General features: G+C 38.2%; 1 protein-coding gene and 1 long non-coding RNA gene across 3 annotated transcripts; one reads left to right on the forward strand and one right to left on the reverse strand.

Annotated features, from left to right (window-relative positions):
• Positions 1 to 32,432: 32,432 nt before the first annotated feature.
• Pdc (phosducin) lies at positions 32,433 to 46,922 on the forward strand. 2 transcript variants are annotated; one of them, NM_001159730.1, is made up of 4 exons: positions 32,433 to 32,516; positions 41,332 to 41,416; positions 43,742 to 43,887; positions 45,991 to 46,922. In NM_001159730.1, exons 2-4 carry the CDS (start codon positions 41,356 to 41,358, stop codon positions 46,516 to 46,518), a joined length of 735 nt encoding a protein of 244 aa, NP_001153202.1. In that variant the 5' UTR covers positions 32,433 to 32,516; positions 41,332 to 41,355; the 3' UTR covers positions 46,519 to 46,922. The 2 variants fall into 2 exon arrangements, with proteins under 2 accessions (NP_001153202.1, NP_077778.1); NM_024458.2 differs by having other exon boundaries at positions 32,433 to 32,504.
• 2310030A07Rik (RIKEN cDNA 2310030A07 gene) lies at positions 33,697 to 59,787 on the reverse strand. The gene is made up of 4 exons (NR_040603.1): positions 59,678 to 59,787; positions 57,913 to 57,984; positions 35,659 to 35,846; positions 33,697 to 33,936 (listed from the first exon to the last, which is right to left on the reverse strand). It is a non-coding gene; the product is annotated as an RIKEN cDNA 2310030A07 gene (long non-coding RNA).
• Between the last annotated feature and the right edge of the window lie 5,781 nt (positions 59,788 to 65,568).

A 65,568-nucleotide genomic window follows, 5' to 3' on the forward strand; every position in this document is an offset into this window, starting at 1 on the left:
ACATGTGAGAGTGTGGGCTACTGAAACAATGGCTTATGTGACAGGCCAAAGCAACACAGCTTCTGGGAAAGATCCTGTTTTGAGCCTTCATCTTCAGCCAGGAGGAGGTCCAAATGCCAAATAACTGTGCACCTTCCCTGAAAGAGGAGAGCTTACCTGCAGAGACTGCTCTGACCACTGAAACTCAGAGGAGAGAGCTAGTCTCCCACGTCTACTGATAGAGGGTAACAAAATCACAAGAGGAACAATCTCTAAACAGAGACAACTATAACAACTAACGCCAGAGATTACCAGATGGCGAAAGGTAAACATAAGAATCTTACTAACAGAAACCAGGACCACCATCATCAGAACCCAGCACTCCCACTTCGCCCAGTCCAGGGCACCCCAACACACCCGAAAAGCTAGACCTGGATTTAAAAGCATATCTCATGATGATGGTAGAGGACATCAAGAAGGACTTAAATAACTCACTTAAAGAAATACAGGAAAACACTGCTAAACAGGTAGAAGACATTAAAGAGGAAGCACAAAAGTCCCTTAAAGAATTGCACGAAAACACAACCAAACAGGTGATGGAATTGAATAAAACCATCCAAGACCAAAAAGGGGAAGTAGACACAATAAAGAAAACCCAAAGTGAGGCAACGCTGGAAATAGAAACCCTAGGAAAGAAATCTGGAACCATAGATGCAAGCATCAGCAACAGAATACAAGAGATGGAAGAGAGAATCTCAGGTGCAGAAGATTCCATAGAGAACATCGGCACAACAATCAAAGAAAATGGAAAATAAAAAAGTTCCTAACTCAAAACATCCAGGAAATCGAGGACACAATGAGAAGACCAAACCTACAGATAATAGGAGTGGATGAGAATGAAGATTTTCAACTCAAAGGACCAGCAAATATCTTCAAAAAAATTATTGAAGAAAAATTCCCAAATCAAAAGAAAGAGATGCCCATGAACATACAAGAAGCCTACAGAACTCCAAATAGACTGGACCAGAAAAGAAATTCCTCCTGACACATAATAATCAGAACAACAAATGCACTAAATAAAGATAGAATATTAAAAGCAGTAAGGGAGAAAGGTCAAGTAACATATAAAGGCAGGCCTATCAGAATTATACCAGATTTTTCACGAGAGACTATGAAAGCCAAAAGATTCTGGACAGATGTTATACAGACACTAAGAGAACACAAATTCCAGGCCAGGCTACTATACCCAGCCAAACTCTCAATTACCATACATGGAGAAACCAAAGTATTCCACGACAAAACCAAATACACGCATTATCTCTCCATGAATCCAGTCCTTCAAAGGATAATAACAGTAAAAAGACAATACAAGGACAGGAACGACACCCTAGAAAAAATGAGAAGGTAATCCCTCAACAAACCTAAAAGAAGACAGCCACAAGAACAGAATGCCAACTTAAACAACAAAAATAACAGGAAGAAACAATTACATTTCCTTAATATCTCTTAATATCAATGGACTCAACTCCCCAATAAAAAGATATAGACTAACAAACTGGCTACACAAACAAGACCCAACATTTTGCTGCTTACAGGAAACTCATCTCAGAGAAAAAGATAGACACTACCTCAGAATGAAAGGCTGGAAAACAATTTTCCAAGCAAATTGTCTGAAGAAACAAGCTGGAGTAGCCATTCTAATATCTAACAAAATTGAATTCCAAGCCAAAGTAATCAAAAAAGACAAGGAAGGAAACTTCATACACATCAAAGTTAAAATCCTCCAAGAGGAACTCTCAATTCTGAATATCTATGCTCCAAATAAATGCAAGGCCAGCCACATTCATTAAAGACACTTTAGTAAAGCTCAAAGCACACATTGCACCTCACACAATAATAGTGGGAGACTTCAACACAAAACTTTCACCAATGGACAGATCATGGAAAGAGAAACTAAAAAGGGACACAGTGAAACTAACAGAAGTTATGAAACAAATGGACTTGACAGATATCTACAGAACATTTTATCCTAAAACAAAAGGATATTCCTCCTTCTCAGCACCTCATGGGAATTTCTCCAAAATTGACCATATAATTGGTCACAAAACAAGCCTCAACATATACAAAAATATTGAAATTGTCCCATGCATCCTATCAGACCACCATGGACTAAAGCTGATCTTCAATAACAAAATAAATAATAGAAAGCCAACATTCATGTGGAAACTGAACAACACTCTTCTCAATGATACCTTGGTCAAGGAAGGAATAAAGAAAAAAATTAAGGACTTTTTGGAGTTTAATGAAAATGAAGCCACAACATACCCAAAGCTATGGGACACAATGAAAGCATTTCTAAGGGGAAAACTCATACCTCTGAGTGCCTCCAAAAAGAAACTGGAGAGAGCACACATTAGGAGACTGACAACACACCTAAAAGCTCTAGAAAAAAAGGAAGCAAATTCACCCAAGAGGAGTAGAAGGCAGGAAATAATCAAACTCAGGGGTGAAATCAACCAAGTGGAAACAAGAAGAACTATTCAAAGAATCAACCAAACAAGGAGCTGGTTCTTTGAGAAAATTAACAAGATAGATAAACCCTTAGCCAGACTCACTATAGGGCAAAGGGAAAGCATCCTAATTAACAAAATCAGAAATGAAAAGGGAGACATAACAACAGATCCTGAAGAAATCCAAAACACCATCAGATCCTTGTACAAAAGGCTATACTCAACAAAACTGGAAAACCTGGATGAAATGGACAAGTTTCTAGACAGAAACCAGGTACCAAAGTTAAATCAGGGTCAAGTTAACAATCTAAACAGTCCTATATTTCCTAAAGAAATAGAAGCAGTCATTAATAGTCTCCCACCCCAAAAAAGCCCAGGACCAGATGGGTTTAGTGCAGAGTTCTATCAGACCTTCAAAGAAGATCTAATTCCAGTTCTTCAGAAACTATTCCACAAAATATAAGCAGAAGGTACTCTACCCAACTCATTCTATGAAGCCACAATTACTCTGATACCTAAGCCACAAAAAGACCCAACAAAGATAGAGAAATTCAGATCAATTTCCCTTATGAATATCGATGCAAAAATCCTCAATAAAGTTCTTGCTAACCGAATCCAAGAACACATCAAAACAATCATCCATCCTGACCAAGTAGGTTTCATCCCAGGGATGCAGGCATGGTTCAATATACGGAAATCCATCAACATAATCCAGTATATAAACGAACTCAAAGACAAAAACAACATGATCATCTCGTTACATCCTGAGAAAGCATTTGACAAAATCCAACACCCATTCATGATAAAAGTCTTGGAAAGATCAGGAATTCAAGGCCCATAGCTAAACATGATAAAAGCAATCTATAGCAAACCAATAGCCAACATCAAAGTAAATGGTGAGAAGCTGAAAGCAATCCCACTTATATCAGGGACTAGACAAGGCTGTCCACTCTCTCCCTACCTATTCAACATTGTACTTGAAGTCCTAGCCAGAGCAATTAGAAAACAAAAGAACATCAAGGGGATACAAATTGGAAAGGAAGAAGTCAAAATATCACTTTTTGCAGATGATATGATAGTATATATAAGTGACCCTATAAATTCCACCAGAGAACTTCTAAACCTGATAAACAGCTTCAGTGAAGTAGCTGGATATAAAATTAACTCAAACACATCAATGGCCTTTCTGTACACAAAGGATAAACAGGCTGAGAAAGAAATTAGGGAAACAACACCCTTCTCAATAGTCACAAATAATATAAAATACCTTGGCGTGACTCTAACTAAGGAAGTGAAAGATCTATAGGATAAGAATGACAAGTCTCTGAAGAAAGAAATTAAAGAAGATCTCAGAAGATGGAAAGATCTCCCATGCTCATGGATTGGCAGGATCAACATTGTAAAAATGGCTATCTTGCCAAAAGCAATTCACAGATTCAATGTAATCCCCATCAAAATTCCAACTCAATTCTTCAACAAATTACAATGGGCAATCGGCAGATTCATCTGGAATAACAAAAAACCTAGGATAGCAAAAACTCTTCTCAAGGATGAAAGAACCTCTGGTGGAAACACCATGCCTGACCTAAAGATGTACTACAGAGCAATTGTAATAAAAACTGCATGGTACTGGTATAGTGACAGACAAGTAGACCAATGGAACAGAATTGAAGACCCAGAGATGAACCCACACACCTATGGTCATTTGATCTTTGACAAGGGAGCTAAAACCATCCAGTGGAAAAAAGACAGCATTTTCAACAAATGGTGCTGGCACAACTGGTGGTTATCATGTAGAAGAATGCAAATTGATCCATTCCTATCTCCTTGTACTAAGGTCAAATCTAAGTGGATTAAGGAACTCCACAGAAAACCAGAGACACTGAAACTTATAGAGGAGAAAGTAGGGAAAAGCCTCAAAGATATGGGTACAGAGGAAAAATTCCTGAATAGAACAGCAATGGCTTGTGCTGTAAGATGGAAAATCGATAAATGGAACCTCATAAAATTGCAAAGCTTCTGCAAGGCAAAAGACACTGTCAATAAGACAAAAAGACCACCAACAGATTGGGAAAGGATCTTTACCTATCCTAAATCAGATAGTGGACTAATAAATATCCAACATATATAAAGAACTCAAGAAGGTGGACTCCAGAAAATCAAATATCCCCATTAAAAATGGGGCTCAGAACTGAACAAAGAATTCTCACCTGAGGAATACCGAATGGCAGAAAAGCACCTGAAAAAATGTTCAACATCCTTAATCATCATGGAAATGCAAATCAAAACAACCCTGAGATTCCACCTCATACCAGTCAGAATGGCTAAGATCAAAAATTCAGGTGACAGCAGATGCTGGCGAGGATGTGGAGAAAGAGGAACACTCCTCCATTGTTGGTGGGATTGCAAGCTTGTACAACCACTCTGGAAATCAGTCTGGCAGTTCCTCAGAAAATTGGACATAGTACTACCAGAGGATCCAGTAATACCTCTCCTGGGCATATATCCAGAAGCTGTCCCAACCGGTAAGAAGGACACATGCTCCACTATGTTCATAGCAGCCTTATTTATAATAGCCAGACGCTGGAAAGAACCCAGATGCCCCTCAACAGAGGAATGGATACAAAAAAATGTGGTACCTTTACACAATGGAGTACTAGTCAGCTATTAAAAAGAATGAATTTATGAAATTCCTAGGCAAATGGTTGGACCTGGAGGGCATCATCCTGAGTGAGGTAACCCAATCACAAAGGAACTCACATGATATGTACTCACTGATAAGTGGATATTAGCCTAGAAACTTAGGATACCCAAGTTATAAGATGCAATTTGCTAAACGCATGAAACTCAAGAAGAATGAAGACCAAAGTGTGGACACTTTGCCCCTTCTTAGAAACGGGAACAAAACACCCATGGAAAGAGTAACAGAGACAAAAATTGGAGCTGTGACAAAATGATGGACCATCTAAAGACTGCCATATCCAGGGATATATCCCATAATCAGCTTCCACACGCTGACACCATTGCATACACTAGTAAGATTTTGCTGAAAGGACCCAGATATAGTTGCCTCTTGTGAGACTATGCTGGGGTCTAGCAAACACAGAAGTGGATGATCACAGTCAGCTATTGAATGGGTCACACGGCCCCCAATGGAGGAGCTAGAGAAAGTACCCAAGGAGCTAAAGGGAACTGCAACCTTATATGTGGAACAAAAATATGAACTAACCAGTACCCCGGAGCTCTTGTCTCTAGCTGCTATATATAAAAGGATGGCCTAGTTGGCCATCACTGGAAAGAGAGGCCCATTGGACTTGCAAACTTTATATGCCCCAGTACAGGGGAACGCCAGGGCCAAAAAGGGGGAGTGGGTGGGTAGGGAATTGTGGGGTTGGGTATGGGGGACTTTTGGGAATGCATTGGGAATTTAAACGAGGAAAATACCTTAAAAAAAACATAGACTAAGAGACTGGCTACACAAACAGGACCCAACATTTTGAAACCCAACTCACGGGCATAGACAGACACTACCTCAGAGTAAAAGGCTGGAAAACAAGTTTCCAAGCAAATTGTTCAAAGAAACAAGCTGGAGTACCCATTCTATTATCTAATAAAATCTACTTCCAACCCAAAGTTATCATAAAGGACAATGAGGGGCACTTCATACTCATCAAAGGTAAAATCTACCAAGATGATCTCTCAATTCTAAATATTTATGCTCCAAATGAAAGGACAGCCACATTCATTAAAGAAACTTTAGAAAAGCTCAAAGCACACATTGTACCTCACACAATAATATTGGGAGACTTCAACACCCAACTCTCACCAATGGACAGATCCAGGAAAAGAAACTAAACAGAGACACATGAACACTAACAGAAGTTATGAAACAAATGGATTTGACAGATTTCTACAGAACATTTTATCCTAAAACAAAAGGATATACCTTCTTCTCAGCACCTCATGGTACCACCTCCAAAATTGATCATATAATTGGTCACAAAACAGACCTCCACAGATACAAAAATATTGAAATTATCCAATGTATCCTATCAGATTACCACGGACTAAGGCTGATCTTCAATAACAACATAAAAAATAGAAAGCCAACATTCACATGGAAATTGAACAATACTCTACTCAATGATACTTTGGTCAAGGAAGAAAGAAAGGAAGAAGAAAGAAAGAAAGAAAGAAAGAAAGAGAGAGAGAGAGAGAGAGAGAGAGAGAGAGAGAGAGAGAGAGAGAGAGAGAAAGAAAGAAAGAAAGAAAGAAAGAAAGAAAGAAAGAAAGAAGGAAAGAAAGAAAAGAAAGAAATTCAAGAGTTTTTAGAGTTTAATGAAAATGAAGTTGCAACATATCCAAACTTATGGGACACAATGGAAGCAGTCCTAAGAAGAAAACTCATACCCCTGAGTGTGTCCAAAAGGAAACTAGAGAGAGCATACACTAGCAGCCTGACAGCACACCTAGAAGCTCTAGAAAGAAAGGAAGCAAATTCACCCAAGAGGAGTAGACTTTTGTGAGCAGGCCAGTGGTTCTCATGTACGGGTTCGAGCCTGGGAGGCCACCTGGAGCTGAAAGAAAAGAGGAAACTTAGGCAGATTGAGAAATAATGGAACCAAGACAACTAGTCTGCTCAAGGTTCACATGTTTAATGGCGGACATACTTTATAAAGGAGGAGGGAGGTCCATTCCCACCAATTCTTTCTTGGAGCCTGCAACCAGCTGCAGGTGATGACATGCAGGATAGGGCAAAGTCTCCGGAATAGCTCCGGGACCTCTCAGCAGGTAGCAGTATCTTGAAGAGGAATAGAGACTGTGGCTGAACAATAGAGTAATCTAGGGAGGAAGGCTCCACCCTAGGTAATCTTCTTAGTGGCAGCAAAGTCAAGGTCTGGCTCAGCCTGCTTCAGGCTTGTTGGAGGTTACAGTAGACAGCAGGAAATAATGAAACTTAGGGTGGATATCAACTAAGTGGCAGAGAATCAACCAAACAAGGAGCTGGATCCTTGAGAAAAACAACAATATAGATAAACCCTTAGCCAGACTCACTGGAGGGCACAGGGACAACATCCTAATTAACATAATCAGAAATGAAAAAGGAGACATAACAAAAGGTCTTGAGGAAGTCCAAAACATCATCAGATCCTACTATAAAAAGGCTATACTCAACAAAACTGGAAAACCTGGATGAAATGGACAACTTCCTAGACAGATACCAGGTACTAAAGTTAAATCAGGATCAGATTAACGATGATAACGGTTCCATTTTCCCAAAAGAAATATAAGCAGTCATTAATAGTCTCCCAAACATTAAAAAAAAAAAAAAAAAAAAAAGCCTAGTACCAGATGGGTTTAGTGCAGAGTTCTATCAGACCTTCAAAGAAAACCTAATCCCAACTCTCCTCAAACTATTCCACAAAATAGAAACAGAAGGTACTCTACCAAATTCATTCTATGAAGCCACAATTATTCTGGTACCAAAACCACACAAAGTACCAACAAAGAAAGAGAACTTCAGACCAATTTCCCTTATGAATATCAATGCAAAAATACTCAATAAAATCCTCACAAACCGAATCCAAGAACACATCAGAATGATCATCCACAAGACCAAGTGGGCTTCATCTGGAAATCCATCAACGTAATCCACTATATAAAAAAACTCAAAGACAAAAATCACCTGATCATCTCTTTAGATGCTGAGAAAGCATTTGACAAAATCCAACACCCCTTCATGATAAAAGTCTTAGAAACATCAGAAATTCGACAAGTCCCTTCCAGTCGGCACCAGCACCAGGTCACCTTGGGCGTGGAGTTGGTAGACACCACCACCCCCAGGGTCCCTATAGGACTCTCCACACAATCTTAGGACCGTGAGTGGAAGACAACTTCTGTTCCATTCCAATCGCACACGGGACCTGAGAGAGCATTAGGGAAGCACCTTGGGCACCGAGTCAGCGGACACCCCTCCCAAGGTCCCTAGAGGACTCTCCACGAAATCATTGGACCACCGGCCCTGTTTCAGGCCTTCTTCTTCTGCCAGGAGGCAGGTCCAAACACCAGATATCTGTACACCTTCCCTGCAAGAGGAGAGCTTGCCTGCAGAGAGTGCTCAAACCACTGAAACTCAGAAGAGAACTAGTCTCCCAGGTCTGCTATAGAGGCTAACAGAATCACGGGAGAAACAAGCTCTAATCAGAGACACTATAACAACTAACTCCAGAGATTACCACATGGCAAAAGGCAAAAGTAAGAATCTTACTAACAGAAACCAAGACCACTCAACATCATCAGAATGCAGAACTCCCACCTCACCCAGTCCTGGGCACCCCAAAACATCAGAAAAACTAGACCCAGATTTAAAAGCATATCTCATGATGATGGTAGAGGACATCAAGAAGGGCTTTAATAGCTCACTTAAAGAAATACGGGAGAACACTGCTAAAGAGTTACAAGTCCTTAACGAAAAACAGGAAAACACAACCAAACAGGTAGAAGTTCTTAAAGAAAAAAAGGAAAGCACATTCAAACAGGTGATGGAAATGAACAGAACCATATTACACCTAAAAAGGGAAGTAGACACAATAAAGAAAACCCTAAGTGAGGCAACGCTGGAGATAGAAACCCTAGGAAAGAAATCTGGAACCATAGATGCGAGCATCAGCAACAGAATACAAGAGATGGAAGAGAGAATCTCAGGTGCAGAAGATTCCATAGAGAACATCTGCCCAATAATCAAAGAAAATGGAAAATGCAAAAAAAAAAAAAAAAAAAAAAAAAGATCTTAACTCAAAACATCCAGGAAATCCAAAACACAATGAGAAGACCAAACCTACAGATAATAGGAATAGATGAGAATGAAGATTTTCAACTTACAGGGCCAGAAAATATCTTCAAAAAAATTATAGAAGAAAACTTCCCAAACCTAAAGAAAGAGATGCCCATGAACATACAAGAAGCCTACAGAACTCCAAATAGACTGGACCAGAAAAGAAATTTCTCCTGACACATAATAATCAGAACAACAAATACAGTAAATAAAGATAGAATATTAAAAGCAGTAAGGGAAAAACGGTCAAGTAACATATAAAGGCAGGCCTATCAGAATTACTCCAGACTTCTCACCAGAGACTATGAGAGCCAGAAGATCCTGGACAGATGTTATACAGACACTAAGAGAACACAAATGCCAGCCCAGGCTACAATACCCAGCCAAACTCTCAATTACCATAGATGGAAAAACCAAAGTATGCCTTGACAAAACCAAATTAACACAATATCTTTCCACGAATCCAGCCCTTCAAAGGATAATAAAGGGAAAACACCAACACAAAGATGGAAACTACACTCTAGAAAAAGCAAGAAAGTAATCCTTCAACAAACCTAAAAGAAGACAGCCACAAGAACAGAATGCCAACTTTAACAAAAAAAAGTAAATAAATAACAGGAAGAAACAATTACTTTTCCTTAATATCTCTTAATATCATTGGACTCAACTCCCCAATAAAAAGACATAGACTAACAAACTGGCTACACAAACAAGACCCAACATTTTGCTGCTTATAGGAAACTCATCTCAGAGAAAAAAAATGGACGCTACCTCAGAATGAAAGACTGGAAAACAATTTTCCAAGCAAATGGTCTGAAGAAACAAGCTGGAGTTGCCATTCTAATATCTAATAAGATTGATTGCCAAACCAAAGTCATCAAAAAAGACAAGGATTGGCACTTCATATTCATCACAGGTAAAATCCTCCAAGAGGTATCAGAGTAATAGTGGCTTCATAAAATGAGTTGGGTAGAGTACTTTCTACTTCTATCTTGTGAAAAAGTTTGTGCAGAACTGGAATTAGATCTTCTTTGAAGGTCTGATAGAACTCTGCACTAAACCCGTCTGGTCCTGGGCTTTTTTTGGCTGGGAGACTATTTATAACTGCTTCTATTTCTTTAGGGGATATGGGACTGTTTAGAAGGTCAACTTGATCCTGATTCAACTTTGGTACCTGGTATCTGTCCAGAAATTTGTCCATTTCGTCCAGGTTTTCCAGTTTTGTTGAGTATAGCCTTTTGTAGAAGGATCTGATGGTGTTTTGGATTTCTTCAGGATCTGTTGTTATGTCTCCCTTTTCAGTTCTGATTTTGTTAATTAGGATTTTGTCTCTGTGCCCTCTAGTGAGTCTAGCTAAGGGTTTATCTATCTTGTTGATTTTCTCAAAGAACCAACTCCTCGTTTGGTTAATTCTTTGAATAGTTCTTCTTGTTTCCACTTGGTTGATTTCACCCCTGAGTTTGAGTATTTCCTGCCGTCTACTCCTCTTGGGTGAATTTGCTTCCTTTTTTTCTAGAGCTTTTAGATGTATTGTCAAGCTGCTAGTATGTGCTCTCTCCCGTTTCTTCTTGGAGGCACTCAGAGCTATGAGTTTCCCTCTTAGAAATGCTTTCATTGTGTCCCAAAGGTTTGGGTACGTTGTGGGAGACATAACAACAGATCCTGAAGAAATCCAAAACCGTCAGATCCTTCTACAAAAGGCTATGCTCAACAAAACTGAAAAACCTGGATGGAATGGACAAATTTCTAGACAGATACCAGGTACCAAAGATAAATCAGGATCAGATTAATGATCTAAACAGTCCTATATTTCCTAAAGAAATAGAAGCAGTCATTAACAGTCTCCCAGCCAAAAAAGCCCAGGACCAGATGGGTTTAGTGCAGAGTTCTATCAGACCTTCAAAGAAGATCTAATTCCAGTTCTGCACAAACTATTCCACAAAATATAAGCAGAAGGTACTCTACCCAATTCATTCTATGAAGCCACAATTACTCTGATACCTAAACCACAGAAAGACCCAACAAAGATATCGAACTTCAGACCAATTTCCCTTATGAATATTGATGCAAAAATACTCAATAAAATTCTCGCTAACCAAATCCAAGAACACATCAAAACAATCATCCATCCTGACCAAGTAGGTTTCATTCCAAGGATGCAGGGATGGTTTAATATAGGGAAATCCATCAATGTAATCCACTATATAAACAAACTCAATGACAAAAACCACATGATTATCTCGTTAAATGTGGAGAAAGCATTTGACAAAATCTCACATCCATTCATGATAAAAGTCTTGGAAAGATTAGGAATTCAAGGCCCATACCTAAACATGATAAAAGCAATCTACAGCAAACCAGTAGCCAACATCAAACTAAATGGAGAGAAACTCGAAGCAATCCCACTAAAATCAGGGACTAGACAGGCTGCCCACTTTCTCCATACCTATTCAATACAGTACTTGAAGTCTTAGCCAGAGCAATTCGACAACAAAAGGACATCAAGGGGATACAAAATTGGAAAGCAAGAAGTCAAAATATCACTATTTTTAGATGATATGATAGTATATATAAGTGACCCTAAAAATTCCACCAGAGAACTCCTAAACCTATAAACAGCTTCAGTGCAGTAGCTGGGTATAAAATTAACTCAAAAAAATCAGTGGCCTTTCTCTACATAAAGGATAAACAGGATGAGAAAGAAATTAGGGAAACAAAACCCTTCACAATAGTCACAAATAATATAAAATACCTTGGTGTGACACTAAGGAAGTGAAAGATCTATAGGATAAGAACTTCAAGTCTCTGAAGAAAGAAATCGATGAAGATCTCAGAAGATGGAAAGATCTCCCATGCTCACGGATTGGCAGGATTGATATAGTCAAAATGACTTTTCTGCCGAAAGCAATCTACAGATTCAATGCAATCCCCATCAAAATTCCAACTCAATTCTTCACTGAGTTAGAAAGGGCAATTTGCAAATACATCTGGAATAACAAAAGTCCTAGGATAGCAAGAACTATTCTCAACAATAAAAGAACTTCTGGTGGAATCACCATGCCTGACCTCAAGCTGTAGTACAGATCAATTATGACAAAAACTGAATGGTACTGGTACAATGACAGACAGGTAGATCAATGGAATAGAATTGAAGACCCACATACCTATGGTCACTTGATCTATGACAAGGGAGCTAAAAACATCCAGTGGAAAAATGACAGCATTTTCAACAAATGGTGCTGGCACAACTGGCAGTTACCATGTAGAAGAATGCAAATTGATCCATTCTTATCTCCTTGTACAAAGCTCAAGTCTAATTGGATCAAAGAACTCCAGGTAAAACCAGAGACTGAAATCTATAGAGGAGAAAGTCGGGAAAATCCTCGAAGATATGGGCACAGGGAAAAAAATTCCTAAACAGAACTGCAGTGGTTTGTTCTGTAAGATGAAGAATTGAGAAACAGGACCTCATGAAATTGCAAAGCTTCTGTAAGGCAAAAGATACTGTCGATAAGACAAAAAGGCCACCAACAGATTTTTACCAATCCTAAATCTGATAGGGGACTAATACCCAATATATACAAAGAGCTCGAGAATTTAACTCCAGAAATTCAAATAAGCCCATTAAAAAATCGGGTACAGAGCTAAATAAAGAATTCTCAACTGAGGAATACTGAAGGACTGAGAAGCACTTGAAATAATGTTCAACATCCTTAATCATCAGGGAAATGCAAATCAAAACAACCCTGAGATTCCACCTCACAACAGTCAGAATGGCTAGTATCAAAAATTCAGGTGACAGCAGATGCTGGCGAGGATATGGAGAAAGAGGAACACTCCTCCATTGCTGGTGGGATTGCAAGCTGGTACAACCACTCTGGAAATCAGTCTGGCGATTCCTCAGAAAATTGAACATAGTACTACCGGTACATCCAGCAATACCTCTCCTGGGCATATATCCAGAAGATGTTCCAAATGGTAATAAGGACACATGCTCCACTATGTTCATATCAGCATATTTAAATAGCCAGTAGCTGGAAAGAACCCAGATGTCCCTTAACAGAGGAATGGATACAGAAAATGTGGTACATTTACACAATGGAGTACTACTCAGCTATTAAAAACAATGAATTTATGAAATTCTTGGGCAAATGGATGTATCTGGAGGATATCATCCTGAGTGAGGTAACCTAATCACAAAAGAAGTCACTTGATATGCACTCACTGATAAGTGGATATTAGCCCACAAATCTAGAATACCCAAGGTACAACTTCCAAAACACAAGAAAATCAAGAAGGAAGACCAAGGCGTGGATACTTTACTTTATTCCTCCCTAGAATAGGGAATAAAATATCCATGGAAGGAGTTACAGAGACAAAGTTTGGAGCTAAGACAAAAGGATACTGCCCCACCTGGCGATCCATCCCATAATCAGCAACCAAACACAGACACTATTGCATACACCAGCAAGATTTTGCTGAAATGACCCTGATATAGCTGTCTCTTGTGAGGCTATGTCAGTGCCTGGCAAATACAGAAGTGGATGCCCAGAGTCATCTATAGGATGGAACACAGGGCCCCCAATGGAGGTGCTAGGGAAAGTACCCAAGGAGCTGAAGGGTTCTGCAACCCTATAGGTAGAACAACAATATGAACTATCCAGTATCCCTAGAGCTCGTGTCTCCAGCTGCATATGTAGCAGAAGATGACCTAGTCGGCCATTATTGGGAAGAGAGGCCCCTTGGTCTTGCAAACTTTATATGCCCCAGTACAGGGGAACACCGGGGCCAAGAAGTGGGAGTGGGTGGGTAGGGGAGCGGGTGAGGGGAGGGTATAGGGAACTTTTGGGATAGCATTTGAAATATAAATGAAGAAAATATCTAATAAAAAAATTTTTTAAAAAGATACTAGGTAGATTGCTAGGTAGGTTTGGTTCTAATTTTATTATGTTCTTATGTAATCATATATGCAGTGTTGATATTAAATTTAAAGTTCATGCATGTACTGGAAATAAATGACATTTTTTTTGTTTTTGTTTTGGACTTGGTTGCCACGGACCAGCCTCAGTCGGTCTCCTTCAATCCATGGGAGAATTCAGGGTTTCGGACAGGTGGGCAAAGAGTCTATGAAAAGGGTGACAAACAGACATGACACAAGAGAGTGTGCTGTATCTGAATAAAATTTGTCAAATCGAGCATCAAACTTTTTATACAGAAGAAAATAGGGAAGTTAAGTGACACATCGGCAAGGTACAATGAGGTTACCGGATGCTTAATGACTCTTACACAAAACAGAGGAATGCAAACACTAAGACTGGCAGGAACAGGGCAATAAAACAACTGAGACAAAGTCAGATCTATCTAAGGTCAGCTATATTCTTAGAAGCCAGGTGTGAGGTCTTTACACTCCTGGGGCAAGGGCTTTCATGCCCAAGTCATAGTTCTAATTAGGGAATTTCGTTCTACCTAACCTTCTCATGAATAATGCAATACTCTAAAACCACAGCCCAAGCTACTTCCTAAACCATTGTAAATTCCTGTATATGGTAGCAACTTGGCTTTTACTCTAAGTAATAGATTGGGGTCTTTCTACTAATAATGTAGTCTGCCATACATAACTATAATAGTAATAATTCTAAACTTACTTTGCTAAGCTTGCCCTGAGATTTCTAACTCTATGTAGTAGATAGTAATGTCTGATTTCTTTCACTATCTCTCTTACAATAGTAGAAGCAATTCTGAATGTCACTGAATAGGCAACACTGTTACTGAATTCCAAGCCCACGGTTGGCTCAAGGACTACCTGGTGAAGGCCAGGAAGCAAAGTTCAATTTTGCTTAGGTATTTGGCAAGTCATTGCTTGGAGGCACCTATAATAAGACAATACTAAAAGAAAGCACATAGATCCATTCACAAGGACAAGTTTGGAGCATTCGTTTTACAGGAAGCCACAGTTCCAGGAGCCTAAGTTTCTGTGAACTTTTCACCTCAGGACTGTGTCCAGGTTTCTAGTCCTGTCATGTGTGTCACTACAGGAGTGGATGTAGCAGTGGTTGTTTATTATTTTTTATTTCGTTTTCTTTTCCCTGACACGGGGTTTCTCTGTGTAGCCATAGCCATCCTGGAACTCACTCCAGAGATGGAGCTAGCTTTCCTCAAAGAGATTCACCTGCCTCTGCCTCTGCATACTGGGCTTGAAGATGTGTACAACCACCACCTGGCTAAGAAAGGACATATTCCTTAATTTAAGCAATATCCCATTCATGAGGCAACAAAGAGAAAATTATAAGTAACAGGAAAGATATATCGTGTTCATATTAATGGAGGAAAGCAAGTATTGTTTTATTTGGTTCTAGGCAGCATTCTTTAGAGCAAAGAAAGTAGAAGTAATAAAGAGGAGTAGTGTATTTGATAGCAGTCAGTTCTTCAAGAATAGGTACAGTGATCCTTATGGACACTGTACAACAATGGAGACTCCATACACATGAGGGAGATCAATAAAACTGCAGGGGGAAAGAGATGGTGTGCTCTTCACTAATCCTCACCAGAGATAGGCAGTTGTATGACTGATAATCACAAAGCAGATAGCTGAGGTGAGCACAACTGTAAGTCATCTGGCCATGATCAACATCTAAGGCTGTGTCATTCAAGGACAGCAACCTAAAGTCTCTTCTAAGTTACATGGAACATATGCCAGGACAAAACACATTCTAGGCTATAAAAGCACACCTTAATACACTTAAAATAGTAACCACACAATGTATATTCTCAGGCTATGGGTGAGTAAAAGTAAAATATGAATAACCAAGGGCAATAAAATGGGCATAGTAATTCATGCTTATTAACCCAATAATTTACAATAGAGATAGGAGGATCAGGGTTTCATAGTCATCCTTGACTGCATAGAAAGACTGAGTCTTATTTACAAGAGACCCTGCCTCAAAAAAATAAAATAAAATAAATAAGAAAAGCTTTTAAAAAGGAGGAGGAAGGGGAGAAGAAGAAGAAGAAGAAGAAGAAGAAGAAGAAGAAGAAGAAGAAGAAGAAGAAGAAGAAGAAGAAGAAGAGGAAGAGGAAGAGGAAGAGGAAGAAGAAGAAGAAGAAGAAGAAGAAGAAGAAGAAGAAGAAGAAGAAGAAGAAGAAGAAGAAGAAGAAAAGAAGGAGAAGAAGGAGGAGGAGGAGGAGGAGGAGGAGGAGGAGGAGGAGGAGGAGGAAAAAGAGGAGGGGGAGGGGATGGAAGGGAGGGACATAATGGGAATAAGAGGAAAACAAAAACAGTAAAATGTTTCTACTTGGTTGATTTTCATCCCTGAGTTAATTTCCTGCCATCTGTGTATTCGATTTTTTTTTTCTCCCTAGAGCTTTCAGGTGTGTGCTCTCCCAGGCTTTTTTTTTTTTTTTTTTGAGACACTCAGAGATGAGTTTTCCTTTTAACACTGCTTTTATTATGTGCCATCAGTTTGGGTATGTTGTGCCTTAATTTTCATTAATTTCAAAAAAGTCTTTAATTTCTCTCTTTATTTTTTCCTTGACCAAGTTATCATTGAGAAGGGCATTGTTCAGCTTCCATGAGTATATGGCCTTTTTTGGTTGCTATTGAAGACCAGCCTTAGTATGTGGTGATCTGATAGGATGTATGGGATTATTTCAATCTTCTTGTATCTGCTGAGGCCTGTTTTTGACGGATTGTATGGTCAATTTTGGAGAAGGTACCATGAGGTGCTCTGAAGAAAGTATATTCGTTTGTTTTAGGATGAAATGTTCTATAGATAACTGTTAAATCCATTTGGTCCATAACTTCTGTTAGTTTCAATGTGTTTCTGTTTAGTTTGAGTTTTCATGATCTGTCTATTGATGAGAGTGGGGTGTTGAAGTCTCCCACAATGGTTGTTTGAAATGCAATGTGTCCTTTGAGATTTGGAAAAGTTTTTTTTATGAATGTGGGTACCCTGCACTTGGAGCATAGAAGTTCAGATTGAGAATCCTTCTTGGAAGAGTCTTCCTTTGATGAGTCTGAAGTGCCCTTCCCTATCCTTTGCGATAACTTTTGGTTGAAAATTGATTTTATTCAATAATAGAATGGTTACTCCAGTTTGTTTCTTGGGACCATTTGCTTGGACAATTGTTTCCCAGTCCTTTACTCTGAAGTGCAATTCCTGCATACAGCAAAATGTTGGGTCCTGTTTACTTTTCCAGTCTGATATTCTATGTCTTTTTATTGGGGAATTGAGTCCACTGATGTTAATAGATATTATGGAATAGTGATTTATTGCTTCCTGTTATATTTGATATTATTTTTATGTTTCTGTGGCTATCTTCTGGCTTTGTTGAAAGAAGATTACTTCTTGATTTTTCTTGAGTGTAGTTTTCCTCCTTCTGTTGGCTTTTCCCATATATTATCATTTGTAGGGCTGGATTTGTGGAGAGATATTGTGTAAATTTGTCTTGTCATGGAATATCTTGGTTTCTCCATCTATGGTAATTGAGAGTTTTGCTGGGTAGAGTACCCTGGGCTGGCATTTGTGTTCTCTTAGGGTCTGTATGACATCTGTCCAGGATCTCATAGCTTTCATTGTCTCTGGTGAGAAGTCTGGTGTAATTCTGATAGGCCTGCCTTTATATGTTACTTGTCCTTTTTCCCTTACTGCTTAAATATTCTTTCTTTGTTTAGTGCATTTGGTGTTTTGACTATTAGGTGACAGGAGGAATTTCTTTTCTGGCCCAATCCATTTGGAGATCTGTAGGCCTCTTGTATGTTTATGGCCATCTCTATCTTTAGGTTAGGGAAATTTTCTCCTATTATTTTGTTGAAGATATTTACTGGCCCTTTAAGTTGGAAATCTTCACTATCTTCTATACTTGTTATTCTTAGGTTTGATCTTCTCATTGTGTCCTGAATTTCTTCGATATTTTGGATTAGGAACTTTTTGCATTTTTCATTTTCTTTGACTTCCGTGTCAATGTTTTCTATGATATCTTCTGCACCTGAGATTCTCTCTTTTATCTCTTGTATTCTATTGCTGATGAATGCATCTATGACTACTGATCTCTTTCCTGGGTTTTCTATCTCCAGGGTTATCTCCATTTGTGGTTGATTTATTTATTGGTTGATTGATTTTTGTCCATTTTTAGATCCTGGATGCTTTTCTTCAATTCCTTCACCTATTTGCTTATAATATGAAATTAGGGAGATATTATAAAATGGCAGAGAGGAAACAGTAAGCAATAGATGATGTAAAGTAAAAAAAAAAAAAAACTCAAGAGCATACTACAAACTTTATTGGGTTAAAATATATTATTCGCTAGTATTTCATTTTGTTCATTTTTACTTTTTAAAATGTGTATAAGTGTTTTGCCTACAAGTGTGTGAGGACCACTGTGTGCTCTCTGTCCTCAGAGGATAAAAGAGAGTGTTTTATGCACTAGAACTAAGGTTACAGTGGATAAAACACTACAAAGGTTATAGTGGTGAGCCTCCCAATGCATTCTAGGAAAAGAACACTGATCCTGAAAAAAACAGCAAGTCCTATTAACCATCTTTACAGCCCTCCTCTCACTTCTTTTTGCTAACAGCAATCACATCTGGAAGAAATAATAACATCTATAGACTTTGTTTTGCATATCACTTGAGCTTGCATTCATTATTTTCTTATGTATTCAATTCATATTGGTTGGACATACATGAGATGAATAGGAAAGAAAGAGTCTTGTTTGGCAATTTATTTTTCCTAGGTAATCCTTTTGCTGTGCCTAAAAATGCTTTTTTTTTAAAATAATTTTATTAGGTATTTTCCTCATTTACATTTCCAAAAGTCCCCCATACCCTCTCCCCGCACTCCCCTACCAACCCACTCCAACTTTTTGGCCCTGGCATTCCCCTGTACTGAGGCATATAAAGTTTGCAAGTCCAGTGGGCCAGATCCCATTACAGATGGTTGTGAGCCTCCATGGAGTTGCTGGGAATTAAATTCAGGACCTCTAGAAGAGTAGCTTGTCCTCTTGAACGTGAAACAGTGCTTTTTCAATAGATGAATCATTTAGCAATTAAATTCTGATTCTAAGACTTATTTAAAATGTATTTGTATGAGTCGTGCTTGTCCTTTGCATTTGACAAAACTGATACAATTACAAATAGTCGGCCATCACTGGAAAGAGAGGCCCATTGGACACACAAACTTTATATGCTCCAGTACAGGGGAACGCCAGGGCCAAAAAAAAAAAAAAAAATGGGAATGGGTGGGTAGGGAAGTGGGGGGGAGGGTATGGGGGACTTTTGGGATAGCATTGGAAATGTAATTGAGGAAAACACGTAATAAAAAATATTTTTAAAAAACAAATAGATGTATTTCTGAACGCTGTGTGCAAAATAACCTTTACATAGAGTAAAAATCAAAATCCATGGTGGTTCCTGACATGAAACTTCAGATGTCTGTATTTTGTTTGCCTTTCATAAAATATAACTAAACAACAACAACAAAAAATCTGAATGCAACCATTCAACTCTCTGAGAAAGCACTAGATCCTAAGCTTCATGCTGTTCCCCTCCTCTTAAAGAGTTCCCTCAAACGTATTATATCTGGAATCAATATAATCAAATAAGATAAAATACAGTATATCTCTTCAAATTCTTTTCTTTGTGTCGAACTTGGATACCACATCCATATCTGAAAGTTCCCAGCCTTTGGAAGGTGGAAGCAAGAAGATCAGATGTTCAAGGTCAGCTTCAGCCACATGGGAAGTCTAAGGCCATACAGACTACCAGGGCTCTCCTCAAAAGATGAACAAAATGGAAAAGAAAGTCAGCATTTAATGAATATAATGCAAATTAATGATTAATATGAAGAATATAGCGAACTCATCCACCTACATTATCTGATTTAATCCTTACCCACTTTATGAAAGCATAGCATGCTTACTCCTGCCTGACAGGCAAGACATGGTAATGCTAAGTAACTAGCCCTAAATGTCTTGTTGGGCCAGTACAAGTCGTCTGAAACTAGTGGTCAAAGGCTATGTAAGTTCCCACCCATCAACAGCAACAGCAGAATTCCCTCTCTATTGCTTGAACTATTTTGTTCTTTTCTTAACCCTTAATTTTAAAATGACTATTTATTCAATGTATGTATACACACACACACACAAAAACCACACTCCACAGTATCTGGTCATCAGAGGACAATTTCTGGGAATCAGTTCTCTCCTTCTATAATACACGTTCCAGGGATTAAACTCGGGTCATCAGTCTTGACAGCAAGTGCCTTTCCCCACTGGGCCATTTTGTCCACCCCATACCCCTAATTCCTAATTGTAAACTCTTTTTCTATTGAAATTAAGATACCCTTTCAATAAGTTATTCAACTGGAATAATATTTTATTGGTATATTTGATATAATATTTGCATATTGGGTTTCAGTTACAAGCTATATGTTGTCGAATTTCCTTTGGAATCAGCTTTGACTTAAGGGTAGGGCAGATATCAGGTCTTTGTGTGGTTACACTGCCCTCATGTGGTAGTTACTGTGAACAGCATGAACAGTGGCAACATTGCAAAAGCCACCAAGTCCAATTAAAAAGCTAAGGATAGTTACCCTCTCCAACTGTTCATCAACTATATTCAAGCTACTTTTAGGACTGGTGAAAATACACAGACACACATGATTTAAAAGAAGATTTTATTGTGGCCTCAAATGTCGATGTATTTTTTCACATGTCCTTAATTTCACTTAGGAAATATACCAAGTAGGAAACTATTCAGTTAATACAGGCATTTATAAAACTATACACTTATGGTTATTAAAAGAGCTTATAATTTAATAACATGAGGAAATCTCTGCCTAATGTGTTTCAGGATCCTTTAAAGGAACAGAACTAGTGAAGTGAACACATACATGTATAATTTACTTAGCCTACTTTTAGTATCTTTTTTTTTTAACTGTGAAAGCTTCAATATCAAACCTTGAATCTCTGCTAAATGGTCTTATACCAGTAAGCTCAGCTTGGTCCAATTTTATGTTCCTCCCACCATTATTCCACACATTTAAATTCCAAACTTACACATTCTCCAGATGTCTGCTTGAATGAATTTTAAAACTCATTGTTTGTTGGTATATTGGATCTCTTCTGAACCACGTGTTCTAACTCTTATTTATGACTTTGCTTACTGTTGAGTCTAGCTGTAGCTCTAGACACAATGATAGGTGGTCCTTGAGAGACATCAGTGTTGTCTTGTCTGGCATCTCCTTTATGGAAAATCATTGTCTGTCCCATAGACAGACAGGTGGGATTAATTCTCCAAGGCAATGGAAGAGAGAACTGCAGAGGTGAAAGGTGGGGATGAATCCTCTGCTGAGAGTGGTGAGACCACTTCTTCATGTGTAATGAGCCCATTAAATTCTGAGCATTCAATGTCCTCAACCTCCTGAGGGTCCTCCAACACATCACTATCCAAGTTACATGATTTATGCATGTGGTGGTTTGGACAAGAATGTCCTCCACTAGGCTCATATGTGTGAATACTTGCTACCCAATTAGTAGCACCATTTGAGTATGTTTAGTAGGTATGGCCTTGCTAGAAGAAGTATGTCATTGGAGGAAAGCCTTGAGGTTTCAAGCCTCATGCCATTTCAACTGTACTCTCAGCTTCCTGCTTAAGGTTCAAGATGTAAGATCTCAGCTTTTCTTGCCACGATGTTCCTGCTTGGAGCCATGATTATTTCCCATTATGGACTCTTATCCCTCTGAAACCATAATCCCAAATAAACCTTCCTTCTTTAAGTTGCTTTGGTCATATTTATTAATACAGCCATAAAAAGTAACTAATACAGAAGTTGGTACCAGGAGTGGGGTATTTAGATGTGTTTGCCTGTTTCTGAAGGAGACTGGAAGACTTTAAAACTTTGAGCTAATAACGAAAGTGGTTGAATGCTGTCTGCAAAGGTTAATGGGCTTTCCTGGTAGAAATCTGGAAGACAGTAGTGCTAAAGCCATGCTGATTATGGAGGCCTAACACTAGAAGTTTCAGAAGGAAACAATATTAGGAACTTGGCTAGAGACTATTTTGTTAGATATTTAACTACCTGCTAATTTGTAATAATAAAGATAAATATTACAGTCTAATAGGATTTCATTTTAATATTAAATATTTTTATAAGGATGACATTTAATTGGAGCTGGTTTACAGGTTCAGAGGTTCAGTCCAGTATCATCAAGGCAGGAACATGGCAGCATCCAGGCAGACATGTTATCATCTGAAGGCTGCTAACAGAATACTGACCTCCAGGCAGCTAGGATGAGGGCCTTAAGCCCACACCCACCATGACACGCCTATTCCAATAGGTCACACCTATTCAAACAGGGACACACCTGGAGGCAGATGGATCTCTGTGAGTACAATGAGGTCAGCCTGGTATACATAGAAATTTCAGGAAATCCCAGGGGTATACAATAGAGATGTCTAAAAAAAAAATACAAAATAAATAGATTATTTTTTTAAAGAAAAGAAAAAAAAGAGGAAAACAAAGAAGAAAAAAAGAAAAAAGAAATAAAATGGAAACTGATTATCAAAGTCCACCCTGAATGATGTAAGTAGATATCTATATTGTATAACCTGAGGTCATCCAAAGGCCTTTTCATGCCTTAATGTTATCTTGCAAACTGGCTTGACCAAAAGTCTACAACTCCTGCCATTAATACATTCTCTTTTCATAAATACAACATGATGCCTCTGGTAGTATCCTTTTGAAATATCAAAATAAAACATTATCTGAAAAGATAAGACTCCATAAATAATGAATTCTTCAGCATAGATTAATTTAAAAGAATACTTAGTGTTAACAAGAAGCAGTAAATAAGGCCTGAAGGGTACAGGTCTGGCCACAGGTAGTGTCTTCTGGCCAGGGGAACAGGGAAATGGATCAAGGCTACAGAACTGTTGAGAACAGCAAGTCTGAGCTCTTCTGGTGGGAGAAAGGAAAGTCAGTCTAGCCAGAGAAACCACATGATAAAAGGAAAAATGAGGAAAAGCCATGTACACACTTGGACTCTCAAGAATTTGATGTAATGTTGGTCCTGCCAGCCAAAGTCAAAAAATGTTTAAATTACCTAATAAAGAGAAGGAAAAAAAATACCAGATTAAATAGAGCAAAGGTCAGAATTAGCTCATTTGTTTTCAGGGAACTTGAAAATTTGATTACTAAACCACAAAATTTTAATTCAAAACACACCAGAACAAACAAACACAAAAAATTTCCACATGTAGACAGTCTCTGTGGGAGGCATGTGTCATGTGCTCTGGGCAATCCTTGAGTAGCAAGAAGCATAGTCTGCTCTGAAGCTGGGGCTTGCATTCTTACTTGTAGTGTTGCTTTTTTTTTTTAGATCTGCTGTCTGCTTTTACTGTATTTTTTCTATTGCATTCAAAATTATGTAAGTTTTTCCAATATATATTTTTGAAATAAATTGATATATAGGAAAAAAATTTTCCACATGTAGAACTACCAAGCGGTTTTGAAATGTAAGGTATTAATGGTTTAACAGGTGGTCCATCTCTTCCTAGCCAACATGAGAAAAGGGGCATATTCTGTTTTTCAGGATCCCACTGGGTTTTACCTTGAAGTGTTCAGAATGCAGTAAAGAAACACAGAAAAGTTATGTATTGCAGATTAGGAAAAGCAGCCTGTCTCAATTCTTGAAATCTAATGCTATTACTCACCAAACTGAGCATTTGAAAGTTAACCAGACAATGAATTTCTTGTGTGCATGTATATCTGAGAATGAACTATTGGGAGGCAGTCCTCTGGTTCTCTGTGTTCTAGGTTACATGTTTATCTGCAGCATCATTGGAAACATCAATAGAGTACCATACTCATCGCCTGGTGAGCCAACTATTTCTGTGGTTATAGAACTCTTTAACATAAAAGCAAATGTTCTGAGATCTCGTTTTAGATGCCTCTTGCTTAAATTCTTGTATTTGTAACCAGAAAATACTTTAAGAATTAGTAAGAGAAGTAGCAGACATGAGAGACGGTGTTGGATACTGACCAGCTCTTGGGCTGTTCCTTCCCATAAAGGCCAAGGAAACAGCCTGAACTGAGTTCTTCATTCCCCACCTTTCTCCTCACTCAGAAGACACCATACTGTCCAGAAAGCATCAAGCTTCTTCTGATTTTAAGAAATAATATTCAAACTATTGTCTTTTACAAAGGTGAGGTAGCATAGCAGCTAACCATTACAAGCTCTAGTGTGCACAAGAATATTGTTTCCTCAGTTTCCTGTCTCAGTTCCAATTTTCACTCACTATTGTTTTCTAATCTCATAACGTTTATATTCTAGAATTTCAAATTATCTTTGCTCTGCAAAGAAAGTCCAAATATTTGTTTACAATGAAAACCAAAGGTCTAGTTCGATTTGTTTCTTTGGTTTTGTTTCATGATATTGGAGTCTTGCTAGGTAACCCACACTAACCTTGAATTCACCACCTTCCTGAATCCCGGAACTATAGGAGCACCTAACCCAATCCCAAAAGAACTCACATGATATGCACTCACTGATAAGTGGATATTAGTCCAGAAACTTAGAATACCCAAGATACAATTTGCAAAACACATGAAACTCAAGAAGAAGGAAAACCAAAGTGTGGATACTTCGTCCCTCCTTAGAACAGGGAACAAAATATCCATGTAAGGAGTTACAGAGACAAAGTTTAGAGCTGAGATGGAAGGAAGGACCATCCAGAGACTGCCCCACCAGGGGATCCATACCATAATCAGCCACCAAACGCAGACACTATTGCATATGCCAGCAAGATTTTGCTGACGTGAACCTGGTATAGTTGTCTCTTGTGAGGCTATGCCAGTGCCTGGCAAATACAGAAGTGGATGCTCACAGTCATCTATTGGATGGAACACAGGGCCCCCAATGGAGGAGCTAGAGAAGGACCTGAAAGGGTTTGTAACACTATAGGAGGGACAGCAATATGAACTAACCAGTACCCCCAGAGCTCATGTCTCTAGCTGCATATGTAGCAGAAGATGGCTTAGTCTGCCATCAATGGGAGGAGAGGCCCTTGGTCTTACAAAGATTAATCCCAGCACTTGGGAGGCAGAGGCAGGCAGATTTCTGAGTTCGAGGCCAGCCTGGTCTACAAAGTGAGTTCCAGGACAGCCAGGGCTATATAGAGAAACCCTGTCTCAAAAAACCAAAAAAAAAAAAAAAAAGAATACAGGAAATAGGGAAAAGTGGTGTGGGGAAAATGAGAGAGAGGAATTGGAAGGGAGAGAGGAGGGGTGGATATGATTAAATCAATTATACACGTGTATGGAATTTTCAAACAATAAATACAAAATTTCCAAAGTTGAAAGTTTGCATTCCAACTGTGATTTTTTATTAAATATGACTCAGTTGTCATCTAATGAAACTTTAAAATAGTTATTTCTAAGCTACATCCCAAGACAACTTCATTATTCCTCTAAGAGGAGTTGTTTTCATCATCGTCTTCAAGATGTTAGGCGTGTGACAAGAATGTGAAGCTTCGCAGATACTTCAGGGACTAACCTTGGATTAAAAAGGCAGGTAGGCAGAGCAATCTCTTCTGTCTGTGGCTGCACCTTTGTCCCTCATACCTGCAAATGAATGCTATTTATAGATAAAGCTGCCCAGTTAATTCTTAGAAGAGGATTACCAAGCTGCCAATCAAGCAAAGAGGGGTTTGTGTGAACTGATGAAAACAGGTTCTGCCAAAGCACTTGAAGAAGTGACTTCCAGAGTCTCTCAGACTCCCTCGCTCTATTCTTGATTAAGAAGAAGAGAAGAAGGAAAGGAAGTGGTGTCCTCTTTCTCTATGTTAGGACTGAAAATATGAGGCTGCTGTTAAATAAGTGCATCACACCTAACATGCTTTTATAGATTATTCAGGAAATGGATGTGTTTTGTGACCTAGATTTATTTAGAAACTATAGTAACAAGAAAACTGCATGGTGTCTCCAAATGTGTCTAAAGTAAATTACTTTTGTAACTGTAACAACTTGTTTTTCCATCTAATTGTATATTATTCATTTAAACTCTGGCCTAATTTTCCATCTATATTTGAGACATCTGATTGACAGTTTATACTTCATATGTGCTATATGCAGGAACATTATGTCCCAACCTCCCTCACAGAGGTTTGAACCCAGTGAATATTCTCACTGCCTTGCTGGCTGCCTGCCAGAAATACTCATCACCTTCGCTTCCCTTGCCCTCATGCCCACAACAGCTCTCAAGTGATACCTTTAGCGTGTCGCTGGGATTCATTCATTCCCGTTCCACCCCTTCCCTTTGCTCTTGCTGAGGAGTCATCCCACTACATACAATGTTGTGGCTGTTCTCACCAACTCAAGTTTCTAAATGCAGTTCCCACACTCTTATGAGAGTTTTCTAAACGATGAAAATTGTTAGCAAGGCAGAGAAGAAACTAGGCCATTATGTCTTTCTGTCTTTTTTAAAGTCTGTGTGTGTGTGTGTGTGTGTGTGTGTGTGTGTGTGTGTGTGTCTGTGCATCTGTCTGTGTGTCTGTGTATGCATCTGTGTGCATTTGGGTTCAGATACTGCAGGACTCAGTTCTCTCCTTTGACAACATGGCGCTGAGGGGCCAAATTCAGATTATCGGGTTTGGCAGCTAAGCCACCTGTCATTCCTCTCAGCCTTGTATTTCAATAGATATATCTGCAAAGTGGCCTGGCCATGCTGCATGCCCAGCATATAAATTCCCTGGATGCTGTGTCAAGAGTCTCAGCTTCCACTTATAATGTTCCTGGGTGTGGAACATCCCGTCTCTCTTTTCTATATAGTAGCTTATAACTCAATCAGGTACTGTGTTCCTCACAGTCTCCAAACAGCAGCATGCTATTTACTAAAACCCAGTTTGGATACTATTTTCTCCACCTTTTTTTAATTTGAGCTTTACTCCAAATTAGGAAGTTTATCGCCACATCTAACACCCTTTACATTTGCCTTTCTGAAAGGGTATTTCTTTCACACAAACATATTTGTTTCCTACAGAATTCCAAGTCCAAACACTATTTTAATTCTAGCTTAATATTCCCACAAGCCTCTTGTCCTGTGTGCATGTGTTACCCATTTGTAGCTCATGTTTACCACAGTAAAAACTATCATTAAAGGAGTGTTTATTGCGAACTTGGCTCTGTCCTGAATACTTTACAATATGTTGAATCAATTGCCCAAACAAATCTGTGGTGTGAATAAGATTGGCTACTACAAATGAAATAACAAATGCCCTAAGAAGATAATCCTCTTATCCTGAAGACAAGTGTTTGCCTGGAGTCGGATTAGAGACCAGGTCTTTTATAATTCATAGCTTCTGTCTTCCACCGAGTCACTATATTGTCTTTAATGTTAGTATTGATATTCAACCATAGATACACACAAACAAAGGAGCAAGCAAGTAAAAACTACCTGTTAATAGGCTCCCATTGATACATTGATCATGAAACATAGGAGGCTTTCAATCCTGGTACCTAAAAAGGTAAAATGGTTAGAATGCATAAGTTTAAAGACAAATATCTCATACCTCTCGGAGCACATGGAACTATTTTGGAGATTCAGTGAAATGAAATACATGAAATACTTACCACAATACATGAGGTAGACTCGGGGCTTAAATACATTTGTATTTTAAAATTCTAGATGGTACAAAAGTTACAATCAGACTTGCTTCCAATCATAAAATCTGAGGGCAAGTAGATAGCTTTTAAATTCATGGTGACTTGGTATCTCATAACAGAAGGCTTCTGTCCATCAGTGGAACAAGTCATTCACATGACGAGAAAGTCTGTAGCGTGGGAGAATACCTTTGCAGGCTATATTGAGTATATAAAGAACTCAGGAAATCCAAAACACAAGGAAACAAGCAACTGGATCAAAAACATTGGACAAGGAACAGAGTTTTCAAAAGAACTGCTCTAATGAATCTCTGCAGTCACCACTGACCACTGCTATAAGAAGCTGCTATGATCAAACTGGAGAGCAGCACTAACCTGTGGTTATATATAGCTATTTAGAAGGCAACTTGATAGGCGTATATCAGGTCAATTTAACAAAAGTCAGCACAGGCAGTAACTGTGGATTGGGTGCCCATTTCACAGAAAGGAAACTGTGTGCAAAATAATGTCCTCCTCCTCCTCCTCCTCCTCCTCCTCCTCATTCTCCTCTCTTTCTCCTCCCCATCTCCTCCTCCTTCGATTCTTCTTCTTCTTCCTCCTCCTCCTCCTTCTTCTTTCTCTGTCTCTGTTTCTGTCTCTCTCTCTCTGAGACAGGTTCTCAATATAAATAGGTTTTTCATTGTGTAAAAATATTTGCTTAGTCCATTATGAGAACCACTGAACCAAGCACGTCAAAATAAAAGAAATTTCGTCACTCCTGTTTTACAAATCTCTCCAGTAAACAAGGTCCAGGGGAAGGAGTAGAGATATCTCAGTGGTTAGGAGCCATGGCTACTCTTAAAGGCTGCGGTTCAGTTCCCCGTACCCACATTTCTTTTTAAATTTTTTATTAGGTATTTTCCTCATTTACATTTCCAATGCTATCCCAAAAGTCCCCCATACCCTGCCCCCCCTCCAACTCTCCTACCCACCCACTCCCACTTCTTGGCCCTGGCATTCCCCTGTACTGAGGCATATAAAGTTTGCAAGTCCAATGGGCCTCTCTTTCCACTGATGGCCGACTAGGCCATCTTCTGAAACATATGCAGCTAGCTCCAGGGGGTACTGGTTAGTTCATATTGTTGTTCCACCTATAGGGTTGCAGATCCCTTTAGCTCCTTAGGTACTTTCCCTAGCTCCTCCATTGGGGGCCCTGTGATCCATCCAATAGCTGACTGTGAGCATCCTGTGTTTGCTAGGCCCCGGCATATTCTCACAAGAGACAGCTATATCTGGGTCCTTTCAGCAAACGCTTGCTAGTATATGCAATGGTGTCTGTGTTTGGCAACTGATGGATCCCCAGATATGGTAGTCTCTAGATGGTCCATCCTTTTGTCTCAGCTCCAAACTTTGTCTCTGTAACTCCTTCCATGGGTGTTTTAGCTGATAATCATCATTAACTCTGGTTCCAGGGATCAGATGCTGATGTGTGCCCTTCAGAGGCACAAGGCACGCACACGGTGCATTTGTGTACATGCAACCAAGCACTCATGCACATTAAATAAAAATAAACAAGCCTAAAGAAAAGCAAATGATAGATCTACAGATACATATGTACTGAGAAGAAAAGAGGAACAGCCACAAGAGATTATTAAACTTTTTATCATAAGTATATCAAGCATATGGCACAAATGAGCTCCAAGTTACATTAAACCTAATGGCAGAAAAATTAAACACACACTCTCAAATATTAAAGTCATTAAATACAGCAATAAGTACAGCATTTTAATCTATTTGAAGCATTTGCTCCCTTTATATTTACTATCAGAAACAATTTAATATTATGGTGGCATTGCATATATCTTACAATCTAGATTTTTTTTTAGCTAAAAAGGGGGCCATTTAGTGTGGTTTTAATCCCCAGGGTTGCACATGTGCATACACACACACACACACACACACACACACACAGAGGGGAGAAGGGAATGAGTGTATCACGTGTTCAGTAAATTGTTAATAAAATGAAAATTATGACCTCTTCAGGTAGCACCCAAGAGGTATTCAAAGTAAATTCTGAAATGTGAAGTTTGCTTCATGCTTTGAAAACAGAGTGAATAAATGCTCAATTAACTTAGAAAATCAAACCAAACAATTAGAGTGTGTTTAATATTCTACTATCAATCTTTACATAATAAAAGTTTCTATTTAAAGATTTTGGGCAGCATAATATATGGTTATACGTTATATATTTATAAAAATTAGATGTTTCCGAATTAATTACCATTAGTATTATAAATTTTATTTTATTGCTAATTAACCATTTTTAGCTTTAAGCTTAGAGAAATTTAAATTTCTACTTTAGCAAAGTGTGTGAGAAAATCTGGGTGTGGGAACTAAATATATTAAGAAAAGATGACAAACTGAATATCTTCATGAACATTCTCTAAATTCCTAGAAGCTATTTTAAAAACAACATGAATAGAAATGTTGGTAATTTAAAAAATAAGTAAAACAATCTACAAGGAAAGGGGATGGAAACTCTACCATCTGGGAAGCAAATGAACCCAAAGACGGCTTCCTCGGCCTGAAAAGGTTTCATTAAGAGCCATCTGCCATACCTAAGGTCTACATCAGCTCCCCTCCCCACGTGGCTCAGGGAACACCATAGCAGAGAGGGCAGATTTAATATAAGAGGTGGGGATGAAGAAGAGTGCTGTAATAGTCCTTCGCACCAGGTCACACACTCGAACACATAGCAACAGGGGCTCACTGAAAAGGAACCACTCAAGATCAAAGCAGCTAAAACTTCCAGTCTAGGATCTGGGGAGATGCTGCAGTGGTTAAGAGCACTGACTGCTCTTCCAGAGGTCCTGAGTTCAAGTGCTAGGAACCACATGTGGGCTTACATCTGTTCTGTAATTCTAGTTCCAGGAGATCTAAAACCCTCTTTTTCTGCTACCTGTGTAGGCATGGTATATGCCATGTTCATGTACATAGGTAGGTAGGTAGATAGATAGATGATAGATAGATAGATAGATAGATAGATAGATAGATAGATAGATAGATAGAGATAGAGATAGAGATATATATTGTGTGTGTGTAATATTCACAATGAGCGTGTGTGTACACACGCATACACACACACACATACACACACCAGGAAAACCATCCATCCATTTTAAACTTAGAAAATAAATAAAAATTTAAACATGCCAGTATAGAACAGGAAGGGTTTGGAAGTAGGAAAGGAGTGAGAGAATGAGATCATTATAACCTCAACAATTAAAGAGAGCTTACAATCAGATGAAACACAACTCTATCCAAGGAGTCACTCTTACATGCACACAACTGTGCAGTAATTGTGGACTTATATAGTGATTATCTTTTTACTGCCATTTTCCCCATCAGACCTCTAGAGATCATGACATTGGCCCATGTCAGCTCTTTATGTTTCCTCTGCCTAACAATTGCTTGCATAACACTTAGATACTCTGAATGTGCTTATTGGACAAATAATGGATCCATATTTGCTATATGATTTTTAAAAAGAAAAAAATGGCTGCTGTCTCCTACACATTCAAGTGGGCCCTCTAAAGCAGTGGTCTTCAACCTTGCTGACGCTGTGATCCTTTAATACAGCTCCTCGTGTTGCAGTGACCCCCACCATACAGTTATTTCATTGCTATTTCATAATTGTCACTGTGCTACTGGTATGAACTGTAATGTGAATATCTGATATGCAGAATATCTGTTGAGACCTGCAAACTGTAAACTGACAGCTCTGAAATCAAACATCTAATTTTTGAAGGCAGTGTGATTTTCTGATAAGTATCCTCTTGTAAAAGGCAAGTAGTTAACAAATTGCCACTTACTAAATATTCAGGGTTTTTTTTTTAAATGGTACATGAAAGAATACTGGAATGGTCAAAACCGTGGAAGAAAGAAAGAAGTCAGAAAAACTGATAAAATGAAAAGCAGACACAATCGGAGAGCTGTATGAGTGTTACTGAGGGCTGATCAAGCTTTTGTGGAATTTTGTTGCAAGAAGTAAAGGATTTCTGTGTAGAGGACATTTCAGAGAACAGAAAGAAGTTAGCTGGTTGGAGAATTCAAAGGGAAAAACACACACATACTGTGCCAGATGTCTTTGAGAATATGTATTACATACTAAGGGGACTTTAATAATCAGGAAAAATTATTTTTTTGTTTTTTAGAAAATGACACGAAACTTTTGAAAATAGATGTCAGAAGTTCAGAAAAGTGTTTTCTCAAATGACAGAGAAAGAGGTGGATAAAGAATGTAATAAACACAGTGCTCCAAGCTCCTTGTGTGTTAGTCTGTTTTGTCCTGCTATTAACAAATATGCCTTGTTAATTCTCTTATGGAAATCCTATTACATGTTCAGAGCTATTTCTGCAAGGGTCATCAATATCCAGGGATCTTAAATCTGAGCTTAACACTGGTCCAAGTTCAAAGGAGTTCAGTGGACAGCGATTCTCACTCCCTGGACATATTCTAGAACACCAGGAACAGAGACCCAAACTGTGAGTCTACAAGTAAGGTTTTTGATAATATATTTTTTAAAGAAATTTGTCTTGTAGGAAATGATTATAATTTCAGTGTTTATATGTTATTGTGTTCTTTTAAAATCTTTCCAACTGACATCAAACGTGCTATAAAGGCAATTACATACTGTTTATGTTTCCCTCCTAAAGCTATTTATGTTGTCATCTCTGTCAAACAAAATTCAGATTAAACACACAAGTGTGAGTCTGGTATTCTGCATGTTTAATATAAGTCCTCATATGGGGAATTAATTCTGAAAGTTTAAATTCTCCAGTTCTCCTGTGAGTGCAAGAAGAACTGAAGGAAAGAGAAGACAACGCTTTTCACTCTGTGTTTGAGAATTTGGCTCTCAGCACATAGAAAGCAGCAAGTCCTCTGTTCTAAAGCATTTTCACTTAATACTAAGGCTTTGTGGACTGCGGGATAAAACAGTCAAAAATGTGCTTCAAGGCTTTTGGATAACAGAACTCATTTCAGGCTGTTGTTTCTTTTTTTTTTTTAAACTTTAAAGTGGAGATAAAAATATCTCCTTCAAATGTCTAAAACTTTGAAGAAATCAAAATGATGCTTCTTAAATATTGAGACCTTGATGAGATTTGCTAAGTTATGTGAAATTTTTCTTTTGATTGATTTCATTTTCCTTCTACTTTGCCCCAATGAACATTATCATTACCAATAAATTTTACTATTTGGGTAATGAACATGTGTATAGTATGTTTTTCCCATTGCTTTGAAACAAAGTTATTTTTAACTTCAAACAGCTTTTCACTACAGTGTTCATTTTTAACTAGTTTCATTTATGCATATATATCCATTATATATGATACATGAAATCACATTATTGTAATTTGCTCCATAGATCATCTAATTCATCAAATTGAGAATTGTCAATTTTTGACAAAATATTTTGTTTAGTGACTAGATTTTATGTTATATTATTATTATCAAAATATCTGGAGAATAATTTATAATATTCATGACAGAATTAAACAATATGTGCTGGAAGTAAATGAGTTTACAAAAATTATATATAACTAAGAAAGATAGCTCCCATAAATTTCTTGGATGGCTGTGATACTTCTATCCTCTCCAGAACAAGATAATGTCTAAAGATTGTAAAAGCAATGCTGGTGTTGATATCTTTTCATTAAGCACAGGAATTTCATTTTACTTCTGAAAGCTCATGTTTATTAAAGTTTTGTGCTGATAATACAGGCTGATGAATATAAAACTGCTGCTTTCCATGTGTTCCTGGTGTCCAAGTTCTTCAAAAGTCATCCTACTCCTTCCTCCTGCCCAGGCTCGTGTGTTCTATTTATAGAGTAGGGAAGAGGCTAAGAACATCTGCTCCACAGCTTCTGATGTTGATGTTTCCATCACAAGTCTTGCATCCGTTGTCACAAACAGTGTCTAGATTCAGGGGGAGGACAGAAGTACATTAGCTAAGGCCGTACTTTATATGTAAAGAAGAGCACAACAGCAACTGTTGACTTCCTGCCGCTTGCTCAGCTCAATGTTCTTACTCACTGCCACTGTTTTAAAGACTGCCTTATATTCCACTCATGCTTACAGTAATTTGTCTTTAAAGAAAACTCTCATTATGATAACAATGAAATGTAAAAGCTCTGCACCACCAAATTAACAAGCAGGATAACTAATGACGGCAACAGAAATACTGGGCGTCTTTACTCTCTAAGCAAAGCCCTATTTCCTTTGTGAACTGAAATGCAGGGAGGAGTTTAAATGGCAGTTGTATGTGGCAGAAGCACAGAAATGAAGACCAATCACTTGACAATTATCAAAATCATTAGAGAATAATTATGCCACACCCCACCCAAACCAGCATTCCTATTTCCTCTTTGCCATTTCATGTACATTTTATTATGCTCCATTCCTCAGTTCAAGATTAATGTTTTATTTTATATGTTCTCAAATGCCTTGCAGCGAATATTGCTTATGAAATATAAATCAAAGTACTTTTATAAAGTACCCAGTCAGTAATGAAATAGGAACATATAAAATAGTTGAGGGGTAAAATATATGATACATGATCTTTGACGGGAAAGATAATTATGTATAAGCAGAACATATAGGCATTGGCTCTTAAATAAAATTTAGATTTGGTTTACTATATAAATTATTAAATTTACTTAGGCTTCAATTTTTTATTATTCAGTAATTAACAAATTATTTTTTACCCCAAACATATTAAGTGACCAATACTAAATACTATATACACTTTACATAATTCCTTGCATTTATTCTCCATACACTTTTTGAAGTAGTTACAATTGTTACTCTCAGTTTTAGGAATGAAACCTAAAGCAAATAGAGTTTTAATGATTTGCCCAAGGTGGTCTAGCTAAAGTTTGGCAGAGCTAGACTTAAATCTAAGTAATCAAGAGTGTAGCACTATGTATGCTCCAATTCAAAGTATTTAAATGCATGGTCCACAGGAAGTCAAGTTCTTCTTTTGAGGAGCAGATACATACCAATAAATTAGAGGGTGATTTTAGAGGCTCACAGAGATGAGGCACAATGTGATCCTGTATAATGAAACTGACCTAAGGGTACATTTTGTGCTACCCCATCTCCTCTTTCAAGTCTAAAATCCTAACCGTGGGCTGGACTGGTAAACAGAAGAGAATATGGCTTTGGGCAAATAATCCCCTCCATCTTTCTGATTTGAAAGAAGAGTTACACAGATCCAGTAGTCCTTATACAATCTTGATGGAGTGTTGTCAAGCCTATTTCAAGTGAAATCAACCAGTAGCTTGTTTTGTTAAGAAATACAAAATGCTTTCTATAGGAGCCCAGTATGACACTGGAGGAGATATTTGTGGCAGGAGTTATCTATCTCAATGAACGAATTACTACTGGTGAGAACATTAGCCTGGCTTAGTTGATCAGATTAGCTCACAGTCACCTTGGAACAGAGAAGCAGACACGTAGGAGATATATGACTAACAATGGGAAAAGGGGAGAAGAGGAACTGTGACAAAGGTGACTGGATGCAGTGTGACTCTCATGGAACACAGAACATGGCATGAAATCCAGCTTTCTTGTGATAGTAAAGAGAAAACAGGAAGTTATGGGTTTTATCCATCTCACGCTTTTGCTAGTTTCAGCCACCTTACTGAATAACTGTTCCTCGAAGACTGGAGAGATGAACCCATGGGTAAAATGCTTGCTGCACAAACATAGAGGTGTGAGTTTGGATCCCTGGCACACACTTAACCAGTGGTGGTGGGCATCTATAATGCCAGCAGCGAGGGAGAGCAGGCAGAGCAGGCCAATCAATCATAGGGCTTCTTAAGCAACTGGAACAAAAGAAAAGCATTCTGATGTCAGCTTGTGCCTCCACATATGTACCCTACACAAGTGAGTGCACTCCCTTTGATTCACACACACACACACACACACACACACACACACACACATGCCTCAGACTGGACTCAGTCGGCCCCTCAACCCGCAAGAGAATCAGGGTTCCGGTATTCAGGTGAGCAAGGAGTCTGCGAAAAGTGACAGACAAACAGGAGAGAACACAAGAGAGTGTTGATCTGAATGTAATTTTTCAAAGCTGAGCATCAGACTTATATTATAGAAGGAGACAAGGAAGTTAAGTGATACATTAAGGTCATCCAAGGTACATGGAGGGTACCTGATGCAAAATGACTTTTACAACAATACAGAGGAATGCATACATAAAAGCTAACAGGAACCAACTGGGATAAAAATCAATGTTAACAACTGGGGTCAAAAACAGCCCCACCTAAGGTCAGTTTATTCTTAGAAGCCAGGGCAAGGGCTTCATGCCCTTGCCATAGTTCCAATTCTAGTCTATGGTATAATCCACCTTCCACTTAGGCCATTGTAAATTCCTGTGTATGGGAGTGAGTCAGCGGTTGTTCTAAGTGTTTACTCTAGTTCCTTCTTAGGCCAAAACCTTCCTTCTTCCTAGGCCATTGTAAATTCCTGTGTATGGGAGTGACTCAGCTGTTCTAAGTATACTTTGTAGACTAGCCCTGAGATTTCTAGCTCTATTCCAGTAAATTGTAATGCCTGATTTCTTTCACTGTCTCTCTGTCAACACTGGAGGCTTTTCATCTGAATGAGTAACATTCTTACAAAAATCAAAGCCCAAGTTTGGCTCAACGATTTCCTAGTATATTGGAACACTGGTGGAGGCTGATCTAACTTAGCTATATGTCAAAAATCATTCCTTAGAGGCACTTATAATAAAACAATATTGAAGGAAAGCAGACAGATCCATTCACCGACTAACACAATGACAAGTTTGGTGCATTCCTGATATGGGATGCCAAGGCTTTAGAAGACTAAGTTTCCGTGAAACTTTTTGCTTCGGGACTTCATCCAAGCTTTTGGGCCTGCCACGCAGTATTTACTGTAGTGGGTGTGGCACACACAGACACACACACCACAAACTTGTACATAAACAAAGAAAGAGATGGACAGACAGAAGTAGTTCTTTAATTCTATCACAGTTAGTAAATACATTTAAATTTTTTTATTAATTAAGTAAGTATAATAGGAGCTTTAGTTCAGTCAGTAGAGCACTTGCCTACTATACAGAAAGCCCTGGTCTCAATTTATACACCTGCTTCTACACAGCACACAGGGGAAGAGAAAGACAGGGAAATCAAAAGTTCAAGCTAATCCTCAGATACAGATCAAGTTCCAGGCTAACCTGGGATGCATAAGATCCTGTCTCAAAACCAACCAACAAGGAAGCAAGCAGGCAAGCAAACAAACAGTATTCTAACAGACCAACATTAACAAGAAGCAGGGTCACAGATTTTTACATCTCGCTAAGATGCAAAACTCAATAACTCTTTCAGACAGTAAATGTTGATGAAGTTAGCATTTGTATTCTGTCTTCTTGCTCCACTTTAACATCAATTTCCAGTCACATAAAAACATTCTCATTGGCATCAAAGGCTTATAATAATATCATTGTTAATTAAAAATCCATTACTCATACAATTTCAAGCCAAATGTTGATTTTATTTTATTTTATTTCTTTCTTTCTTTCTTCCTTCCTTCCTTCCTTTCTTCCTTCCTTCCTTCCTTCCTTCCTTCCTTTCTTTTTTTGTTTTAAGGGTGGGCAGTTCGAGACAGGATTTCTCTGTATAGTTCTGACTGTCCTGGAACTCACTCTGTAGACCAGGCTGGCCTCAAACTCAGAAATCCACCTGCTTCTGCCTCCCAAGTGCTGAGATTAAAGGCGTGCACGACCACAGCCCAGCTATTGTTTTCAAAACAGGGTTTCTCTGTGTAGCCCTGGCTGTCCAGGAATTCACTCTATAGACCAGGCTGGCTTAGAACTCAGAGATCTGCTTGCCTCTGCACCCTGAGTGCTAGGACTAAAGGCATACACTACCACTGCTTGACTCAAATGCTGATTTTTTTTAACTAACAATACTTAAGATAAATTTTAGTTTATACAACAGACACATTTATTTTCTTTTAAACACATTTTTATTATTCATACAAAATTATTGCATTTACATAATTTACATCATTTTAACCCCACACTCTCCCCTCTCCGGTTCATCCTATGTGTCTCTCCATTCTCTCTCAGCTTGATGGGCTCTTATTCTTTAATTGTGATAGATAGATAGATAGATAGATAGATAGATAGATAGATAGATAGATAGATAGATCCTACTAAATCAGTTTAATATATATATCAGAGGGCTTGTCCCTGTAGAAAACCAATTTTTCCCTATCTTAGCAGTCATTAATTGCCTGTAGCTCTTTATCTAGGGGTGAGGGGGTCTTACAATATTCCCCCTTTTACAATCAATATGGTAACTGGCATTGTCATTGTTCAGGCCTTGTTTAGAAAATATTTATTTTCTGTGTATCAGGATACATTATTTTTGAATATCAATGTAACTGCTTGTATGATGCCAATGTAAATTTACTACATTAGATTATTTGGGATACCAGCAAGTCCTAGAGGAGGTGGTAGAGGGGGAATTACTATGAATAAAAATGAACCTATCAATAGTGAGTGATATTCATTTTATGCTGTCTTCTACAGAGACCATGAATACTAAAAACAAACGTTTCCATGTTTCAATATTTTTCTTCTAATTGTTTACACTTTTTCTGGCAGTAAACCATAGAAAACTTTGTTAATTTTTATACTCTAACTCAAAGAAAGGCAGTCCAATTGGCTTATGTGTTAGCATTAGTGAAAACTCTACCAAAATATTTTTCTTTTTAAACAAAATTCACATCCCAGAGAACTATCCAACACAGTCTAACATAAGTATACACTAATTCAATAATTAGACCTAAAAATGAATAACCTAAGATTGACAATTAAGCTATTAAAAATAATAAATCAAGAAGGAAGCTATAGTTCTGTGTCTTCAATACTTGAAGTAGAATTATTTAAATGTTCTTAGTTTTATACATATTTATTTAGAATTATAGATAGCCAAATTAATAATCTACTCTTGCATAAGAAAAGGCTAATTAAGTTACTGTTTTGTTTTGGTTTTTACTAGAACTTAAGAGGCAATTGAAATAATAAACTATGTTTCAAGTTCTTTATTCTTTGCTTTTACTTTGAAGAAAAAACAGGTCATGTTTCTTTAGAAATAAAAATGGTTTTATATAATTGTAGTCATTATATTTCTTTTCTTAAACCAACAGTATTTACATATTTCCCTTTCATTTTTTCTTTTTCTGTTTTTTAATAAAAATATACAAATTCACTATCTTTTTTAAATAGCTAAATAAATCTAATATTTCTAATTGCAAATGAACAGAAATTGTACTCCTCATGGAGTATGAACACCAGCCGTTCTCTGTATATTATTACAAATTCACCATTCTTAATTATACTTATGATTATATAACCATTATAGAATCTTAATAGCTTACTTAAAAGCTTTTTCTTGTTCAAATGGGAAACCAAGTCAGCAAAGAATTTTGCTCTCAGCTGATTCTGTTAGGGACTGTAATAAAGGAAGCAGAATTCTAGGATCAACCCAAAAATTGTCACAAGTTAAGACACAAAAGGAGTCAAGACAAGCACTAAAGAAACCAACTCTGATACTGAAGCATAAATCAACAAAAGCTAAGAAGGAATTATTGTCCAGACTGGAAAATGTCAGTGTTCAAAACTGATGTTACAAGGAGAAAAGAGAAAATGTAAAGACACTTGGTATAGCCAATGTCACAGAGCTTCCCCAGTGGAGTTTCAGAGAAATCACAACTCTATAGACGGACCCCTTAGGGAACATACTAGTGTATATAAACCAAAATTTCCAGTTGATTAACGATAAATAAGTAAGTAGATTAATTTTACTGTGAACTAAGCATAAAGAAGTAATTAGCCATGAGGTTTCTGCAACATTTTAACTTCTCAAAATTATAAGAGAGTGTAGTGGGAGGAAAAAAATATATTTACTATCTCCTTTTCTTTCTTTGGTGGGCAATCATTTCATCAAAACTCACTCTTTAGCACTGAAAGATGTTAAATATTGATCAGCAATGTTTCTTAGGACAACTGTTTACAACTTAGTAACTGTTTTCAGTACGAAGTACACTGTACTTTTCAAATCATAGGAAGAAAGAATCCAAAGTAGTTACTTTAACAAATAATGTGATGGATAAGAGTAGGCTCCAAGTCAAATAGTCTAGGTTAAAATCCTGTACTAAACTTGCAAGACAAATTCTCCAGCTTCCACAATTTTAAAAAGAAATTACGTATGTCCTACCACATTGGGCTAGGAGAGTATTAAATAAATTTGTCACATAAGGTACTTGGAAAATGCACGTCTTGTAGTAAAATGCTTATAGTAAGTGTGGTGGTTTGAATAAGAATGGTCCCCAAATCCTCATATATTTTAGTGTTTAGTTATCAAGGGGGTGTGGCATTATTTGAGAAAGATTAGAACAATTGGAAGGTGTGGCCTTGTTGAAGTGGGTGTGGCTTTGTTGGAAGAAGTGTGTCACTAGGAGTGGGCTTTGAGGTTTCAAAGGTTCTTTGTCTCTCTGCCTGTGGATCATGATGTAGCTCTCAGCTACTGCTCCAGTACCTGTCTGCGTGTTTCAGCCATGATGAAAATGGACAAAACATCTGGAACTGTAAGAAAGGCCCTAATTAAATGCTTTTGTTTTGAAAGTGTTGGCTTGGTCATGGTATCTCTTCACAGCAATAGCACTAAAATAGCAAACATTCGACTAATTAGAATTTTTCATTATATGAGATATTGGGGTAGAGCCTTATGAAATCTTTTGACAAGTAGTAATAAAAATAAGGAATTTATTAATCAATAGTATTCACCAAGGTACCTAAACCCAAAATGAAAACATAAACCTTCAGGTTGGAGAGATGGCTCCGTGGTTAAGAACACTGACTGCAAACACATGGTGGCTCACAACCATCTGTAATGGGGTCTGATGCCCCCTTCTGGTATGTCTGAAGGCAACTACAGTGTACTCACATTAAATAAATAAATAAATAAATAAATAAATAAATAAATAAATAAATTTTTTAAAAAATAAAACATAAACCTTCAAAAGACAAACCACAAATTATACAAATATCTTTAGTAGTACTATTTAGTACTTGCTAAATCAATGTCCTCTTACAATGCAGACAGAAACATTCAACACACTCTTTCCCATAGTGAAAACCCTTACTCCACAAAGGTGACATCAGGGGATTATAAACACATGCACATGTTTCTAAGGATGTGTATGTGCTTGCATGTGTGTTCCGGAACTTATCAGCCTTACTGGTTCTTTTTCATCATACAGACTACACCAAACCCAACCCATAAAATGGAAGAAGCCGCCAGCCAAAGCTTAGAAGAAGATTTTGAAGGACAGGCCACGCACACAGGTAACTAATGTGCAGAGAAAACATAATTATTGAAGTAAGATTAAATCTATAAGTATCTCCTGTTCTTATAGAGACTTTTACTGAATTTAAGTAATACCTCCATCTAGTCAGAAAGAATAATTTAAAAACATTTGACTAAATAAATTAGCTTAAAATGAAATGACCCGGGATTTGTTATTTGTTAATTCAGTATCAAAGAGTTTGAAAAAAACACAAATTGTTGGTAATTTCCTGCTACCCTGGTATCATAAAACTCCTCTATCTACAAATTAATAAGATTCTTTCCATTCTGACAATCCTCCTGCCTGTACCCACTACAGCCTTCCTTGGTATGCTATATATAAATATAGTGATCAAAAGTAAGTAATACATAATTTTAGCTTTATGAATGTGAAAAAAACCAAGGGTCTAATAAAGAATTCTTGAATCAATCTACCTCCAGAATATCCAAACTATCATTTCATCAGGAGGCATTCTTAACTTGTTGAATTGTATGTGGTTGATTATATGCCACTACCAAGAGCTTAGCTGTTAAGTGCTGTGACTTGAGTTTTGCATTCAGAAGCCTTTTGACTCTACAGAATCTATGTCACTAGTACCTCCCATGTCTGTAAGCATGGACAGGAACCTTTGAATTCAGTCATAGGTTTGAATGCCTTAACACTTGTACCAGAATAAGTCTAAGGGAATTTATTTAATAACAGCTACGGTGAAAGTGTCTTTCTAAGTATGAAATAAGCAAAGCAATTGTAAGAGAAAATATAGGTCAGTCTGCTGGAAGGAAACAGGGATTACAGGAGGAGGGACGGAGTGAAGGAGATAAATGGAGGGTGAGAAAAAGCAGATGCACAGAAGAGGAAAGGGAAAGAAACAAAGGAAACGCCCATTGTCTGGTAAATGTTATCAGAAGAAAATATTAAAGGAAAAATCTAACATACTTAGGAGAAACATGTACAATACAATAGACAACAAATTAATATTTTAATATAAAGAGTTTCTACAAATAATAAGAAATTAAACGGCAACCAAGTACAATAGGGATGTACTAGTTACTTGGTGTGTTTTTGTGTTACTGTGATGAAATATCCAGCCATAAACAATTTCAGGAAGGAAGAGTTCATGTGTACTCACAGTTCTAGGTACAGTCATCACAGTGGGGATGTCAAGACCAGGCACTTGAGGCAGCTGGTCCATTGTATCCACACACAGTAGGCAGAGCAAAGTGGATGGTAATGCTTAGTTACCTGTCTCCAGGACCTCGGACCATGGAATGGTGATGCTCATAGTTAAGGTTTGTCTTCCCACCTCAATTAGCTCAACTAAATAAAGTCTTACAGACGTGCTAAGAGGCTTATCTCTTAAGTGATTATAGATCACATCAGATTGATGATCAGTGTTAACCATCACAGTGGGCAAAAGATTCGCAGAGAAAAAAATAACCTAAAAAAGATACAGACATAACTTTGGCAAGATGCATTTTTTTCCACAGTAGAAAAACTGTAAGTTTAACACATCCTCTGAATGAAGCACTGGGAGGAGGACAAATCAAAGTGGTTTGACCTCTGCAAGGGCAGTTAGCACCATCACACCCAGGAAGAGGCACGTTCTTCAGTGGAGGCATTTCACTTACACTTGACAGATAGGATAAATAATTGATTATAAGATGCCTCATTCAACATCATACATGATAGAAAAATGAGGAAACAATACCACCTGTAATAACTGACTAAATTGTATAGAAATTCATAATAATTTACTGTGTTCTATAATGAAAAGAAAAAGAAGAGAAAGGATGGCGACTTGGGGTGGAGATAAGGCTCAGTGGTTAAGAGCACTTGCTGCTCTTCCAGAGGACTGTAGAATAGTAAAAATAGAAACAGGGTTGCCTGAATCAATAAAATCAGTTGTAATCACTTTATTTAAATTTATACAATCTATATCAGAAGTTAATATACAATATAATATACAATGTGAGAAAGAAAGAATACACCCAAATGTAGAATACTATGTTAATGAGGAACAAGACTAAGCCTTAGTATGGGTAGCTCTATTAATATATATAATGTAATATATATATATGGTATTGATATATATTAAATTGTTAGAATATCAGTAATATATATTCTGCCCTAATGTATGCCTACATGACAGAAGAGGGCACCAGATCTCATTACAGACGGTTATAAAACATCATGTAGTTGCTGGAATTGAACTCAGGACCTGTGGAAAAACAGCTAGTGCTCTTAGCCTCTGAGCCATCTCTCTAGCCCATGTAAGCAGTAATTTTCAGAATTAAGAGAAAAACGTTTAAATTTTTAATTTCAGGACCCAAAGGAGTAATAAATGATTGGAGAAAGTTTAAATTAGAAAGTGAAGATGGTGATTCAATTCCACCCAGCAAGAAGGAAATCCTCAGACAAATGTCCTCTCCTCAGAGCAGAGATGACTCAAAAGAAAGAATGAGCAGAAAGGTAAGAGAAGAAAAGACTGGCTATGAGTTCTGTATTACCTAGTCTAAGTCCCTCAAGAGAATCACTTTAGAGTATTATGAAATGTTTTCCTTGTAGTATAAATCGAATACTGTGATTAAGGTATTCTATACTAAGAAACACATGTGGGAATCAAAAGAATGAATTATGAATATATGAACTGTTGTAGAGAAAGTTTAGAAAAATGAAAAAACAAAACATAGAATTTTAAATTATATAAACTATTCCATTCTCTGGGGCAACAAAAAACACCGTTGTGTGCTTTCACTACTGCATGATTATAGACAGGTGAATCTGTGTGCAGAGAAGTGTGAAGAGAGACATTCGCTGGGCTGAGGGTATTCGTAGTTTAGAAGAATAGGATCTCCTGGGAAGATCCGGGAGGACATAAGCAGAAGAAGCTCAACACTAGGAAAGCCAGCATTGCAAGAGTCTTAGTTACACAAGTGTGTGTCTGTGTCGTAAAGATGCAGAGTCAAAGAGGGCCTCTAAAATGTCAATGGAGATTATTTGAATATTAAATTTGTATATTATCAGTATTTTTATTTCCTTTTTAAAAATTTTAGTCCATTTTAAAATCTCCATTAGTATTTCATATTTATATGAGAAAATTAATAATGATAGAAGCAGTTAAGAGATTTTCATGTGTGGGAGATCACTCCAGTGGATTATTTATCACCAAATCAGTTTATATTGGGAGTATACTGAGTTAAGAGACTATGAGCAGAAATGTGCCTTGGCAGATGGCTTCAGACCATGATAGTGATCTTTAGTCTAACGGTGTAACACATAAAGACAGAAGTTGGTTCTTTATGTAACCATGCAGTGTGGACGAGACAATCACATTTTCTAAAGGGAGGAATTGTAAGAATGTCCTCTCCTCATTTGTTTCAAACAGATTGTGAAGGGTAAATAAATTTTAAAAGTGTCTTAAAACAAAATGAGTATTAAATCTGAGTTTTTAGTATTAAAGATTTTGTGCTGGTTGAACTTCAGAAATGTGCCTGTATGCCTAAGTATCTATGCCTCCATGTATAAACAGAACAACTTCTGACAGGGATTCTCGAATGTATCTCCAAATCAATATTCATGAGGCTTGGTTGCTTGAACTAGCAGGACTATGATGGCAGCTTATGAAATATGCAAAACATTTAATAATTTTAGGCCTAAAAGAATGGAATTGAGATGATAATATTAACATAGAGAAACTATTAGAATAGGAAAGAGACCTAGGTATGGTGGCACATATTGGCACTGGGGAGGTTGTGGTAAAAGGACCTTGAGTTCTAGGCTAGCCTAGAACAAGACCATATCAAAAGAAAGAGAGATGAAAGACAAAGGAAGAAAGAGGGAGGGAGGGTAGATTGGAAGGGAGAAAGAATTGGGAATATCAAGAAAACATACAAGAGGCAGAAACAAGTATTATAAAACAGTCAGCAGATGCAGTGACTACCATCCTTAGGGTCCCCAAATGCCAGCTTCCAAGTTTCTGGGCCTTTCTACACTTTTCAGTGAGCCGTATGACACTAGACAGCATCATTTCTTTATGTCTATTTTTTCTTGGTTGAGAGTAAGAGGTGATTAATTGTCTATCAGATATATTAATAATGGAGTCCATATTATGAAAGGGTATTAAGATAATTTGATGTTTTAACCACAATAGAATGTAACTCAGTGGTAAGGAATAACCTAGAAGGCTTGTTAAAATACAGACAATTCAACATCACCCTTATAGGTTCTGAGTCAGCAGATCTGGGTAGTGCCTATAATCGGAAAACAAAACAAACTGCTGACACTGAGCATTAATTAATTAATTAGTTCATCAAATATATAGTACAAGCTCCAACGGTACTTATTTCAATGAAAACCAAAACAGACTAAAGTGTAGAGAAAAGGTTCTGCAAGTGGCCTTTGAGCCAGTGCTTAAATGAGACACCTATGTTAGAAGCAGGGGCAGCGTGGTCTAAGCAAAAGGAGGCGTGGTCAACAAGTAAAAGCTGCTAGACTTGAGAATGAGTTTGATGCACCTAAAGACGAAACGTCCGTCGTTGGATTATCTCTATTATTTCTTTCTTGCGTTCTCAGATGAGCATTCAAGAATATGAACTCATTCATCAAGACAAAGAAGATGAGAGTTGCCTTCGCAAATACCGGAGGCAGTGCATGCAGGATATGCATCAGAAGTTGAGTTTTGGGCCTAGGTATGGGTTTGTGTATGAGCTGGAAACAGGGGAGCAATTCCTGGAAACCATCGAGAAGGAGCAGAAGGTCACCACAATTGTGGTTAACATTTACGAGGATGGTGTCAGGGGCTGCGATGCACTCAACAGCAGCTTAGCGTGCCTTGCAGTAGAGTACCCAATGGTCAAGTTCTGTAAAATAAAAGCTTCTAATACCGGAGCGGGGGACCGCTTTTCCACAGACGTACTCCCTACGTTGCTGGTGTACAAAGGTGGGGAACTCATAAGCAATTTTATTAGTGTGGCTGAACAATTTGCTGAAGAATTTTTTGCTGTGGATGTGGAGTCTTTCCTAAATGAATATGGATTACTACCAGAAAGAGAGATACATGACCTAGAGCAGACCAACATGGAAGACGAGGACATTGAATAAGCCTTCACCATGTCAGTATCTCATGTCTATCCTTTACACAGTGAACACTGATTTTTTTTTTTGGTAGTATCTATATTCCTTTAGCAAACACTAAATATGGGCCTGGCTATTTAAACTCGGGGGGGGGGACACACTAAAATTATGTACATAGCACTTTTTAGTACTAATTACTCAAATTGAGATAATATTTTACTGCAAGGATATTGTGGTTTTTAGCAAATAACTAGTAAGCAGAGGAGGTGGGTAATGTCAATGTTTAGATCATTGTAAAAATCCCTTTCAAGTTCCGTGTTAGATTTTGCTCCTCATTTTTCCCTTGGCATTTTTATTTGGGCTTTTCAAACTGAATACTGCTTATAAACTGGTTTGTACAATAAAAATAAAATCCTATGAAGAAACAAGTAGTCTGTGTAAAGCCTATCATGAGTTGAGTACTTAAAACTTCATAAAGCTCAAAAAGTAAATTAAAATGGTTTCATTTATTAGTCTCCAATAACCATAAATATGCATCTGAAAAGTATTGTTTTTATTTTCCAAACAATATAACAAGATGCAGAGAAGAAAAGTAAGATTTTAGCTTTCACTTTTCTTTAAAGTATTTTGAAATTTGTCCAAAAGAAAAAAAAAAAAAAAAAAAAAAGAGCCGGCAGCGCTGATGCACGCCTTCTTTAATCCCAGCACTTTGGGGGCAGAGGTCGATGGATCTCTAAGAGTTCGAGGCCAGTCTTATCTAGCAAATGAATTCTAGGGTAGCCAAGGCTACACAGAGAAACCCTGTGTCGAAAAAACAAAACAAAACAAAACAAAAATTTTGGAAGTTTGTCCTCCCTCACACAGACATGGAAGTGCAAAATAAAAAACAACATTAAAGTATAAATGCATAAGTTAGATGGAGAGTAAGATGAACGATGTCTAACTCAGAGTAAAAAGATAAAAGTGAGTGAGAGCTAAAGCAAAATGGTGAACAATGGAAGAAACGGTGCTTGGTACACAGCCAGACTCGGACTCCTCTTGAGATGTTGGGAGCATGCCAACGCCTGGCAGCCCATGGGTTAAACATGCAAATTATTCGAAGCTTTAGTCTCCATCCTTTTTGTTGTTGCTGTTGTTTTTGTTTGGGTTTTGGTTTTTCGAGACAGGGTTTCTCTGTGTAGCCCTGGCTGTCCTGGAACTCACTCTGTAGACCAGGCTGGCTTCGAACTCAGAAATCCTCCTTCCTGCTGGGATTAAAGGCGTGCGCCACCACTGCCTGACATCCTTTCACGTAACTAGCTTACGGTTCTTCCACCTTCATCCAGGACTCTAAACATTTCTCAGATGTTATCTGATGAGAACTATCTCATCTTTCAACCATCTGAAGTGAAATGACAACCTCACATAAACGTGGTCTACGACGTTCTAGAAAAAGCATCCACACAGGTGTCTCCAGCCAGCAGATCCGGCTGTGTAGGATCTGAACTCATTCCCCCAGGCACCGGAAGTTCTCTGCTGTGGTTATACCCCTCTCCTCTGCACTCTCTGTCCCTTTTCTCCATGTATTATTAATATTGGCTTTGAAATATTTATATATTACCCACAATTTAAAGTATGTTCATGTACAATTTAAAGTTTTAACCTACTGCTCACATCTCTGGTTTCTTTAAAGTCACAATTCTTAAAGGAGGTATCTAAAACAACCTACAATTCCTGTTCCACATTTTCTTTCCATCATACTGGTGGGACTCTGCCAAGCAATTCAAGTACAGTTGAAATCTCTTATCACATTTATTGGACAGCTTTTAGTCCATTTGTATTCAACTTCCCCTAAAACCCTATCAGAGGGGACTACTCTCTTCCCTTTGAGTTACTTCCTCTGGCTTCTGACAGCATACTGACACGCCCCTCCTATCCAACTGTCACTTCCTTCAAAGTCCTTCACTGAGTTCTCTAGGTACTCAGTCTAGGTCAGCTCTTTCAGTCAACTCTTGGATTGACATCTCCACCACCTCGTCTTTCTCTTCTCTTCTTTCCTTTTTTCTTTTCGTGTTTTGTTGTTGTTGTTGTTGTTGTTGTTTGTTTTTTGGTTTTTTGGTTTTTCAAGACAGGGTTTCTCTGTATACCCCTGGCTGTCCTGGAACTCACTTTGTAGACCAGGCTGGCCTCGAACTCAGAAATCCGCCTGCCTCTGCTGGGATTAAAGGCGTGCGCCACCAAGTAGAAGAAGAAGAAAAAAAAAAAAGCAAACAAAGAATAGGAAAGGAAAAGGCAGAAAGTCTGCCACTGGCATATGTATTCAGAATGAACAGATGTGTCAGAATTCCTGGCGATCACCAGTTTATGCTGACTGGTCTCCTACATAGTTTTGTCTCTAAATGAATATTTTTGTTCATGGATCTAAAATCCTGAATATTGATTCCTCATTATACATTTGGGGAAAGCATTTTAAACACCATATGGCCTGCTTTTAAATTTCTAGACAATAAGGATATCACGTGGAGGAAGAACAGGGAAAGGGACCAGGTACGATGTTTACATATAGTCAAGGAGCTTTAAAAACTGGTATTTTCTATCAAGTAGAGGCTGGAAATGCATTCATCTCTTGTAGAATTCTCTACTAAGAAAGTACTAGTCTTACAAATGTGGCAAAAATGTCAGATGTGCTGCCACATCCTGTACTCAGAACGCTGAAGCAAGAGGAAAGGCTTGGGAGTCATTAATTCAATGACAGTGTTGGCTATAAACAAAATAGCAAAGAGCAAGAGCAAAATCAAAAAAAAAAGTGAAAAAAAAAAAAGCCAAGCATCTTCACATGAAGTATTTATAAATCTAAAGGCTCAATAGACTAGCTATAGACTGGCATTAATTCCATGGACTGGAAGGAAACCCTTAAAGGATGGTGGTGAGATGGTGAAGAAGGATGGTCAAACATCTACAATACAACAATAGTTTAAGAACAAGATGTAGGTTCAGTTATTAGTGATTCAGTTATTCATTTGTTCATTTTATCCAGTAATTAGCTATTTAGTCATTCATTCTCAGTGGCCAGAGGAGGGAAAGAAAGGCTAACCATTTAAGGGAAACATCCATTTATAGTAAAAATAAATGAGAGAGAGAAAGAGAGAGAGAAATTACTGCTTTGAAACATTCCTATCCAAAGAAAGCTCCTCTCCTGTAAGAAACAAACCATCTTTTCATTTTGAATAAACAGCTTGCAAGCTTAAGCCGGACTAAGCCCAGGAATGTATTTAACCCATCATTGTCAAAGCAAAAGTAACTAGGTGGTACCAACTTAGAGAGCGAGTGATGACAGCAACCATTCTCAGCATAAGCACTAGGTGACTAATGGGTGCCAGGGCAAGCTTTGATCATAGAACACTCATCAGGAGAGTCACCCAAAAGACAGGATTTGACTAGAACGCCTGTTGCAAAGATGCTGCATTACAAAGGCCTTCAAGTAAACACTTAATCTGTTGATTAATTCCATAGGAGAAGAAATCATTAAAAAATACATTTATTAATTTTTTGAGAATTTTAAGAATGTATTTTGATCATATTCACCCCCAATTCCACCCTTAACTTCTCCCAGATCCACCCCAGAGATCATTTTTGATTTACTAAAGAAAGAGTTTTAAGTTAAAAAGTTTAAAATGTTATATACCATGTTACATGATTACTCAAATAATAATTGTAGTAGACCTGAAGGATAACTTGTTTGTTATCTAATGCTAGGAAATTTTGAAAGGAATAGTAAATTTGAATTGTAAATTGAAAAGCTAATTTATTCATTTGTTCAGAAAACATTACTGATAGTATGCAATGTCCATAGAGAGTTCTAGAGAGCAAGAAACAGAAGGAAGGTAAAGAAAGCAAGCCTTTATACAAGAGACAGAGGTAACTGCTTATACCTTTGTACCTCTATGGTGATGCCGGTGACTCTAATGGACACCAGTAGCAAACTTCTTTATCTGAATCCAATCATTCACTTTGTGAATTTGTGCATACTAATTAATCTCTCTGCACCTTTTAAAAACCTGTTAAACACAGATAATGACTTCACTTCTTCACAAAGTTACTATGAAATAAAAATGAGTAAATCATGTAAGCTAATAAGAAGACTGCCTAATGTGCAGATACTACTTAAATGTTGCTTGTCATTATTAATAGATATACAGCAAGTAAAATGATTCATATACTACACAGATTTAAAGGCATAAAGTTGTGCTTATATACATCAAAGTTAATTCAGGAATGTGTCAGATGCAATGCATCTATAGCAAACACAGTACTCACATCATTCTAGAAATGAACTTAACAAATACCTTATATATAGTATTTAAATTGGGAAAAGGGATAACATTTGAAATGTAAATAAAGAAAATATTCCCCTTCCGCTCGACTCGAGCCCCGGGCTACCTTGCCAGCAGAGTCTTGCCCAACACCCGCAAGGGCCCACACGGGACTCCCCATGGGATCCTAAGACCTCTGATGAGTGGAACACAGCGCCTGCCCCAATCCAATCGCGCGGAACCTGAGTCTGCGGTACATAGGGAAGCAGGCTACCCGGGCCTGATCTAGGGCTACCTTGCCAGCAGTCTTGCCCAACACCTGCAAGGGCCCACACGGGACTCCCCACGGGATCCTAAGACCTCTGGTGAGTGGAACACAGCGCCTGCCCCAATCCAATCGCGCGGAACCTGAGACTGCGGTACATAGGGAAGCAGGCTACCCGGGCTTGATCTGGGGCACAAACCCCTTCCGCTCCACTCGAGCCCCGGGCTACCTTGCCAGCGGCGTCGCCTGACACCCGCAAGGGCCCACACAGGATTCCACACGTGATCCTAAGACCTCTAGTGAGTGGAACACAACTTCTGCCAGGAGTCTGGTTCGAACACCAGATATCTGGGTACCTGCCCTGCAAGAAGAGAGCTTGCCTGCAGAGAATACTCTGCCCACTGAAACTAAGGAGAGTGCTACCCTCCAGGTCTGCTTATAGAGGCTAACAGAGTCACCTGAAGAACAAGCTCTTAACAGTGACAACTAAAACAGCTAGCTTCAGAGATTACCAGATGGCGAAAGGCAAACGTAAGAATCCTACTAACAGAAATCAAGACCACTCACCATCATCAGAACGCAGCACTCCCACCCCACCTAGTCCTGGGCACCCCAACACAACCGAAAATCTAGACCCAGATTTAAAAACATTTCTCATGATGATGATAGAGGACATCAAGAAGGACTTTCATAAGTCACTTAAAGAATTACAGGAGAGCACTGCTAAAGAGTTACAGGCCCTTAAAGAAAAGCAGGAAAACACAGCCAAACAGGTAGAAATCATTAAAGAAAAACAGGAAAACACATCCAAACAGGTGATGGAAATGAACAAAACCATACTAGAACTAAAAGGGGAAGTAGACACAATAAAGAAAACCCAAAGCGAGGCAACGCTGGAGATAGAAACCCTAGGAAAGAGATCTGGAACCATAGATTTGAGCATCAGCAACATAATACAAGAAATGGAAGAGAGAATCTCAGGTGCAGAAGATTCCATAGAGAACATCGACACAACAGTCAAAGAAAATACAAAATGCAAAAGGATCCTAACTCAAAACATCCAGGTAATCCAGGACACAATGAGAAGACCAAACCTACGGATAATAGGAATTGATGAGAATGAAGATTTTCAACTTAAAGGGCCAGCTAATATCTTCAACAAAATAATAGAAGAAAACTTCCCAAACATAAAAAAAGAGATGCCCATGATCATACAAGAAGCATACAGAACTCCAAATAGACTGGACCAGAAAAGAAATTCCTCCCGACACATAATAATCAGAACAACAAATGCACTAAATAAAGATAGAATATTAAAAGCAGTAAGGGAGAAAGGTCAAGTAACATATAAAGGAAGGCCTATCAGAATTACACCAGACTTTTCACCAGAGACTATGAAAGCCAGAAGAGCCTGGACAGATGTTATACAGACACTAAGAGAACACAAATGCCAGCCCAGGCTACTATACCCGGCCAAACTCTCAATTACCATAGATGGAGAAACCAAAGTATTCCACGACAAAAACAAATTCACACAATATCTTTCCACAAATCCAGCCCTTCAAAGGATAATAACAGAAAAGAAGCAATACAAGGACGGAAATCACGCCCTAGAACAACCAAGAAAGTAATCATTCAACAAACCAAAAAGAAGACAGCCACAAGAACAGAATGCCAACTCTAACAAAAAAATAAAAGGAAGCAACAATTACTTTTCCTTAATATCTCTTAATATCAATGGACTCAATTCCCCAATAAAAAGACATAGACTAACAGACTGGCTACACAAACAGGACCCAACATTCTGCTGCTTACAGGAAACCCATCTCAGGGAAAAAGACAGACACTACCTCAGAGTGAAAGGCTGGAAAACAATTTTCCAAGCAAAAGAAAACATTTTTTTTATGTTTGGGCTGAAGAAACAAGCTGGAGTAGCCATTTTAATATCGGATAAAATCGACATCCAACCCAAAGTTATCAAAAAAGACAAGGAGGGACACTTCATACTCATCAAAGGTAAAATCCTCCAAGAGGAACTCTCAATTCTGAATATCTACGCACCAAATGCAAGGGCAGCCACATTCATTAGAGACACTTTAGTAAAGCTCAAAGCATACATTGCACCTCACACAATAATAGTGGGAGACTTCAACACACCACTTTCTTCAAAGGACAGATCATGGAAACAGAAACTAAACAGGGACACAGTGAAACTAACAGAAGTTATGAAACAAATGGACCTGACAGATATCTACAGAACATTATATCCTAAAACAAAAGGATATACCTTCTTCTCAGCACCTCATGGGACCTTCTCCAAAATTGACCATATAATTGGTCACAAAACAGGCCTCAATAGATACAAAAATATTGAAATTGTCCCATGTATCCTATCAGACCACCATGGCCTAAGACTGATCTTCAATAACAACATAAATAATGGAAAGCCAAGATTCACGTGGAAACTGAATAACACTCTTCTCAATGATACCTTGGTCAAGGAAGGAATAAAGAAAGAAATTAAAGACATTTTAGAGTTTAATGAAAATGAAGCCACAACGTACCCAAACCTATGGGACACAATGAAAGCATTTCTAAGAGGGAAACTCATAGCTCTGAGTGCCACCAAGAAGAAACGGGAGACAGCACATACTAGCAGCTTGACAACACATCTAAAAGCCCTAGAAAAAAAGGAAGCAAATTCACCCAAGAGGAGTAGACGGCAGGAAATAATCAAACTCAGGGGTGAAATCAACCAAGTGGAAACAAGAAGAACTATTCAAAGAATTAACCAAACAAGGAGTTGGTTCTTTGAGAAAATCAACAAGATAGATAAACCCTTAGCTAGACTCACTAGAGGGCACAGGGACAAAATCCTAATTAACAAAATCAGAACTGAAAAGGGAGACATAACAACATATCCTGAAGAAATCCAGAGCACCATCAGATCCTTCTACAAAAGGCTATACTCAACAAAACTGGAAAACCTGGACGAAATGGACAAATTTCTGGACAGATACCAGGTACCAAAGTTGAATCAGGATCAAGTTGATCATCTAAACAGTCCCATATCACCTAAAGAAATAGAAGCAGTTATTAATAGTCTCCCAACCAAAAAAAGCCCAGGACCAGATGGGTTTAGTGCAGAGTTCTATCAGACCTTCAAAGAAGATCTAATTCCAGTTCTGCACAAACTATTTCACAAAATAGAAGTAGAAGGTACTCTACCCAACTCATTTTATGAAGCCACTATTACTCTGATACCTAAACCACAGAAAGACCCAACAAAGATAGAGAACTTCAGACCAATTTCTCTTATGAATATCGATGCAAAAATCCTCAATAAAATTCTCGCTAACCGAATCCAAGAACACTTTAAAGCAATCATCCATCCTGACCAAGTAGGTTTTATTCCAGGGATGCAGGGATGGTTTAATATACGAAAATCCATCAATGTAATCCATTATATAAACAAACTCAAAGACAAAAACCACATGATCATCTCGTTAGATGCAGAAAAAGCATTTGACAAGATCCAACACCCATTCATGATAAAAGTTTTGGAAAGATCAGGAATTCAAGGCCCATACCTAAACATGATAAAAGCAATCTACAGCAAACCAGTAGCCAACATCAAAGTAAATGGAGAGAAGCTGGAAGCAATCCCACTAAAATCAGGGACTAGACAAGGCTGCCCACTTTCTCCCTACCTTTTCAACATAGTACTTGAAGTATTAGCCAGAGCAATTCGACAACAAAAGGAGATCAAGGGGATACAAATTGGAAAAGAGGAAGTCAAAATATCACTTTTTGCAGATGATATGATAGTATATATAAGTGACCCTAAAAATTCTACCAGAGAACTCCTAAACCTGATAAATAGCTTCGGTGAAGTAGCTGGATATAAAATAAACTCAAACAAGTCAATGGCCTTTCTCTATACAAAGAATAAACAGGCTGAGAAAGAAATTAGGGAAACAACACCCTTCTCAATAGTCACAAATAATATAAAATATCTTGGCGTGACTCTAACTAAGGAAGTGAAAGCTCTGTATGATAAAAACTTCAAATCTCTGAAGAAAGAAATTAAGGAAGATCTCAGAAGATGGAAAGATCTCTCATGCTCATGGATTGGCAGGATCAACATTGTAAAAATGGCTATCTTGCCAAAAGCAATCTACAGATTCAATGCAATCCCCATCAAAATTCCAACTCAATTCTTCAACGAATTGGAAGGAGCAATTTGCAAATTTGTCTGGAATAACAAAAAACCTAGGATAGCAAAAAGTCTTCTCAAGGATAAAAGAACTTCTGGCGGAATCACCATGCCAGACCTAAAGCTTTACTACAGAGCAATTGTGATAAAAACTGCATGGTACTGGTATAGAGACAGACAAGTAGACCAATGGAATAGAATTGAAGACCCAGAAATGAACCCACACACCTATGGTCACTTGATCTTCGACAAGGGAGCTAAAACCATCCAGTGGAAGAAAGACAGCATTTTCAACAATTGGTGCTGGCACAACTGGTTGTTATCGTGTAGAAGAATGCGAATCGATCCATACTTATCTCCTTGTACTAAGGTCAAATCTAAGTGGATCAAGGAACTTCACATAAAACCAGAGACACTGAAACTTATAGAGGAGAAAGTGGGGAAAAGCCTTGAAGATATGAGCACAGGGGAAAAATTCCTGAACAGAACAGCAATGGCTTGTGCTGTAAGATCGAGAATTGACAAATGGGACCTAATGAAACTCCAAAGTTTCTGCAAGGCAAAAGACACCGTCAATAAGACAAAAAGACCACCAACAGATTGGGAAAGGATCTTTACCTATCCTAAATCAGATAGGGGACTAATATCCAACATATATAAAGAACTCAAGAAGGTGGACTTCAGAAAATCAAATAACCCCATTAAAAAATGGGGCTCAGAACTGAACAAAGAATTCTCACCTGAGGAATACCGAATGGCAGAGAAGCACCTGAAAAAATGTTCAACATCCTTAATCATCAGGGAAATGCAAATCAAAACAACCCTGAGATTCCACCTCACACCAGTCAGAATGGCTAAGATCAAAAATTCAGGTGACAGCAGATGCTGGCGTGGATGTGGAGAAAGAGGAACACTCCTCCATTGTTGGTGGGAGTGCAGGCTTGTACAACCACTCTGGAAATCAGTCTGGCGGGTCCTCAGAAAATTGGACATAGTACTACCGGAGGATCCAGCAATACCTCTCCTGGGCATATATCCAGAAGATGCCCCAACTGGTAAGAAGGACACATGCTCCACTATGTTCATAGCAGCCTTATTTATAATAGCCAGAAGATGGAAAGAACCTAGATGCCCCTCAACAGAGGAATGGATACAGAAAATGTGGTACATCTACACAATGGAGTACTACTCAGCTATTAAAAAGAATGAATTTATGAAATTCCTAGCCAAATGGAAGGACCTGGAGGGCATCATCCTGAGTGAGGTAACACATTCACAAAGAAACTCACACAATATGTACTCACTGATAAGTGGATATTAGCCCCAAACCTAGGATACCCAAGATATAAGATATAATTTGCTAAACACATGAAACTCAAGAAGAATGAAGACTGAAGTGTGGACACTATGCCCCTCCTTAGATTTGGGAACAAAACACCCATGGAAGGAGTTACAGAGACAAAGTTTGGAGCTGAGATGAAAGGATGGACCATGTAGAGACTGCCATATCCAGGGATCCACCCCATAATCAGCATCCAAACGCTGACACCATTGCATACACTAGCAAGATTTTATTGAAAGGACCCAGATATAGCTGTCTCTTTTGAGACTATGCCGGGCCTAGCAAACACAGAAGTGGATGCTCACAGTCAGCTAATGGATGGATCATAGGGCTCCCAATGGAGGAGCTAGAGAAAGTAGCCAAGGAGCTAAAGGGATCTGCAACCCTATAGGTGGAACAACATTATGAACTAACCAGTACCCCGGAGCTCTTGACTCTAGCTGCATATATATCAAAAGATGGCCTAGTCGGCCATCACTGGAAAGAGAGGCCCATTGGACTTGCAAACTTTATATGCCCCAGTACAGGGGAACACCAGGGCAAAAAAGGGGGAGTGGGTGGGCAGGGGAGTGGGGGTGGGTGGATATGGGGGACTTTTGGTATAGCATTGGAAATGTAAATGAGCTAAATACCTAATAAAAAATGGAAAAAAAAGAAAATATTCAATAAAAAATTCAATAAAAATATTTAAATCAAAAGAGAAAAGTCCTTTAAAAATTCCAAAGCAATGAAAGGCAGATAAGTAACTACAACAAAGTGGCCCAACCACCGTACACATTAGATTCTACAGCCCATCTCCATGCTTTGGGGCACACTGAACACTGATGACGATTCTCCAACTGCTTTGCCTGGTGTTCATGGACTATATCTTCCCAGTTTTATCTTGTGGCCTTTCTTTCTTGATAACTTCCTCATTGACTCTTTGGATTCCGTTATTAATCCTGATGGTTGCTCCTATGTCAAGATTTCCGAATATCACTATTATTGGCATTTCTGTGAAGATTTGCTCTGCACACTAAAAGACAGTTAGCAGCATCTTTGACCTTTCTCAAATAGATGCTAGTAACATCCTCCTCTAATTGCAACAACAAAAAACTTTCTTTAGACAATGTCAAGTGCTCTCCGGAAAGCAAGAACCATGCCCAGTAGAAAATCACTTACCATGACATACGAAACATATTTTCTGCCTCCTGCTTTCTACATTTGTGGAGATTTAACTCACCATAATTTGTCACTAGAATCATTGCAACCATTTCCTAACTGCACTTCACAACTACTAATCATCAAGTTGATACCAGAAACATACCACAAAAAGATTAAGTGGCTGAGAAAATCCCAAGACTGTTGGGTCATGCCGCTGAAAGTTTTCTCAGGATATCTGTGAAGCAAAAGAAAAGAATTGGCTTTGTGGAGTGCTTTAAATTATATTCTGAAATGTATTGGAATATAAATATTTTCTTGATGACCTATACATTCTGAAAGTGAAGTAGCTATGTACAGTGTACCTTCCATTAATGAAGCAAGTATGTTTTTTTTTATGTAAACTCAACAGCAACACTTCTCAAGGTAATTTTTATATATATTTTTTATTAGGTATTTTCCTCATTTACATTTCCAATGCTATCCCAAAAGTCCCCCATACCCTCCCCCCACTCCCCTACCCACCCACTCTCACTTTTTGGCCCTGGCATTCCCCTGTACTGGGGCATATAAAGTTTGCAAGTCCAATGGGTCTCTCTTTCCAGTGATGGCCAACTAGGCCATCTTTTGATATATATGCAGCTAGAGTCAAGAGCTCCAGGGTACTGGTTAGTTCATAATGTTGTTCCACCTATAGGGTTGCAGATCCCTTTAGCTCCTTGGGTTCTTTCTCTAGCTCCTCCATTGGGGGCCCTGTGATCCATCCAATAGCTGACTGTGAGCATCCACTTCTGTGTTTTCTAGGCCCCGGCATAGTCTCACAAGAAACAGCTATATCTGGGTCCTTTCAGCAACATCTTGCTAGTGTGTGCAATGGTGTCAGCATTTGGAAGCTGATTATGGGATGGATCCCTGCATATGGCAGTCTCTAGATGGTCCATCCTTTTGTCTCCGCTCCAAACTTGTCTCTGTAACTCCTTCCATGGGTGTTTTGTTCCCAATTCTAAGAAGGGGCAAAGTGTCCACACTTTGGTCTTTGTTCTTCTTGAGTTTCATGCGTTTAGCAAATTTTATCTTATATCTTGGGTATCCTAAGTTTCTGGGCTAATATCCACTTATCAGTGAGTACATATTGTGTGAGCTTTCGAGGTAATTTTTATGGCTATCATCTTTAACTAAATGTTTGAAACTTGAAGTATTAGTGGCATATTGGGGCTGAGGGAAGCATCAAGATAACTGAGTTTTCTCTTGCCATGGAAGGTGACTAATGATCTGATTGTGGCCCTCAGAATCTACATTTAAAAGTCTAACACAGTGGGACACATATATACATGCCTATGGTGAGACAGGAGGTGGGGAAGAGACTGTTGGATAGCTGAAGTAGGGGGAACATGAGGTTAAAACTAGCCTGAGCTCCATAGCACTACTATGTTTTAAACAACAACAACTTGAAGAAAACTTGACATAATCAAATTTTAATGTACATAAAACAGTTGTATAGACAAACGCAGTAACCATTTTAGTTTTCAAGATCTCTGCTATTTCAATAACTCTTGATTCTTTAAAAAAGAAAAATCTGAACTTAAGATTCACAAGAAATTGTTTACCCTGTTATGAAAATAAAACATTTTTTGAAAAGTAAGATATTAAATCCTGAAACGTAATAACCAACTACTACATGCATTCATGATTACTGAGGAAGTCGTATAAAGGTAATATCAAGCATGCTGTGGAATACTAGTAGCTTTGGAGACCCCAAATAGAAAAGACAGCTTTGTATTATGTTATCACAGAAAGATGCTCCTGGACACACTATGTAATGATTCTCCATAAACACATCTAAACTCATATTCTGCATTAGTTACTTTACTGTTGCAGTAATAAAACACTGCCAAGGCAACCCACAGAAGAAAGAGTTTATTTGAGCTTACAGTTCCAGAGGGATCAGAGTCCATGATGGCAGAGCAGAAGAACAGCAGCTGAAGCTAGATGTTGAGTGTTTACATCTGGATCTACAAGCAAGACGTGGAGAGATTAAACTGGTAATGTGGAGGCTTTGAGACATCAAGGCCTTTCTGCAGTGGCATACTTCAAAGCTCCATCAAGGCCACACCTCCTAAACCTACATAAACCATACCACCAATCAGAGACAAAGTGTTCATATATCCACACCTATGGATAACACACTCAAACAAATCATCAGCTATTCTAAGGTGAAAATGCACTTAGTACATCTTACCTAATCTACACAATATAATGTAGAATATTTTCATTCAGCCCTGACAATAAGTGGCTGAATGAAAATACACCTGCTATTACAAGGGAGTATGATGCTGCATAGTGCTAGCCAAGGTTGGAAAGATCAAAACTAAAAAGTCAAGGTATGGTTTCTAGAGAATATATGTCACTTTGTACCACTATGATCCAAAATGTAAAATACAATATATGTCAAATATCAGTAAGCAGGAATACTGTATATAACATCACAAACATCATTGTATGGAAAGACTTGCAAAAACACATGAGGTAGAATATTGTTTATAATATATGCTGCTCAAGAATGAAGACACAGAGGAGTTAGATGTCAGCTGGCTTTCTCAAATCATGGAAGAATTAGATGTTAGCTGGCTTTCTCAAATCCATATGGCCAATGAGATATAAAGTTTAATCATAACCTTGGGTCTATCGATGCTATTTCCACTAGGTAACATTATTTACCTGAAAGTTAACAACACAAACAATAAGTGACAAACCAAATTCAGGTTTCTCTATGATCTGTCTTAATGTAGTTCAGGTCTATGTGTCAGTGCTGAGAAAAATAGAAAGAAGAGAAGGAATGGGTGAACAGGAGAAAACAAAGTTACCTGGAATCTGGAGAAAGCTTCAGTCCAGAAATCTAATAACAAATCTAGTGGGCATAGTTCTAAAAGAGAAAACAGAGAAGAAAGTGGCAATGTAAGATTTTAATTATATATTTTTTTCATTATTTTAGCAATAATATTAAGGAAAAAAATTTTTATGAATACTTGAGACTCATGGCTGAGCAAACTGTAAAATCTCTTTATTTTTCAGGCTTTTGGTTCTTTTATTTGTTTGTTTTGCCATCCTATGTAAAAAAAAATGCTCCAAAAGTACATATTTGATAAACTCAGGTATGTTTACTCTGGGCATATTACTTCTCACAGTACCTATTCCTAACTCTCAATTCTAGAATACATAGAAGCTTAATTTTAAGCAAGTTATTTCAAAAATGATAACTCATTGAGAGGTTATTTATTCAGCATTGACAACCCATAATTAGCACTCCTATGGGGCTCCTGCTATAACAAGCTAGGTTCATTCTTAGTAGCTAATGATTATCAGAAGTGAAATTAAACCTGCTGAGTTATTTGAATTCCAGAGACTTACATAATAAACTGTGTAAGTTTCCAGAGACGTTACAAAGAACAAAGCTATGGCTCTTCGTTATATTTCACTTTTACTAAATATCAGTTTTAAGTCTTAGAGAGATGGTTCACCAATAAAGAGTACCTGTTGCCCTTTCAAAGCCCTTGGGTTTGGTTCCCAGCACCCATTTGATAGATCACAACCATCCTTAATCCTAATTCCATTAAAATGATACCTTTTTCTGGTCTCTGCAAGCACAAACACAGTGTGCATACATATATGCTGTCAAAAACTTATACACATGCAGTAAGAATGAAAAATTTAAAAGAATCTTTTTTAAAAAGTTATAATTGTAAATACTGGCTTCAGAAATAGTTCAGCCATTAAAGGCTCAATTTTTTCTACAGGGCAGGATTTCAGTTCCTTCAATACAGGTCCTCAAAAACTGTCTCTCTAGCTCCCCTTGAAAGGAGCTGGAGAGGCACAGCTCAGAAGTTAAGAGTCAACTGTTCTTGCGTAGGATCTGAGTTCAGCTCTGAGTGCCCATGTCTATGCCCTGGTTCCCATAACCCATACCTGGAACTCTAGCATGAGGGATCCATGCCCACTGGCACCTGGCCTTTTGGGGCACCTCTGCTCACATGCTCATATTCACACAGACATACACATTGCAGGTTTTATTTTTTTGTCAATAAACATTTCTTCAATTTCGTCAAGTATTTCAAGAGACAGAGGATTTTTAAAGTTTTAATTTGTTGTTGTTGGATTGGGTTGTGGTAGTACAAGATCAGGGGAACTTGTAAACTCTTTGGTTCCTCCTGAAAGAAGGGAAGTACATTTCAGTCTATTTGAAACAAGTTATTTTACCACTATTATCACTTCTAAGTAAAAGTCTTAAGTAGAAATAATCCTAATCGTAGTGACAGTGACAAAGACATGCATGATTTAAAATTTAGTTTACTACTGTAAAGCCCCATAATGTCTAACCGGACTTTATAAAAATCCAACGTGCTTCTATTCAAAAGAAATTAACTTAAAACTTAGTGATACAGAAAAGTAGGACTAAAGTAAAACAAAATGTATATAAAGCAAATAACAAATTTTAAAAACAATTACCACTAAGCTAAGAAAAACAACCTTAAAGAGAAAGATTCTTAAGTATAGAAAAGATTATTAATGATGATTGTTATTATAAATAATTATAAGATGGTACATGAGAACTTGGATACAATTTGAAACGTGCATGTACCTAATGAAATGTTATAGAATTTACACAGTAATAATTAACTGAGCTTTAATTCTTGACTGCTGATGCAATGTGACCTTTCATGATGTATGGGCTTTCCACCACGCCTTACCTTAAACTATAAGCCATACAGCCCTCAAAGTACAAGCTCTTCCTTCCTTAAAGTGCTTTTAGGTATTTTGTCATAGTAACTGGGAAAGTAAATAACACCTACGTTAGTGCTGGGATGAGAGCTGTTGCTATGATAAACATGGCACTTGGGCCTTTGCAACTGCTTACCAAGAGCAATGAGAAAGAGTTTGGATCTTGGGTTAGAAAAGTCCGTCAATGTTGTAAGTAGAGTGTCCCATGTTGCTTGCCGTGGTGATAAATACCACAGTGAAAAGTAACTTGGAAGGAAAGGGTTTACTTGGCTCACACTTCCAGATCACCACAGTCCATCTTTGTGGGAAGTCATGGCAGGAGCTCAAGCAGGAACTGAAGCAGAAACCTAAGGATTCCCTTACTGGTTTGCTCCCTCTGGCTCTTTCTCATTCAGCCAGCTTTGTAGGGAAGCTCATAGTTCAAGACACCTCGAGACCAAGTTCTTAGCTTAAAAGTATAGAAAGTGGTTCTGATGCTCTGACTGGGAACGAGCATGATGCGAACACTGTTCCCCAATTGGTTCTTAATCGATCAATAAAGATGCTAGCAGCCAATGGCTGGTCAAAGGAGGTGGGACTTCCAGTTTCCCACAGGCAGGCTGGCAGACATAGTTGAGAAGAAATTTGACATGCTTCAAAAGAAGAAAGAACCATCAGCCATATGAGATGGAGTTGGGGAGTGGGGGGCCATTGACACTTCTATGACAGGGCCTGGGGTAGCAGACTGGAGATTAGAAACGCAACTAAAATGAGGGCAGATTTAGGTTCTGAGCTAGGACTAAAGGTAACTGCGCAACTAAAGTTGGGGGAGAGATTTAGAGGTGTTGGGCTGGGAGTGAAAAGAAGGGCATGATAGCCAAGGACGGCTTAGAAGAGTCTGGGCATTGAGCTAAAGCATATTAAAAACAAGTTAGTGTGTGTGTGTGTGTGTGTGTGTGTGTGTGTGTGTGTGTGTGTGTGTGTCATCCGCTGATCCTGAGTGGCTCCTGGGCAGGGGCTGATAGAGAGCAGTCTTCCTGGAGCTTAAAGAGGGTTAGCAGAAACTACACACTACACAAAGGAAATATATTTGCCCCAGAAGGACAGAGGAGAGGAGTAAAGGATAAAGACAGGTTATAGAGGAAAAGAGAGGAGAAGGGAATAAGAGAGAGGGGAGAAAGGGCCCACGGGGGGGGGGGGGGTATTTTTCTCAGAGTGGGACAAAGGACTGCCTCTGGATACAAAGGAGACAGACATGACCTGTAGGCAAATGGCAATTTACAAAGGTAACATGGGGAAGTATGTTAGGATGAGGTGTTTAATTTCAATTGGGTGTGTTAATCAGATGAGCCAAAGGGAACTTTTGATTCCTGGACTTCAGAACTTGATAGCTTGACCTTGGTGGTCAGCTTCAGGAAGAGGAAGTGGGCAAATAAGGGACTAATCTTGGGAGCTACCTTTAAGAATGTAATCTAATGATTTTTTTAACAAGGGGTCAGGGAGAAGGGCAGGCCTGCCAAAGCCATGTTTGTGAGCTGGCTAAAGTCCTTCAAGCTTTCGTATGGAACTCACACCCACCTTCCTGGGCATGGTGCCACAGTGGGTTGGGGCCTCCCACATCAATAAACAATAGGAAGTGATTTTTCAATTAATCAATTTCCCACGTGACTCTACGTTTTGTGTCACCTAGACAAGAGAAATTAACCAGTACACAAAGCTTAGTGGGCTATTCTTCAAGAAGCTTTGGAATACCATAGACTGAAATAAATGTGGACTGTGGAGGCCTGGCTCATGAGGCTTCAGAGAGGAACAAGCACTCTCTGGGGTACCAGGTTAGAGGTCATAGGTTACATTCTGACAAAGAATCTAGCTGTCTTCTGCCTGTGTCCTGAGACTGAAGGGAGGCCAAACTTCATAGACTAATGTGCTTAGTGAAAGAAATTTCAAGGCAGGACAGCATCCAGGATGAGGCATGGTTACTGATCACCACTCTTATCTAGGTGAAAAAGATCAACAAGTATCATAGAATAACGAAAAAATGCAGTTTTTCTAAGAAAAGGACTGAGGCAAATTTAAAGTTGCAATCAAGGAATGTGCTGAAAAGAAACAGATTTTTTTTTTTTTTTAAACAGAAACCTCCTGCTCTGCAGGGGCATAGGGAAGGTGCCTGGAGGACAGGATTCCTCCCAATAAAGGCTCCAACTTGTGAAATTGCAAACTCCTTTGAAAGACAAGAGCCTGAACTCAGAACACAGAAGGGTTCTTACTCTTAGAAAACAACTGCCTAGCAACTGTTTCCCCAGGGTTAACACACAGGGGCTGCTAAGGCTGTGGTCCAAGTGGGCCACAGTATATCTTGAGCTGGCAGCAGAATTTGATGATGTTGTCTGCGTGGTACTGGCTTCAGAAGCATGAAAAACACTACATTAGTGTGGCTCCATGGTTCCTGAAAGCCTATGAGGTCAAGCTACACAGTGATAGATACTGCAAGGGTTAGAGATGCTGCAAGAGTCCCTAGCACATGTTAGTTTTTAAATTATTTCTGAAACAAGGCTCCCAAATACTGATATATATATAGAGAGAGATAGATATAGATATATAGATATATAGATGTATAGATATATAGATATATAGATATGAGAGAGTCATTGATTTAGCTACAATGGATTTATAGTATCATCAACTAACATTTTAAATACCATTCTCAGTTTCTACATTTGAATCCCCATGTGTCGGTAAGAACATAGTGAATTACTGATGGCTAGAACATCTTAGTGCTCATATAAAAGGAAGAGACATTTTATGGGTCCACAGGAATAGCACAAAAGAGGAAGGCAAGCAATAGGTAAAAAGGCAAACTATGATCATTGTATATTTCATATCTCCCTTCTGTATAAAGATTTGTCTTCCCCTTGTCTTTTGATTTACACTTATCCTGGAAATTAAGTTGACCAATACATGCAGTAAATATCATATTGAGGAATTTCCAAGCCAAGGTTAAAAAGGAGTGTCTCTATTGTTCTCGTTAGAATGTTCATGCTGGTGTTACTTCTTTGACTCCAAGCAT

This window comes from Mus musculus, chromosome 1, assembly GCF_000001635.26.
Source record: "Mus musculus strain C57BL/6J chromosome 1, GRCm38.p6 C57BL/6J".
NCBI classification, from domain to species: Eukaryota; Metazoa; Chordata; class Mammalia; order Rodentia; family Muridae; genus Mus; species Mus musculus.

Excerpts from the sequence above, each read along its gene's own strand:
- Pdc (NM_001159730.1), top strand. The coding sequence starts at position 41,356 with ATGGAAGAAGCCGCCAGCCAAAGCTTAGAAGAAGATTTTGAAGGACAG. Across the intron at positions 41,417-43,741 it reads AGGACAGGCCACGCACACAG|GACCCAAAGGAGTAATAAAT; the intron begins GTAACTAATGTG and ends TTTTAATTTCAG. Across the intron at positions 43,888-45,990 it reads AAGAAAGAATGAGCAGAAAG|ATGAGCATTCAAGAATATGA; the intron begins GTAAGAGAAGAA and ends TTGCGTTCTCAG.